Source organism: Triticum aestivum, chromosome 5A, assembly GCF_018294505.1.
Source record: "Triticum aestivum cultivar Chinese Spring chromosome 5A, IWGSC CS RefSeq v2.1, whole genome shotgun sequence".
Lineage (NCBI taxonomy): Eukaryota > Viridiplantae > Streptophyta > Magnoliopsida > Poales > Poaceae > Triticum > Triticum aestivum.
In genome coordinates, this window is record NC_057806.1 from 560,895,788 (window position 1) to 560,967,558 (window position 71,771).

Below are 71,771 nucleotides of genomic sequence, written 5' to 3' on the forward strand. Positions count from 1 at the left end.
TAGCTAATCAAGTCAGAGTAGGGTGGCCGAGAAGCTTCTTGCCGGTGCCCCCAAAAGCAAAGCACAGACTCTACTCACCCACGCGTTTTCCACCTACGGAGGGAGAAATCATCGAAATATCCTCATCCCCTGAAAGGGAACCCGAAAACAGGACGAGAGTGGATAGGGTGACTAAGGAGGCCGTAAAAATTAGTAGTGCATTTTTGAAAGATAAGATTACAAAAAGGCGAGAGCAGCATAATTGTTAGTTAGGGGTAAGAGGGGACGGGCCCGTATAGAAAGTCAATCCTTCTTTTTCCGATATGCCGCTCCGCAAGCAAGGAGTGCCACGCACGAGCGGAGCGAAAACTAAGCAAGGGGAATTCCGTCATTCCATGGAAAGCATGCGAAATCCTTTGATTGTTTATAGAATCAAAATAACTATATAGTCTTTCTTGTTCCACTTGCAAGGCAAGGAAAATAAAATGTCAGTTTCGTTATTACAACCTTATTTTTTTATGTCAAAGACAAAAAGCTACGCGCAAATTCTCATTGGATCTCGGTTGTTCTTAACAGCGATGGCTATTCATTTAAGTCTTCGGGTAGCACCACCAGATCTTCAACAAGGTGGAAATTCTCGTATTTCGTATGTACATGTTCCTGCGGCTCGGATGAGTATAGTTATTTATATCGCGACAGCTATAAACAGTTCCTTGTTCCCATTAACAAAACATCCCCTTTTTCTTCGCTCTTCCGGAACCGGTACAGAAATTGGTGCTTTTTCTACTTTGTTTACGTTAGTGACTGGGGGGTTTCGGGGAAGGCCTATGTGGGGTACCTTTCGGGTGTGGGATGCTCGTTTAACTTCTGTATTCATCTTGTTCCTTATTTACCTGGGTGCACTGCGTTTTCAAAAGCTTCCTGTCGAACCGGCTCCTATTTCAATCCGTGCTGGACCGATCGATATACCAATAATAAAGTCTCCAGTCAACTGGTGGAATACATCGCATCAACCTGGGAGCATTAGCCGATCTGGTACATCAATACATGTTCCTATGCCCATTCCAATCTTGTCTAACTTTGCTAACTTCCCCTTCTCTACCCGTATCTTGTTCGTTCTGGAAACACGTCTTCCTATTCCATCTTTTCCCGAATCTCCCTTAACGGAAGAAATAGAAGCTCGAGAAGGAATACCACTAAAAACCTAGTTCGCTCTCAAATAAAAACCTAGTTCACTCGCTAAAGCATCCATGGCTGAATGGTGAAAGCGCCCACCAACCTAGAAAGGCAAAATGGGTCAAAAAGTAGGTTCGATTCCTGCCGGATGCACTGCCTCTTAAAGACAGAAACAGAGGAGGGAAAGAAGGTAGTATAGGGAACTTGCTTTTGGATTCTTATCGAAAGTGAATCCCTCTAACACTTCTGTTAGTGTTTTATGAGAAAATCTTTTATAGACACAACAAGTGTGAAAATCCTTAGTCACTAGGCAAGAAAGCTCGATGGGAACAAAAAGGATACAATTAGTTCATAATCAAAAAAATGTACAATTTCAAAGGAAAGAAGGAATGGCAAGTTTCCCTCCATTGAACATCAATCAATCTAGAAATAGGTAAAGGAAGGCGTATCACAGGGGTATTTTGCTTTTTTCTATTCACTTCCGTGGGGTTCTAAATTGAAAACATGAACACAAACGAAATCGTATTGAAATTACATAAAAAAAGAAAAGGGAGGAGTAGCTCTTGGTTTAAAGAAAAGGGAGGAGATGGATCGAATTCAGTCTTTTTCCTTTCTTTGATGATCTTCCACACATCTATTTGAATTCCCTGCGAGTGAAGGATTTCTCGTATGGAGAAAAACCTCTTGAGCGCTATCTGATCTTATTTTTGTATTTAAAATATGGGACCTGCCTTTTTAATGGGACATCCCGGCAACAGGCCTACTCATGCATGTGGCCAAGTACTCGACCAATCCTCGGAGCGAAGGGATGAACGAATTCTCGAGGTCTGGTTCATTGAGGTCAGCATCACATGAAACCTTTAGCACTTCCGTTCGATATTGGATGGAGTATGGCTGGAAGGTCAGCCTAGCTAGTCTTGTCAATCGGCCCTGACTCGTCTTCTCCTTGGTACCTACCGCTATTGAACTTCGGTACCTATATTCCTGAAACAAGACAGACCTTCATGAAGACCTTCTATTTTGGAATAAGATCGGACATTTCCACATTGAGGTGAAATTACATATGAGGAAAATAATCCTGGACTACGAAAGCTGCCCTTGTGTGGTAGAACCAGGTCTTCCACCGGGCGGTCAGCCAAGTACTGAAGCCCCTATCTTGATATAGAATAGAAGTGAGTTCACACTAAAAATAGAAGAAGCCCTATGATTTTTGAGCCCTGCTATCAATCACTTCGGTAAAGGGATCGAAAGATTATGGTCTGAAATAGAGATTTGAGAGTCCCTCGTGTGAGTACGTGCTGAAGAGCAAGGAGTGAAAGTGCGTTCATCTTTCTTTCTGCTAGTTGTTTCCTGCTAATAGTGATTAGTGAGTGCCCCATACATAGCCAATGTCCGCCCGTGTTCACATCCAGTCTTCTCTGTACACTAGTGCAGCTTCCAGCTCTATGCTATGTATGGTAGTCGTTTGACTCGGGAATCCCTGATAAAAGCTTTTAGTCCGTGCCTGGCAGTTTCAGCCGTGGTCCAGTCCAGCAGCCTCTTTTCGATCCAAGAGTCGCATGAGAAGAAAGCTTCCGGTTAGCTTCAGTTAGTGTTAGTTAAATAGAACGGGAACCTCGTAACTATGCCAAGCCCGATCTTGGTTCCAATGCTGCAGAGAAAGGTTATGGGTAAAAAGAAGGTCTTTATCCTGGTGTCATTTACTTTCATAAAGCAAATCTTAGTAAATAAATGTGGGTGATCCTACTTAGAATAAGACTTATATTGTGGTGTGAGGTACTAATATAACTCCACTTTATGCGTATAGGAAGGCGGCTGCTTAGAATGCTAAACAGGCCTACTAGATGGCTTATGCTAGAACAAGTCAAGCTCAACAATGCTTAAGCCCAAGGAATGGATGCGTTAAAGACTGGAAATATAGAGTTTATCTCAACCTAACCTATGCAAGCACTTATCCCCTTGCCTTGGATTAGGCACTACAACTATATGTGACTTAGAATCTGACCAGTAACTATACCTTATGAAAAGTAAGCACTAGCTATAGACAGAACTATATAGTCCCGAGTAAGTGGCGCGGAGCGGATTGCAATAAAGCAATAGAGAGTTAGCTACATATATTGAAGTTGAATCTATGCTCTTTGCAAGGCAAAAAGCTATCCAAGATAGTAAGTACTCGGCGGTATACTCCTGTAGCTCCTTGATTCCTTACGCAAGTTAGAGCCTTATGAAAGAGGGAAGACTGCTTATTAATAGGCAACTTTTCTTTAGACATAAAAAAAAGACTGCTATTTGAGGGAATGCAGCATGGGCCCTATAACTTGCTTTTCTATTTCCAACCAAAGCTAGAAGAGCAGCGCGTCTATCCTGAGTTTTCGTGTCTAGCTTGCTTGCTCACTTCCTATAACGGCAATCAAAGAAAATCTCGTTCTGATCCTATAACTTAACTAAACTTAACTAAGTAGTAAAGAGAAGATTAGGATGAGTAAGCCCTGACTTCAAGTCTATGTATAGCAACTAGCTATATTACTACTTATTAGTCATACTTTATCTCGATGGACCTATTGCCGCCTATTTAGAATAATAATAAAGTCTTCTATAGTTACTGGCATATTACTCCCATCAGTGAGAATTGTATACGTAGGAGAGAACCTTGCGCAAAAAGGGCTTTGCTTTATGGTATAGATTAGGAATTGGAATAAGTAAGGCTAACTAAAAGAGAGAAGAGGGTCTACAGTCATTCTATCTCAACACTGAAGAATAAGACGTCTATCCTTACTCTTGCATTAAATAGAATAATATTAAAGGGAGGGGAGTATATCGAATATAAGGCTGCCCTCAGGCAAACCCATAATAAGGCTGATGAAAGCGAAGCAGAATTTAAAACAAATAAGGTACACTCTTGATCCTTACAGCACATCTTTACTATGACTAAAAAGTGCCGGAAGGAGAAAGTCAAAGAAGGACTCGAAACTTGCAGATAATGAATATAAAGATGAAAGATTGAATGCTTTATCAGAGATAGATTTTGACTTGGGCTTGAACAGATAGAATGACTGTAGATTTGTTATTGTATATTTCAAGTATATTTCCCTTCAAATGTTGAGCTGTATTCTATTCATTCTATCTTTCTTTCGGCTTCCTATGGTTCCACATGGATTGGTCGACTCAGCTTAAATAAAAGAGTTATAGAGTTCAGTTTCTACTGACTCCTCCGCATAGCCAAGAAGATCAGAAGAGAAGTCAGAATTTGTTTTTCCAAAAACTACCCATGGGATTTCTTTGTCTTTTCCTTATCTTTTGTCCGGTGAAGAATCTCCTGCTGCAGAGATAAGATGAATGGCTTCGAGATACCATCACTCGTCATTGCCAAGGAAATGAATTGCAAATTGGCTACTTATAGTCTACACTTCCCCTGATTCTCCACGATGACCCGCATTCATTGATTGAGAGAATAAGCTGAAGATAGATCCATTGCGATATTGGTTTGGAAGAGAAGCCGTGGAGACAGCTCATTGTTCCTATGTCCGGAATTGTTAAAGAATGCAGGTACCCCGTTGACTATGTCGGGTAACGCCGACTTAGGTTATCCCTAAAAACACTATCAACCACATCATAACTGTTTGCTTCCGCTTTCCTCGCAGAGTTGGTTCTAGCTTTCACCGAAGGATCTCGATCGATGCTCGCCATCAAAAGATATGGGTCTAGCTGCTGCCCTAGCCGGAAAGAATGGGAGAGTGAGCCATTCATACTGAAAAGAGTGATTCGTTTTTGAAGTATATCAAATTCAGAGGAAAAAGCTGGAAGAAGACGACGGGATTGTTGATAGATCCCCTCTACATCCTAACCAAGAGGACCAAGTGCAAACCTCTGTCTCTTTTTCTCGCCGGGTGGAAAGGTTATTCTTTGCCAGTAGTGCCCTCTGTAGGAAGAATCGTAAATGCCGGAGGACGCGTTCAACATGAATTGTCACTGTGGAATGAAATCACCTCTCGAATCGAGCAAGAAATGACTATTTATTTGATAATAGCGACTTATCACAAAAACAACCAAGGGTCCATCGACCCGATTGAAACTGTCTTCACTGCGTTGAATCGAAGGGAACTACTATAGAGAGTGGAATAAGCTACAAGGCATAACACTATGAGCTTTTCTTTAGATAACCTTAATCACACCAGCTTTTCCTCATGGGAGGGTAAAGGAAATCGGAATGTATGAAATCTATCCCAATAAGAAATGCGGAAGGTTGTCAACTAGAAACCTGTTATCACTCTCTTCTTCCGATCGTCCCATCAGTTTCTTGTAAGCCTGCTTCCTCCGATGATCGGTTGCGGCTAACTTCTCTCTCTTCATCTCTCTGAGTTCGCTTCTTGGTAGTAGTTACCCCTGTCAGAACCTTTGTCTACTCTTTCGTATAAATACGCTGATCTGCCAGCCAGCCGAAAGTAGAGAACCACATTGTATGATCTGGGGCAACTCTCTGTTATAGCAGCGATTTCTTATTCATTCAGGGCGCCCGTTCATGTGTTTTTAAAGAAAGGATACCTTGTGATTCCAGATTTCAATAGAGATTCGATTCCTCACATCTAAGGGAAGACAGACACAAATGCACAGACACATTATCCGGGGGTGTCACCGTTTGCATCGTATCAGTATCATAAGAAAAGATTGATTGTTGTGAGTGATTTTACTACCCTTCCAGACTTAGCAGGTAATGAAGCTGCTGACGAGGGAGGAAATGTCCGTTGAAAATAAAGCGAACCAGTGGGGCTTAAAAGTCACTCTTTGAATAGTTTTTCAGACCGTTAAGTTGTCAATCTTTCCAATGATGAGGCTCCAAAGTTTATTACATTTCCTGGTCTGCCGAGGACAGCACTAGATTGATTGCTTACCGACTTTCATTCAGATACCAACCCATCTTTTTATCAAAAGCATGGAAACTATCTAATCGAAGATAGAATTCACGCCTGTGAAAAGTAAGCAATTTCATCATTTTCCTTCGCAACACAGCTCACTCAATTGTAGAGATACCGAACAGTTTGAGTGATCGATCGACCTTGTCGCACGATGAGCCCATTCTCTCTCTTCCATCCCGCCTTCTGAACCGAACCCTGGAGAAAGACTTCTTGAACAGAACAGAGCTGCAATTCTAGAAACTTCCATTTTCCATTGATCTGGGCGTTGCTATTAAAAGTGGGTCTACCCGCCCCGGCGTGACTCACACTTGACCAACCACTTCTATCTAAGAAAATACTTAGGTAGGGTCAATCTCCCTTCGGGGTTTACGCGTCCTAGTCCGAACCATTGGATCGATCAGAAGAAGAAAGGCAAAGGAATTGAAAGGTAGAGTAAGAAGCATCGCCCAGCAGAGTGATTGAGGGAGTCTTCCCCAGCCCAATGGTCTTCTTTTTGTTTTTCACTCTCCTATTTTGATTTTGGAAGAGTTCTACTACTGTTTCAGTAGTTCTAAGACCCTTCCTTCCCTTTTCAAGTGCTTGCTATCCCTCTCGCTCTACCCGTCCAGAGGGAGCCCTAGTTTCAGCATAATAGCCTCGTTTTGAAGCGCTCGCTTCATATGGACGTACGTCGAACAAAGGAATCTTATCGGCATACCCACCTGCTGGGCGTGGTTCACTTGACCGACCAACCGACCCAATAGTAGGAGTAGGCGGCTGGCTTCTTATGTGAAGAGAACGGATGGAGAAACAGATGCGCGAAAGAACTAGTCCCTTGGAAAGCTTCGTTTTCCTAACCCAACCTAAGCATAATGAGCTAGTTATTTGAGTATCGAAGCTGTCGAGTGTTCCATTCTTTCGTATGTAGACCCCAGCGAAGAAGGAGAATCAGAAATGGAACTAGTCGAACACGCATAAGATACCGGTTTTAGGCATAACCCCGGGTTAAATAAAGTAGTAAAGGAGCCCAATCTAGCTAAAGAGGGGCTTCTCCGCCACCATAACCAACTAGCTACGTAGATGAATTATCCTTGCGTTCAGCTATCAAACCCATCCACTAGAGCTTGAACCCATGCTTGCTCAAACCATCTGTTTTCTCTTCTAACGAGCATGGCTTCCCTGTCACCTACACTAGAGACGTCTCAACAGTTTAGTTTATTCATAAGCCTAGTACACAAGGAGGGTTTTAGCACGCACTAGCTGTACTGTAGTATGATCTGGTATCAGCTGCTGTCTCTCCTTGCTATTATAGTGTAGTATAGGTCGCCTCAAACTCAAACAAAAACGGGTGCACAGTTCTACTGCGTCTTATCGAATAGTGCTTTTGAGTCAAAGTGCAATCACCATTTCATGTACACCATCTTTGTCAATATCTGCAATTACCTGTAGAAAGAATGTGAAAAACAACTCAAGGTCATTTACAGAACGAACAGCAAAATATAAGCAAAAGGATACAAAAGGTTCACTTACTGGGGTGGACAAGATGTGAGCATAGATGCTCACGTAATCTTCCGCTTTCTCATGTTCTTGTTCTGTCCAGTCCTCATCTCCCCACATGGATTCATCAACATAGTCATCATAATCATAATTGTACTCATCAGGCTGTTCTTCTGCATCCCGAAACAAATCAAATGATGTATCAGCGTCATCCTCTAGAGGCTCGCTATTTTCAACAGTGGCTGCTCCTGAACGAGCTGCTCATGCTCAGGCGGCAGCTCGTTAAGATCAAAGTCGTGGTTGTTCATCATGGAGACCTGGACCCCTGCAGGTGCCGTTTTCCCCGCTGCCAGGCTCCCACCAGAGAGAGATCCCATTTCCGTTTTTCTAGAGCAAGCTGGAAGCGTAGACCCATACCTTGTACTCTCATTCTTTCGTTTTAGCTAGCCATAATGGTATGTGCTTTGAAAGGTAGTTCTTTTTACTAGAAAGTACTTACAGAGGGCACTGAGGCGCAGCCTCGAGCTAGGCGAGATTCTCTATTGTTGCTTCTTATTAGCCAGATCCCGCACCAGGTTTTCCAGGCGGAACAGTTCCGGGATCTTATGAATCTGCGACCAGACGTGAATCTGGTTCAGAACCACAGATCGCGGGTTAGCCATCCTGTCGTAAGGCTTCTTTACACGCCATGGTTGCGGAACAGCCACGGCCCTTCTTCCATGAGCTTCTGCCAGTCGCCAAGGCAGAAAACTGGAACAACAAACAGGTTGTCCTCCACCGCTCGGAACGTCACACCTTGTGCCATGTTCCAAGCGAACTGCATCGTTGAGAAAAAGGATTGGCTACTGAAGGGATGCGGCGTGGCCACTTTCGCAAGGGCCATCCACCGACCCTTCTACTATCGGTTTTTAGTATTGGCTACTACTATACTAGCTACTCACCTATCGGTCTAATGAGCATACTTGGAGAAAGGAGAACTTCCCGCCTATAATGTTGGGTTGGCAACCTACCCATTCGTTGAAGTACTTCCTTCATACGGCCCAAAGAAAGGCGGCTAAGCCGTCTTAGTTCGTGAACAATGACCCAGGTGCATAAACAGGTGCATAAAAAGGAAATCAAGTTTGGGAAATGGTACCTGGCTAGTATTTATGCCGAAATCTAGTGACATTATTTACTATTACTATAGTCAAGAAGTAAAGAGTAAAGGCTTTGGCCATTGGCAACGCTTACCTAACTTCTCACTTAAATGTTTACTCGCGTTACTGGTATTCAATAAAAGAAGGAAACCATGGTACCTACCTCCCTCCCTTACTTGGTAATCTAAGAACCCTTCAGGGGGGGAGCAAGAGATCTTCCATACCAACATTTTGTTCGCCACCCCTGCTTCCTCCTCCACTTGAGCTTGTGCAGCAAATCTACTTTATGCTTAGGCCAGGTCCTGCAAGTAAAGAGAAGTAAATATTGGAAACATGGGTATCTAGTTTATTTTATTCAACGGCTGAGTAATTGAAATTCCTTGCTTCTTCAAGCAGGAGATCCCGAGTACCGGGTGTCGTCAGACTCCCATTCTATTACCTTTGTGCCAAGAGCACGTTAAGCTGCCTGGGCTGTTCCGCTACCGGCGTGTAAAGAAGCTCCGCCTAACGGCTAAACCAATGAATTTCTCTCCTTAAAGGAATCTACTTCCCTGACTGTCAACTACTCGCTTCTTCACCGGTATCACACCCGCGCCAGACTGAACAGCAGAGTTAGAACCCAACCAAATACGATTCTTGTATTATCTTACCGAAATTCGGATCCATTTGGCTCCAAAGGAGCAAGCGCGGGAGTTCTAATAGGACTTTGAGACTCGAAAAATCCTGCGGGCTGCTGAGAACAGAGAGAAGTAGTTGCAGAGAGGTTTGATAGGGTTAGGCAGATGCCCCATTATTCGTAAACAAGAAGAAATCCAGATTAGTTTGATGGAGCTGTGGCTTAGCACAAGCATGGTGTCAATGTGGTTCCTCTCGACTAAACACTTAAACAATTGGATCCAGTAGGGTTCAATAGAGGTATGGTATCGGCAACCTTTTAGGGAGCTATATTCTTTGGAATAAGATAGCTGCCCAGAGCTTGCGACGTACCTACCCCCTGGGCGTAGATAGAATTAGGTAAGATAAAAATCGATTGGAAAGTCCTAAATTAGACCAATTCAATTCCGTCTGCTAGAATAAGAAAAAAGTGCTTCCGAATTTCTCTCATCCTTTATAATGAGAATTTCTCTTTGTTCAGTAATAACTTAATCTTGCAATAAAACACTCTTGCTTGGAAGGTATGGTAAAGGTAAACTGTTTCTATTTTTTGATCTAAAAAAGAGAGTGCTAAAGGAGTCATTCAGAAGTGAGTGAAGGGGCAAAGCTCATTTCTTTCATTCAGGAATGGACACTGGACCAGAATGAAATGTGGGAATATCGGGATTGGCAGATTTTTTATATTGAAATAAAAAAAACTCAACACGACTAGTGAATTCAAATTAGAGTCACTTGCGGATTTCTTCAAATTGTTGTAGTGTAGTATTGTGGTTTTTCAGTAAAGACCCCGACCTATAAATATTCACAGCCCGGCTCATACGGGCGGACAATATTCACCCAGAGCCCCGTTGCGACCGCAATGCTGTTCTTGAAGGACCTTACCTTAGAGCAAAAAAAAGGGCATAGAAGTTAGGAAGACTACTGACGTAGGGCGGCGGGTGAGCTCAACCTCGAACCAAACAAGCAACGGATTGAGCAACTAGCGCGAAAGCCGTTGCGCGTTAGCGCATCCGTTTTCTTGCTCCATCGTTATTAGTTTCTATTCTCTCCCTGCACGAACCTCGGTCCAATCAATTTGTTTGGAATTGGGGTTAGGACCGGTTAGAACTCCCATTTCCCGATCGGAGGTTTGAGCTGCTATGGCAAGCTTTTTTTCCGAATAGTGGGTATGGGGAACCCACCGTACCAACACGATTGGCTGGTGTTGCTGATACCGGACCCGTTATAACCCCGATTGGAAGGGCAGGCCAGTCTGAGGCTCTGGGGATGCGAGGCCATTGAAAGTGAGTATCCCATATTCTATGACGGAGATAGAGCATTAATTGCAGTTTTCACCCCACCTTAACGACCGAGCGAGGGATGAAATCTTTCGACGACTAGGGAGGCGTCACCCGAGGCCGATTCCAGTGGATCACTATAGAATCTTCTAGAAGCAGGTTCTCCGGGCACTATGGTAGGACGTGGATCGATCATGACGAGAATGGACTTCTCCGTCATGTAATGGTTTAGAAGAGTCACGGTCCTGTTCCCCGCCGGGCTTTTTCCCTTCTCGACTAGACGAAGGAGATATTCATTCCATTCAGGCAGGTGAGGAAGGGCGGCGTCGGCTTGACCCTGTCTTCTCTCTTGGTCGGGTCGGAGGCTAAGTTTCTCATTCAGTGGTGAGGTGTTCATAGAAAGCAAGGCCTCGCCCAACGAGTGGCGGATTTGGTTTGGATGGGGTCTCGCTTGGACGCTGGGGAGATCCATAGATCTGGATAGAGTCTTTCTCGCTCAGTAAAGAAGAGTACGCGCGCTACGGCTTACGCAGTGGATCTTCGGGCAACCAACCCGGCACATCCAATTCCGATCAACAACTTGGAGGTATGGCTGAGTGGCTTAAGGCATTGGTTTGCTAAATCGACATACAAGAAGATTGTATCATGGGTTCGAATCCCATTTCCTCCGGCACGGAAGTAGAACGGGCGGGCGAAATTACGTGAGAGAAAGAACCTCAGATTGATGGAGTCCGCCGTCGGACAGAATAGCTGCTTAGTGACTAGGAGCGGAGCGCCCCTTTCTTGTTCTTGGTGGCGTCTATAGCGAAGAAGACCTTCCCGAACGAGGGCCGTCCAGTCCCTGGCCGGCTCTCGGTTCTTGAGCAAGCTCCTCCACTGCAGGTAGGATGCTCATAGATGAAGAAAAGAGACTTTAGGCAAGTGGTTCTGGTAGCTCAGCTGGTTAGAGCAAAACAAGCAACGGATTGAGCAACTAGCGCGAAAGCCGTTGCGCGTTAGCGCATCCGTTTTCTTGCTGGACTGCAAATCCTTTTTTTCTTGTTTCAGTGGGAAGAGCAAGGGGCATTGCCCTGGAAATCCTTCAGTGGTTCGAATCCACATCTGAGCATCTTTTTTCGGTATGCCGCTCCGCGAGCAAGGAGCGCCGCGAGGAGAGCGAGAGAACGAAGTGGGCTTTGGTGATGTCGGAATTTGCACCTATTTGTATCTATTTAGTGATCAGTCCGCTAGTTTCTTTGATTCCACTCGGTGTTCCTTTTCCATTTGCTTCCAATAGTTCGACCTATCCAGAAAAATTGTCGGCCTACGAATGTGGTTCCGATCCCTCCGGTGATGCCAGAAGTCGTTTCGATATACGATTTTATCTGGTTCCTATTTTATTTATTATCCCTGATCCGGAAGTCACCTTTTCTTTTCCTTGGGCAGTACCTCCTAACAAGATTGATCTGTTTGGATCTTGGTCCATGATGGCCTTTTTATTGATTTTGACGATTGGATCTCTCTATGAATGGAAAAGGGGTGCTTCGGATCGGGAGTAACCACTTTAGAAAGGGCAAAGGGGGGAAGGACATAGGAAAGAGGGATGCCTACAAAAAATCAATTGATTCGTCATGGTAGAGAAGAAAAACGGCGCACGGACCGTACTCGAGCTTCGGATCAATGTCCCCAGAAGCAAGGAGTATGCCTGCGTGTTTCGACGAGAACACCGAAAAAACCTAATTCAGCTCTACGTAAGATAGCAAAAGTACGGTTGAGCAATCGACATGATATATTTGCTCACATTCCAGGCGAAGGTCATAATTCGCAGGAACATTCTATAGTCTTAGTCAGAGGAGGTAGAGTGAAAGATTCGCCAGGTGTGAAATCCCATCGTATTCGAGGAGTCAAGGATTTGCTGGGAATTCCGGATCGTAGAAAGGGAAGATCTAAATATGGTGCAGAAAGACCTAAATCGAAATGAATGGAAGATGCCTCTGGAACTTTTGGGTTCTTTTTTGGGGGCGATATGGAAGCAGCTAGCTCCCTTTCCCTTATTACGTTACCATTTCTCTCCGCTATTCTTCGCAAATTTCATTGAGAGGAATCAGCAAAGAAAAGAAATCTTCTCCGGGTGACAGGGCCGCCCCGGCAGCGTGGCTTCTCTGCCGAGCAGGAAGCCACAAAAAGCATTGTGCTCTTGTAACTGATCTTTTAGTAGGCTAAGTTGCCGAATTCTGAAATCACTACAGGCACAGTGCAGGAAATTGTGGTCCTCAAAACAATGTGTCCCCATGATCATTTTACATCACGATATCTTTTTCTTCCTCATTCTTATTTTGGTTTTCGTATCACGGATGTTGGTTCGCGCTTTATGGCATTTCAACGAGCAAACTAATCCAATCCCACAAAGGATTGTTCATGGAACTACTATCGAAATTATTCGGACCATATTTCCAAGTGTCATTCTTTTGTTCATTGCTATACCATCGTTTGGTCTTGCGTTGACAGTACTAATAATGGCATTTGTTGTCTTATTCGGAGTTCAAGGAATAGCCTTTCATCTTGGGAATGAGAATGTCGCGGATCTCAATGTTCTCGTCATGACCAATGCTCCTAACGGGGGTGACTTTCCCATAGACCAACCTCCCGTTGGCGGACTACCAGACCTCCAGCAGGAAATGGCGCACGCCGCCCATCCCGAAGACATAATTGCGGAGTTGACTTCCAAGGTTGAAAGAATATTTCACAAAGTAGGCACTCCTCTTCCTTTAGAGGAAGGTGAATCTGCGCGATCGTTCACTGAAAATCATGTATTGTGGAATAGTGAGGGAGGAGATACTCTTCAACAAATCTTCTCCGATTATACGGAAGCCGGGGACGCAAGCGAATTCGTCGCAATAGCCACCAATCTGGCGAAGCGGTTTCGCCGCGCCGAGCTCGGTGAACCGGATTCTCCCGACCCCGATGCGCCTTTGGAAGAGCAGGAGGCTCATTCCACGGGATCCCCTGAAAGCACAAAAGCAAATGATGGGGCGAACGAGGCAGGCCCGTCTTCTTCGCGGAAGCGTAAAAGGTGGGATGATGATTCGGGGTCCGAAGATGATGATTCGGGGGGCCCCGGGGAATCTCCAGATCCAGTGGAAATCGTTTACGAAGGGGATGCACAAGGGTACAACTGGGAGGGGAATTAGGTTGGCCGCCAACTTCGCCTGCCTTTCTTCACGAAGCGACTGTTATGATCTTGACCTGAAGCCTTCGACCAAAGAAAGGGAGACTTGGTGAAGTCAGAGGTGGTTTTCCTTCCCTAGATTCATGGAAGGACTTTTTGAAGTTTGAGTGAGGAAGGAAAGCGGGAAAGGTCCGATACAAAGGAAAGGGTTGCGAGGCTTAACGATTTAGAATATAGCTGTTGAGGTGGCACCTGTTCCCCCGGGGCAGGGGTATATGCCCGTAGCTTTCTTCTGTCACTTCTTTCAGATCAATGAAGTGGAAAAGTAATAGAGTAAGGGACCCTTGTTTACAAAGAAAGCTGTCACTCCAAGAACTCGAAGTCAAGCATCTTCGGGAATATCCAGATTAGTCTTCAACTAGAGAAAGGATAGGAATCTCCTTTGCTGAGTTTTCTTCTCCAGCGGATGTAGCGGTAAAAGATTCTATTCTTTCCGCGGTCTAGTTACGTCTTTCCTCTCCCTATCTAAAGAGCTCTATTAACATAGACCCTCTCCTGACTCTCTATCATTTTAAGAAAGCAGCAAATCCTTCTCTCTATTCTACTATCCGATCTCGTCTGTTGAAAATCGATCTGAAATATGGTCATATCTTCGTTATCCCAATAGTAAACCTTCTTACTTCTCTTCGCATCTCGAAAGACGCAAAAGATCTGTTATTAGCTTATTTATAAGCTGTCGAAGGTCCTTAAAAGCCTTGATTTGTGGCTTACGGCTTACTTGCCTTTTTCCTTAAAGCCTATATAGACAGACATAGACTGAGGGCATTCTGGGCATCCATGCTCCTGGCAATGGCAAGATCCGAGATGTCAGTTGCTTGTCTTCAAGCCTCAACCTTATTCTGACTCCTACTAGGGCAATCAGGTTTAAGTTAAGCCCGAACAGCTTAGTTTTCCACTTCTCTTCCGACACAAGCTTCTTTGCCAAGCCTTCCCCATCAACTGGAAATCCAGTAAGAAAGGCAAGGGGCGCAACGGCAAGGCAATCTCAAATCATAATGGGAGTTTTATTTAGGTTTATTTAGATAGATTCGCCTTTGGGGTTGTTACAGAATCGGTTCTTCAAGAAGGAGCTCTTAGTACGGTGGATGCATCGAATGCAAGCTGTAAGGAAGAATAATTCTCTTAGCAGACAAGAATGAAATTCAATTAGTCCCACACTTCCCGCAGGAATCGAAGAGTACGCAAGCACATTCATTTAATGGGAAAGCTTTCCTTGGCTAGGCCCCTATGAAGAAAGATGCCAATTCCCAAAAGCAGTAACAATAGCAATAGCAGTAGGAGTAGCATTAGGAATTAAGACCGTCAGGCCTCATTCATCAAAGTAGCAGTCCTTAGGGGCTGAAAAAGAGCCCAGATTCCCCGCAACAAGCTTGGAAAGGAAGAAGACACGAAGGGAGGAGTTCCGCTTAGCCTTTGCTCCTCTTTGATAGAAGTAGCTCTTTTGTTTGCCAGAATGGCTTGTTAGCAAGAAAATGCCTTCTTAGGAAGTGAAGAAGAATACGCCTGCTTGAGAATGCCCTCTTGTTGTTCTCGAAAGATGGAGGGGGGCAGATTTCACTAAGGAAAGGAACTGAACTAATGGACGAGGAGGAAGAGAATATAGAAAAATTGCCGACATTCAAGCATACTATAGATGTTCCAGAACTGCTAAAGGGAAGTTCTAGTAGAAAGGACAACTAAGCGAAAGGCCTTCTTAGAAAGGCAGAGTGACAGGTAATGCCCTATTTCCTAACAGTGAAATCTAAGATCAGACAAGAAAGAAGCTAAAGGCTAGGCAAAGAAGACGAGGGAGAAATCGTAGGTGAAAACGTTGGGTTACCAACTCGGGTGGGTTCTCACACCAAAGTTCCTTTGTTTCGGGCAAGCCCAATTACAAACAAAAGAGAAGGTCGGTCCCGTACTCAAACCAAATCAGAAGGGCGGTACTCACTCGGATGGAAGAATCCCAGGTCGGTCCCATACCCGAACAAAGGCTAGACCGAAGGTCCCGTCCCACGGGTTAGGTGCTTAGCTGAAGGTGGAAGGCGAAGCCAAGGCAAGAGCAAGGGTTGAAAGACAATATAGAAGAATTCCATCTCCCCTATTTGTTCCATTCTCAATGGTTGGTCAAGTTGAGATGAACTACGGGAATCTATATATGGACTTCAAGGTCAATCAACCCATGCAAGGAAACTCGACGGAATTTGTTTTTTGATGGATTCAAGCAAAGAATGAGAAGTATGGCTTGGCTAGGGAAGCAGTAGTAGTGGCAGAGGTCGAGCTTTGAGATGAGAAGAGGGCTGAGTCGTCTAGCTTTTATTCCAAAATCACGTATCACCGATCAGCCTATTCGAGAGGAGCTGCTTGCCTTGCCCACTTCAATAAGGAAGACTCCATCCATCTAACCCATATCCATTGGAACCAGAAGCGAGTGGTAAAGTCACCCTTTGGCTAAAAAAACGATTTGTATGCGTGGCGCAACACACACCTCTGCAAAAGAAGAGAAAGAACGGAAAGAAGCAGGCCCACAAGACGACAAGTGGATTGAATATCCTTTGCTTTCGTCACCGGTGCTATTGAATCCGCATTTAGAAGAAAGAGCTCCGGGACTGAATTGCTTTGAGTGGGGCTTGCCCATTAATTAGATCACCTGAGTAAGCCAAGAAAGACGAAAGCGATGGATGTATGTGACAAAGAGAACTTATGAACATGAAAGCCAGCCTGTTCCCTAAATATTTTAGGAAGCGAAGAAGACAGAAAAAAGTTCGGTAATCTTCTCCCTTTGGTAGGCATTTACCCAAGGCACTGATATTATGAGTCTCTCGATTATACGTGAAATAGGGAGTTCGAGGTCTTATTCGTCTTTCTTGGCCTATGTGAATATGAGCCAATTCCGGAAAGTGAATAATTCACTATTGAAAGTGCAAGTCGACGTTCCTGATATGAAAGTGAAAGTGGAGTGAAATCTGGATATGAAGGTTCAAGTCCAGTTCCAATCTGGATATCAAAGTGCTGTTCAATCGTCGAAAGTGATCTCTCTTTTGTTGTTCTCTTTTAGTCCGCTTTTCTTTTTTCTTTCTTTGGAGTCGGGTTCTTAAGACAGGACTGGAAATCGGGTTTTCTTAATATCTCTCTTCCGGAGAAGTAAGTTTGTTCGAGATCGAAAGAGTGCCCTCGAGAGACTAGACTGATAGTAAAAGTAGTGCGCCTTCAGTTGAGGAGAACTGTTCACAAGCAGTGGTTATGAGCTCTTTCTTGTGGAGGTTCAGAATAGGTAATTCCTTCACTTCAGTTGCACTAGTGGATTGAATAACCTTTTCTTTAGTTCTAACAAAGTGCATGTGTTGTTGGTTAATAAAAACACGAGTTTCGATAGGCTGGAGGAAAGATACTATAAGTAGGACAAAGAAAGACCCTATAAGAGACCGGAACTCAATACGATTCAACCAATCCAAATTGCTTTGCTAAAGATACCCGTTCCGCTGTTCCTTTACCGGCAACAACTATTGAATAACAACCTTCGCTTTGCTTTCGCATCGGATCTCGGCATTAGCAAATCTAAAAATAGAGTAGATCCCGGGGCGTACCTAATGGTTTCATTGATTTGAATGGATTGATCCGTTGTACCGTTGTAGGAATCCTCATCCGATGTACGAATCCCGTGGAGGAAGTGGGGAAACAAATCCAATTATTTGATTTTGATAGGAGCAGTGCCGGTATTGAGGGTTTCTCTATCTCTTCACTCATGAAGTTAATACAAGTGAGGATTGATTTCAGTTATTCATATAAGAAATAAGAGGAATAAATAATCTCGGGGAAGACAGGCTTTCTCGCTCTCGGCACATCTTCGCTAGGGATTCTTCTCTACCTTCTTGCGTTGAGATGCCATCAACTCTTTCCTGGGGAATCAGGTCAATACAATACTCTTGGAAAAGCAAGCTATAGCAGATCCTTGAGTATAGAGAAAAAGGAATGGAGTTTCATTAGCTCTCTGCGCACATCCAGTATAATACCTTTGCGAGCCCCTACGGAAAGGGGTGCCGTGTTCTCTTTACAATGGGGGTGATCCTGGTTTCCAAAAGCTGCTGGTTGGTTGTATCTTTTTCTATTGGCAATCCCCAATCCGTTGCTTGTTCGTTACGAACAAAAGAAGCCGATACCAGTTCTGGTGTTTATCCAGCGGAGGCTCGTATCTCTTCCATGTGAGACCAGCGACCTCAGATCATCCCGGACTTATGTGCTGGAATAGCTTCGTTATGAGTTGAAGCAGCCTCAGCTACTATTCCTACTAAGGAGGAGTCGCCTTTTTCAATTCCCTCCCTTTTGCAATCCCATGTTGATGTAAGGAAGCTGCTTTAGAGTATTGGCAAAAAAAAACATTACATGCAGGTCCAGATCTCCTTGCGTTCGTTGGTGGTTGACTACCGGGAAAGGGCAGAATAGCAACAGTGAGGAAGCATACCACCCAAAGCAAGACGTGAAAACCTTCTTCGTATCCAAAAGCCCCTTTTAGTCTGTCTGGCCTTAGTATTTATGATACATAATCGCATCTTCGAGCTGGCGGCGTGCGCCATTTTTTCAATTTCTACTAATCGCATCTTCTGTCATCCTGATGTTGATTTGTTATTGTATATGTTTATATTTTTGTCTATAAACTTTGTCGAAGTTTGTAAAGCTTGACTTTGACAAAAACTAATATGCAGAGTAAATAAAAACAGAGGGAGTAGTTAGCTAAAGAAAAGCATTAGCACTTTAGTAATACATGGCCACCACACACTCTCAAGATGTTTCGTGAAGCCCGTGTTGAAGTTGACTCTTAATTTGCAGCCTGCTTTTCCCTTCTCACTCCTCTTCTCTCCCATCCAACTCAGTAAAAATATAATACTTTAATTCGTATAGCCCGTTTACATCACCTTAGTATACCCGCTCTTAGTATATGAGCACCCAAAAATAGGTTACTAACCGCACAAACAATGCATACATATCAACCTTATTGATTAGAAAGATCCTTTTCATCTCTTTTTGTAGTGACCAGTCAGCTCAACATTTGGGAGTAGTAATTTAATGTCCGAACTTTTCAATATTTTTTATTAGTATTCTGTTCATCCCATCTGCTCTCGCATTGTCGTAGTGTCAATGTTTGTGTTCTTTGACCACAACAAAGATAACATTTTTTCACTATCACAGCAAATGTATATACCTAAGAAAGTCAACCTAAAACAAAGATGAAACCCCCGCTCCTCATTTCTAAACAAGAGAAAATCATTTACTAACCGCATAACAATGCATATCTATATATTATTATGTAATTCACTCTAAATAAATGAAGATCACATTACAAGTCAAATAAACTCAAAGGAACTGTCAATATCTTTGTCAAGCAGATCTCAGTCAAACAACTAATTCCAATATGGACATTCAATGTCTCCGTCCATCTTGGTAGCTACAGCATGGTTCTTTCTCCAAAAATAAAAGAGCATAGCAAAATGTTTTAGTAAATACATGGAGGCGACGCGACATATGAACTCACATCACCGCAATGACCACGAACACTGCAGTCAGCCGATAAATAAATTTCTCCAACCAGGATCTTGAGAGTACATTTTCAACTCCATTAGTACGTCTTGCAGCTTCATTTGTACCCAGTTTCGCCTCACGATGGTTCTTTTCTTCTATTGTTAACACCAATTTGTCAAAAAAATCTTGGAAAAAAACAGATAAGCAGTTCAGAATAGCAATGACACAAAACAATTCAGAAAAGCAAGGAGGGGATGAGGCAGGGGGAGAGAGGAGAAAGGATGGAGGAGCCGGTCGGCCCAAGTCCGGCGGGCGGCGGCGGACCACCGGTTCGCAGCAAGCCTGCAGATCCCACCGGTGGTATTGAATTTGGGGTGTTGATTTTGCAGGTCAATTGTTGATTGGGATATATAGTACATGGATTTGTTCGGTTGCATTTTTTATACATCGAAAGAGTCTGCTTCCCGGTTGCGAAGCTATTCACTGCGGAGGGGTGGAGCCCGCCCGCGATTTGGATACGTTAGTTGTTTTTTTGTCCGTCTTGTTCTTTTTCATGCACAGGAAGCTGTGACTTGTTACTGTATTAGAGCTGCATTTTTCAGTAAGCTTAGTAGTAATATACTCCCTCCGTAAACTAATATAAGAGCGTTTAGAACACTAAAATAGTGATCTAAACGCTGTTATATTAGTTTACAGAGGGAGTACATACAATATTTCGAGGATGGACATTGTTTTGCACTGTTGCGGTACCTTGTCTGCATGCCTGTTTTGGGCTTGTTTATATTGTGATCACATACACCATCTAGAATTCGTCACACTGGAATCTGAAGGAAATCCGCAACTAAGGCTCCGTTCGGAATCCCTCCGCTCCATAACTCCGTCGCGGAGCAGAGCGGCATACGGTACAAATACGGAGAGCGGCAAACAAGCTGCTCCGCGCGCTTCGCTCCCTGGTGACAGAGCGGTGGATTGCTGAACATAGCCTAAATTAGTGTATTTGGGGAACCCGAGATTAGTAGAGGGAGTTGTGGAGAGTGATTTTTTCTTTTTGGCGAATTGTGGTACCATATATGGACTGGCTAACACCTGTGGCGACTATTAATGTTTTGGGATAGTTGGGAATTCACATGGTATCTTTACCGACCGAGGCTTCGCTGGTGGCTCTATATATAGAGGTAACCACACTTCGAATGTGTTTGATTCAAAGAACATAGAAACACAATGATGAGATTTAGAATGACATCCCCACATCTACCTTATGAAGTGAGTGTAACTTTTTTTTACCGAATCATTGGTTGTAGCTAGCTTAGGACTGGGAGGCACCAGGAAAGCTGCTAGCTCATGGATTCAGAAAAAGAGGATTGGTTAGCTCAAGCTCACAAGATCGACGCGGAGAGGTCGCATTGGTTAGCTCAATCTCACAAGATTGTTCTGCGTAGGGATACAACATCTGCAACGTACAATGTACGTAGGCAGCATCACAGAACCGACGGCCATCTGTGCACTAGTTTAGGCTCCACTACCCGCCCACAAAAAGATGGACGTGCGGTTTAACCCTCTTGTGGTCTGTACAGATCGTCTTTTGGCTACTGTCTCTGCCTCTGCTTCACCCATCCAAGCTTGCCACCGCATCAATGGATCAACAACAAATGGGCGTGCGGTTTTGTAATGTCAATGTTTGCATTCTTCGACCACCGCAAAGATAACATTTTTGCGATTACAACAAATATTTCAAAAGATCACTAAGGTATATACTAAGAAATCAAACTAAAACAAAGATCAACCCGCACGCCTTGTTTTTGAACAGGAAAAAATCAGTTACTAACCACATATTAATGCATACCTATATGTTATGTAATTCACTCAATTGAAAATCACATTATAAGTCAATCAAATAAACTCAAAGGAACTGTTAATATCTTTGTCAAGCACATCTCAGTCAAACAAGTAACTCCAAGATGGACATTCCATGCAGATGCCTGAGGTTTTAACCTCCTTTTCGAATGAAAAAAATAGAAAACGGGGCATGCGTTATACAGAACTAAATCAAAACTAGTACAGTAAAGCTGAAGGAAGTGGTTTTTTTTTTCTTTTTTTGCGGGAAAGAAGTGTTTGTAGGCAAGCTTACACTTGCAATGATGTGGGATCTGCGCATCACCAGCACCGGTTGTCTCAAATTCTAAGTTCAAGTCTCAATTACAGCATGAGTCTTCAAGCCCGATGGTTATATACTTGTCTTTCTCAGTGAAGCTTAAATTTGACATATGGAGTACGAGTACAGCCAGCACTAACAATAGCTTGTTTGAAAACTTGTAAAAAGAGCTTGCAAAGTACTTGCATCCATAGTGGAAGACTGCAGCCTGAGAGTGCATTGTAAGTTGTGAGACATTTTCCCCTCAAAAGACTATCATTAGAGTCGGAAGTATAGGAACTTGGCAACGAATTGGCAGATTTACCCAAATGATAAGTGACACAAGTGTGTCACGAAGCAACAAGGTCCAAATGCTTCCATTACCATCCATTTTTTCACGTTAAACAGATGAAAATTTTATTAATTGACCATGGCAATTTTTAGTAATTAACCACGACAAATTTAATTTGTGGATCATGGCAATGTTTAGTAATTCATCATGGCAAGTTTAGTTTATAAATCATGGCAATTTTAGTATTTTGACCATGAAAATTATTTTTTGTATGAACCATGGAAAATTTTAGTGCATGTATCATGTCTAATTTATGTAAATCACCATTGCAATTTTAGTTTCTGGTTCATGGAAAATTTGAATCATTGACCATGCATTTTAAAGGAATTGACGAGGAATTTCTTTTTAATTATGAACCATGTCAAAAAAATTTCATGGAGCATGGCAAATTTTAGCAATTCACCATGGCAAGTTTAGCTTCTTAATTCCCTTTTCGATAACATGTCAAAATTTACTTTAAATGTAGAAGAAAAAGTAGTTGAAGCATATTATGGCAACTTTAGTGTAAATACCATGGCAATTTATGTGCAATGGACATGGCAACTTTTGACCGCCAAAAAATATCGTCGAAACATATCGATATGAGATCTAGTTTTGAAGTCTTTGTCGTGGCGGATTTAATTGTGAAAATGAATTTTCAATCAGATTTTTTATTTAAGAGATAAAACATTTTAAAGTTTGAAAACCCAAAAGATTTCCGCTGACATCATCTGTTTTTCGTCCCTATTTACATGCATGTGTGAAAAAAATTAAAAAGTTTGACGTGTCATAATGGATGGTTAGAAGAGTGTGTGGCCCGAGCTCCTTTTTAAGAGTCATGTCATTAGAGTTGAACACTTGTCTTATAAATTCTGCTGCATGCAGAGCACAAGTCTAATGTCTAACCATGAACAGTTGAAGCATCTAGATCTAGCAGCAGCCGATGAATCTGTTAACTTGGTCATCCGTAGGTTTTGTATATATGGTCCTGGAGACGTAATTCTAGGCAGATGCAAAAGGCTCACCAAAACTCTGATGGCAACAAGTGTCCCCATCAGAGGAGTTTTTACCTTAACCGGTGATTTTCGAATCATCGTGTTTCGTTTAGTCTAGTTTGTAAGGTACTCCTTCCGTCCCAAAATTTTTGTCTTAAATTTGTCTAGATACGGATGTATCTAATACTAAAACGTGACTTGATACATCCGTATTTAGACAAATCTAAGACAAGAATTTTGGGACGAAGGGAGTATGTTGGATAGGGCCGGACCTTTTTTTTCTCTTGGGGGCCAGCCGTACGCGGATCATTTTGAACATCGGGCCAACCAAGGCTTCTAGATGAGCCAGTGTTCTAGATCCCCCCCTGCTTGAAATACTGCACTTACGACATACTTCTTCTATCTCAAAATTGCTCAAGCGGTACATGAATTTTTCTATTAAAAACAGAAAGCCTTGGCTCTAATACGTTGTATGGTTCAATCACCTCTAGCAGACCTTAATCAACGACCTGCTCAGCATGAAAAGTATACCACAAATGACAGCTTGAGATAACAATAGCATCTGCATTTTGCTAAGCTCTGTTCTCCAGCAACTCAAAACATAAAATCACATCACGCCGTCAACATGCCAGCATGGCCAGGAGATAAATGGAACCACCGGAGAACTCAAAGGCGGTGATATTAAAACAAAGCATTCATTGAAAAAAGAAATCCTGAAACAGAGTTTGCTGTAAAACAAAGGTAACAAGAACGATGCTTGCGTTTCTAGAGACCGCAATAGAGTTGAGAACTATGGGACTAGTTCCTCAATTCTCTGAAACTTCTTACTCCCCCCGGCCCTTATTAATTGTCGCTGATTTAGTACTCCCTCCGTTGGGAATTAATTGTCACAGAAATGGATGTATCTAGACGTATTTTAGTTGTATATACATCCATTTTTATCCACTTTTGAGACAAGTAATTTGGAACGGAGGGAGTACAACTTTGTACTAAATCAGCGACAATTAGGATCGGAGGGAGTAGTAGATTCCCATCAACCAAGAAATCTAAAGTTAAATCTGAACCTACATAATGTCCTTCTGGATGTCTTCTTGAGGCGTCGATATGCTTGAATTGGCTTTTTGGAAACAGTCTTTGGTTTTGAACAGTTGCAGTGTCAAAGCTTCAGAGTCGTATCAATGTTGTTCATTTCACTACTATAGACCACTGTGCTCTCCCTTGATGTTGCGAGGCCAGCAAACCAATGCAGAATATTACCTTGAGGTGGTCCTGCTTGGAATTCATCCGTATGCATGACCATGAGATTCTTTGCTGCAGCAGTTATAACAAGGGCTTCATTGGAAGGACCATCTGGTTCTTGAGGAACAGTGTCGCCTTTTGACTGGCGGGCATCCATCTCTGTAACATCCATGAACGGCAGTGCAACGTTCAGGTCAATGAGGTTTCTGACACTGGTGCCATCCTTCTTGTTCTGGAATTGCATTTCCATGTCAGCTACACCCTTGCTCGAGGGTGTGCTGTCTGCGCCCATGTGTGTAGTGGACGAAGTGGATGAGCGTTGAGAATCTTTCTCGGTGGCTGCACTTATAGTGAAACCAAGGATTCTTGTGCTACCTCCTGAACAACCCATGGAACCAGGCGAAATCTGGGAATGCCCATTCTCACGAGTCGGTGACACTTGTGATTTCTTCATGGTGATTTTCTTCGTCAAGTTTTGCAGCTTCTTTCTGTCCCACGAGATTTCCTTTGATGCATTCTCACTTGCTTGTCCCAGAGTGGCAGTTGCATCACGAGGACCATTGTTCAGATTCACATCCCTGGGACAATCATAAAATGGGGAAGGATGTTGATACTGAGCCCCTCCAGGAATCTCTGATGAATGAAGGCGGTGATATCTTTGAAACATTGGAAGTCGGCCATTCTGAGCACTGGGCAATTCAGCGTCAGCATAATGCCTCCTAGTCATGTAATCTGTGGCGCTGCTTTGCCATAGAGATCTGGGTGCAGCATTGGAGCTGGATGCTACAAATATTCCTGGATTGATGATGCTAGAGCTGGACTGGTAATGCACAGTTGAGGAATCAACACCAGTTTTCTTGTGTGTGAGCCATTCCATGCCACTGCTTCGATCTAGAAAAGGAAAATAAGATACACTTAGTGTGCATTGATGCTTAGACATTGGTTTAAAACATAAAGATATACAAGTTTCTAAATAAATTAAGAAAATCTTACCTTTTAATTTATGGTCGTATGAATAACACTGGTTCTTAGAACTGGAGGCACCCACACTTGGGAAGTTTGTTTTCTTCATAGTGCTAGATGACCCTATCACTTTTTTGTTCAAAGCATTCACTGTTGAGACACCTGATGGCTGTAAACCAGTGGCCCAATTCTTGTCCATGGGTGAGGTGCGTTCAATGCTAAGCTTCAGGTTTGTACCAACAACTGAACCACTATTTCTTGGCAAACTCTTTGCAGGATTCTCCCATACTGTCACCACATCATCATCACTATCATCTGCATCAGCTGGAACCTGAAGGAGCATTTCTTTTGTGGACCCGCTATTGCTATGCCTCATAGACACTCTGTTCAAGCTACGCTCTATATTTTTTCCCTTCATGAATTTTCCAGAAGGTTTCCTCACATCATGTCCTGTAGGAGGCCCCATTTGCTGGACTCTTCTTATACCCCCAGATGGTAATGAATATGATATGGCTTGAGAATATCCCTTTGATTCACCTCCTCGGCATTGTAATGCCATTAGGTCCTTCTGAACCTTGTACAGACGATGAAGTTCATAGACCTATAAATAAAGGTGTCAAAACCGTATAGGAATGAGAAACAATTACGCCTATGGACAAATATAAGAAAAAACACATCACTTGCGTATGTAAGCAATCTCTAGATTACTGAAAGCACATAGTATGGGCGATGTCATAATCTACCTGTTTCTGGAATGTAGCTTCCTGTGCAAGTATATTCTGCTTTAGCATTTCCTTGTCAGCATATGCAGATCCATTTGTGGGTGTTATTGTGAAGCTGTTACTAAGATGCTCAATTGGTTTATTCTCCATGTGTTATGATAACCACCAATTGCGTTTCAAGTTTACTCTACAATCTGAAAGTGTCCGAGTACCGAGTATTGTGGAAGATTCTTGTCTTCAACTTTTGTTCCTGGTCCTAATAAATATCCACAGATAAATGATGGGTTATCGTAGTATCTTCAAATGTATAAGAAGGATATTTAGAACAAAATAAATGCATGAACTTGGTATCCTTTTTCTTTTGTGACTGATTTGGTATATTCAGTCAGAGCCTTAAAATGGTTCAACATGTATGATTTGCACACTCATACTACACAGTGGCAATTAAGGCATTAGGAACCCAACCAAGTATGACTTCACACCACAGCAAAGATGCATCACTTGACAGATACTCGGAAAATTCTGATCAACAAGCGATAGAAAACAAGAAAGGATGCCTCGTACTTACAAAGTTCTCGAATGTGAAGCAATGGTGTACAAGGAGTTTTATCCAGCCAAGAGTCCTTAGATCACAAGAAACTGGATTATGTCTGCTGGCTTAATCAATTCCTCCTTATCTGAAGCAGACAAAAGCGGCTAGCTTGCGTCAGCAAGAAGAGACCTCAAATTTGGCATTTATGGAAAGTAAGGACACATACATAATGAAGATGAAAATAAATGCAAAGCGAGGAAAATCGTAGACAAGATCCAGATCTGTAACAAAATGTGACAGGAAAAGGATTCCAAAGATGAAATGTGTAGAAAACAGAACTTTACAAAGCAATTCCACGAACCTTCACCGCCACAAACTGTTGAAGAGAAACTAAAAGAAGTAGGAAACACACAACAAGAGGGGGCAAGGCAGGATCAACAAGCAAGGAGGAATAGAGGTGATCTCCCCGTGCCCCCACACCTTTCTGCCCAGGGCGTACCAAAAGATCATAGCAAAAACAAATAGATGGGAAAGAGCAGATTTCACACAAACAAAATCAAGCATAACAGCGCAGAGGCTAGAGAGCTAAACTCCCAAGAACACGAGAGAATTTTCAGCTCACCTTATCACACGATACTGGTGAAAGATGTCCGTCTACCCTTTTTGTAGATAACCTTGAGGTGTTTCGTTCTTTATTAGGAGTGATTATAAAGATTTCATTACGATTCAATGACAACTCGACATGGACACTGATGAGCTCATTTGGCCTTTCAATGCTTTTTGTTTCTAGTGCTATATTAATGCATTAATTTATGAGAGATTTCGTCATTTTGGGCTGGATTTTGAGCACATTCAATTACATGTAACTGACCCATTGCTTCTTTTTTTAGAAGATATTTTCTCCCCCGGGTGGTTGGACTGACACACGTCCCCCCTATGTGACACGGTACACTCACTTCCTTTGTGCCAGGTTCATCTACAAGCTATATCTGAACCATTTAGTGTGCATTCTGACTTGTGTTGTGTGCCGTGATTCCAGCTGTATTCAATTTTTATATGGTGTACTTTGGTGAATTTGCTAGAAATTCTGACATGGTTCAAGGTGATTTGACTTGCTACATGTATGTGGATGAGCGGGATGCATTTGTGGGGCATGTCATAAAGCATGATCTCTCTAAAAGAAGATACTTGTGATTTTCGGATGCCTTTATGAGAAGAAAAGTAAAAGACAAGTCAACTTTTTGTCTTGATTATCATGGGGAGATTGTATTAACATGTTGCATCCATATAAAATTGGGTGACATTTCTTTAAAAAGAATCTTCAGTATTGGTTTATGTGAAAAACTTATTTCGCACACAATTATATGATTCTCATCATTTGCAGGCATGTTGCAGAACAAAATAATTTACAATTGTATCTTTAAACTTCTAAAACATCTTGCAAGCCATTTCTTTCTTGTTCCTGATAGACATTCTGCTTGGTAACTTAAATATTCTGGTTTGGTGCATCCCAAAACTCATAGCCCTGTCAATCTCCTTTTTTGAAGGAAATGCTAATGTATGACCCAGATGCATGCCAAACAAAAAACATCATGTGTGAATAGTTATCATAAATATCACAGCAACCTAAATCAGGCTTCTTCATATCTTAGCAGTGAGTTAAAACTTGAAACAGGAGAGAAAAAAAGACCTTATAACATAGCATGCCATTAACATGTATACAAAGCATGAAAGACAACGAAAAAAAATTACAAATGGATGATTTATATTGTTGTATGAGATACAAGCTTGATACCTGACTCAGAATTTTACCGAAGACTGTATGCTGCTTCATCTCTAAGACATTCTTATGAAGTGGTACATGCAAAAATAAAACACTCAACTATTCCACTTTTCCAACATAATCACTTTGCTGCTACAATATAACTATCAAAATCACTTCTTCTATTTTATTCTGAGGTCTTCTCACTTTCTTATTTTTTGTTTTGATTTTGATTGACCAGAAAAAGTGAAGCATTAAAAGTACCAACCTATGAACTATTCGATAAACCTAGCACTATATTGGTAGTGTTTGGTCAGTCCATTCCATCACCAGCTTTCATCTTAACATAGTAGCAGTTTGTGACAGAGCAAACCTGATGGCAGAAGAGCAGATGCTGAGAAATCCTTGAACGGATCTCTGGGTTCTCAATCCATCGTGGGCAATTCTGTAACACGACACAACGTTGTCTTCTTGTTACATGTCACAACATCTTTTTGGTTGCAGGATTCACTGGAGCCAGTGCTTCCGTACATAGATTGAACATTTCACATGTTTGTCACTGCGACATGAGAAACTGAGCATGCCGTTGGCAAAGGACTCACTGCACAAGGATCTCATGACCTGCTGGAATGCAGCCAACATCCTTAACACGAACTCAGACTGTCAACCATCTCGGATATCTGGTATGAGTCTGAGTATTTTCTGCCCCCCGCTGTGAACTCATGGAATGCTTCATCAAGTTCAATCCAATTTAACGCTGCTGACTTTTGAAACCCAGTTCCTTTCATTTGTATCCTTGCTTTCGCCATATCCCTTCACTGCCCAGCCTCAGCATAGATGTCCCAGCTTACCGCCTCCTTCTCTGGCATCTCTTCAGACATCCACCTCGCATTGGCCACCTCCCCCTGTCGCACCATCGCAGCCATGGCCGTGCTCCAGGACACGATGTCCCGTCTCGGCATTTCCTCGAACACCTTGCTGGCGTCCAAGAACCCGACCCGTTCCTGTAGCATGGGTCGATCAGCGCGTCCCTGAGCGCGTGTGAGGAGATAAGGTTGGAGTGGCGAGCAGGCCGGGGTGGAGACCGTGGTCAAGCAGCTGTGCATGGTGGAGGTGCGGCAGGCCGTGGGGGCAGTAACGGTAGGTGCTGCTCCACGGGCAGGCGCCGCGAAGGCGCACCTCACGGCGGCGGTGGTGGACATTCGCGGTGGCGCCGCCGTGGTTGCCGGCAAAGAAGGGTCAGTTGTTGGCAGTTATTGCAGGAGAGGGGAGGGGAAGGGAGCTGCTCAGGCGAGGAGAAGGAGACAGAGGAAGGGCGGCCGTCAGCGCGTGGGTTCCGGCGGAGATTATTTTCTTTTAAGAAACTCGTCCCACTTTATTAAGATTCAGAAATGTTTATGGGTACAAGAATTTTGTCTGGGATCCCAAACCACAAATGGCGACCTACTCCTAAATAACAAGAGTACTAGCTTGATTATGAGTTTCAAAATTAAACTATCTACGTTCGTAAATCGTAAATAAAAGTGCATGAAAGAAAATCCCTTGAGCGGCTAATAATCTCTTTGACAATCGCTCCATGACGCCCATTCACAAGATTTTGGTCGTAGGAGGATGGAGCTGAAGCAATCCATTCACAAGCCTAGATTGGCCTAATTAACTGTAGAACGAGGAATTTGTCACGGACTCACGGGAGAAGCTTCCCTCTAGACATCAATTGCAAAAAGTTTAGAGTTGCAAAAAAGAAAAGAGCAAAAAAAATTAACACTCAAAAATCCAGCGGCCAGAAAATGTATATATGCATGGTTTGAAAATACAACAGAGTGAGGGCGTGAGAGCACATTCACAATTTCTCTAAATGTAGCATAATACAATTGCTCATTCTATTCTACTTTTCCATGGATGGGTCCCGACATTCATGAAGAAGGCATATAAACGGGTTTATTCAAAAAAAAAAACCCCAGAACAAATGTTGGAAACTTTGTTGGGCTTGAATGGTAGCAAACTATATATGCACATTAGAGTAAAACGCATGAATGGTTCTTAAACTTGGTGGCTATGTCTTTTTCTTTTTTCTTTTTTTTGCGGGCTCAAACTTTGTATTACTCATTCAAAGTCACATTACAATCTTCTGAACTATCCCCAACACCTCAGGAGGACCTGACCCTAACCCAAGTCATAGTCCTTTTATTAATACGACCAAAGGAAGTTAACTTGTCGCTCGCTTTATTCTACGAATGAGCGACGTGAGTAATACAAGTTTGATGAGAAATAAGTAAACCTCTAATCCCGTTAACTAACAACGAGTAGATCAATCGATCAATGTCTCCACATGTGATCATGGAAACTGCCACTGAGGAATCCATCTCAACTTCGATCGGCAGTTATGTACGTTGAATTGATGAGGACAAACCCTCCAAGCAGGCGGAAAGCTCCGCCTCTAGCACATCTTTGCATGAATACAAGGCTCTGCAAGCTGCAAAAATAATCCTCCCTGCCTCATCCCGCAGGATCATGTCCGCACCAGCTTCGTCACTTGACACAAAAGCGCCATGAGTGTTTAGTTTTGTCCAACCGTTCTTCGGTTTTGCCCAGGGCGACTTGGATATATAAGTAACAGGCTGCACCACAGACTCCATGGTGACATATGCTTTGCCCTTCACCGGATCCGCACCATTGTCATGTTTGATTGCCAACAGTGACTCAAAGTAGCTTCGTAGGTGTCGGTGTCAAAACCGGCGGATCTCGGGTAGGGGGTCCTGAACTGTGCGTCTAGGCCGGATGGTAACAAGAGGCAAGGAACATGAAGTTTTATCCAGGTTCGGACCCTCTCGATGGAGGTAAAACCCTACGCCCTGCTTGATTAATATTGATGATATGGGTAGTACAAGAGTAGATCTACCTGGCTAAACCCTAGAAGCTAGCCTATGGTATGATTGTTGTTGTGTATGTTGTCCTACGGACTAAAATCCTCCGGTTTATATAGACACCGGAGAGGGTTAGGGTTACACAAAGTCGGTTACAATGGCATGAGATCTACATATCCGTATCACCAAGCTTGCCTTCCACGCCAAGGAAAGTTCCTTTCGGACACGGGACGAAGTCTTCAATCTTGTATCTTCATAGTCCAGGAGTCCGACTGAAGGTATAGTCCGGCTATCCGAACACCCCCTAATCCAGGACTCCCTCAGTAGCCCCTGAACCAGGCTTCAATGACGACGAGTCCGGCGCGCAGATTGTCTTCGGCATTGCAAGGCGGGTTCCTCCTTCAAGTACTTCATAGAAGATTTTGAACACAAAGATAGTGTCCGGCTCTGCAAAACAAGTTTCCACATGTTTCCATAGAGAGAATAATATTTACACAAATCTAATCAGCTGACGTATTCCATAGCACGACACACCACGGCCAAGCCTTTATCCGAGTCATTTTATTATCCCACCTCAGCGCGTCATGCGAGGCAGTTTCCTTGGCACGTCTTGTTAAAGCAGAGATCGTGTCCCCTTATTCCGGGATTCTCATCAATACGGGCGTGGGTAACCCAACCGCGCCATTGATTACGACGCTTGGAGATAAGCGAGTTTTACCAGGCTGGTGGGGACACGTAGTTGCGTCCACCCATATAAGGGGATAAGGATCCACCTTTTCACCTACGCCTTCTTCCTCCCTTGCTTATCCATTCTCGCATACTCGAGCTCCAGCGCCCAAGTCCGCACTCCACACCTCAACCTTCTCCAGCCATGTCCGGAGCGAGAGGCAAGTGGATGGTCTCCTCCGTCACGGAGGGACACATCAAAAAACTGAGGAAGGCCGGATACTTGTCTAACGACATCGCGTACCGGCTTCCCGAAAAGGGGCAGCTCATCCCCACCCCTAGGCCCCATGAGAGGGTGGTGTTCCTCCCCCATTTCCTCCGCGGACTGGGCTTCCCTCTTCACCCATTTGTCCGGGGGCTCATGTTCTACTATGGCCTAGATTTCCACGATCTGGCCCCGAACTTTGTCCTCAACATCTCGGCGTTTATCATCGTGTGCGAGGCTTTCCTCCGCATCCGCCCCCATTTCGGCCTATGGCTCAAGACTTTCAATGTTAAGCCGAAGGTGGTGCGCGGCAACCAGGCGGAGTGCGGAGGCGCCATGGTGGGCAAGATGCCCAACGTCTTATGGCTCGAGGGCTCCTTTGTGGAGACCCTGAAGGGGTGGCAATCGGGGTGGTTTTACATCACCGAGCCGCGCGACCCCGAATGGGTCGCAGCCCCCGAGTTTCGATCCGGACCCCCTACGCGGTTCACCTCCTGGAAGGAGACATGCCTGTCGTGGGGTAAAAAAGAGAGCTGACCGGACTCCAAACATGCGTCCAAACCCCGGTGGACAAGAAGCTCAAACTTGTCAACGTAGTCCAGGTTATGCTCATCCGCCTGATCCTCCCGTGTCAACAACGGGCTTTCAACCTATGGGAGTTCGACCCGTCGCGGCACCGAACTCTGAGCAGGCTCTTCGACACGACGTACGAAGATGCCTGGAAGGTGCTTTTCAAGGGCGCCGAGGCCCCCGCATCCGCTATCGAGGATCGGGGATTTAGTACGCAGCGTCACGCTCATGCGGTAAGCTGTTTTTTCCTTTTATAGGGTATTAGTTTTTCATAGTTTGACTCCATGCGGGATCTAAGCTCCCTTACCTTTGACAGGATTGGCAGGAGACGTCCGGACAGATCAACTGTTTGGCTCCTTTGCCCGAAGGCCCAGCGAACGCTCGTTTGGCGAAGCTGCTGGTTCCGGCACCCCATGTGGTGCCGGAGAAGAAGGCCAAGAAGAAGGCCACGGGGACTCGAAAGAGTGCCTGGCGCCTGGAGGTGTCGGATCCCTCATCCGACGACTCCAAGACGCACTCCTCCCATGAAGACGAGGAGGAGGAAGAAGAGACCCCTCCCCCTCCAGCGGGGGAAGGGAAGAAAAGGAAGGCTGCCTCAACTAGGGAGGCCGAAGGGTCCAAGAAGGGGAAAACCCTTCCTCCGGACTACTCCACCGACGCCGACGACGGCGGAGAGGAGTGGCCGCTCAGGGCCAAGCCCCTGGCAAAATCGTAAGTATCCGGATACCAGAGTAATTCATAGTATTCGTTTATTGCACAGCTTTCCCTTATGTCGAATATGTTTATGCAGCCCACCCAAAGACCGGCTCGACGCGTCGTCGAGCGGCTCACTGGACTCGTCAGATGTGAACTCACTTCCGACGGCTTCCTCCCCCCGCCCTACGGACGACACCGAAGTGTTGTCCCAACAGGTTCCAAGCCGGGAGGAGGTGGTCCTGGAGGCGCCGCAAGGCGACCTCCCGGACTCCAGGAGTAAAGGGGATGAAACCCCCCAGGGCTCCAAGTCCGGCTCTAGGCCGGACACCGCTCCGGAACCTTCAAAGGTTCCAGAGTCCGGCGGGGGACCTCCTTCCAAGAGGAGCAAGCCCACCGTGCCGGTGACCCCCATCCAACCGGAGGCGCCGGACAATAGGTGCTCCAAGGCGCCTCCATCGACGAGGAGCACCACACCATTATGAGTGCGGTGGTCCAGAAGGTTCAGTCCGCCAAGAGCGGACTAACTGAAGCTTGTACTAGCCTTTTAACAGGCTTTGAGGTAAGTAAAGAATGTGTAAATAATATTACCGCATAGACAGTAGCCCCTGATGCTCTGTTTGGCGTTCGGGAAGAAAAGCCGAATAGAGGATCAAATAAAATTCGCAGGGGTCTAACAAAAAGGAGTCAATATGCGTATGCAGGCTTCTCTGCTTGCGTCCGCCGCACTGACTGCGGAAGTGGACACGCTAAAGCAGAACCTCGAGCGGTTCGAGCAAGAGCTCGGGCATGCCAAGAAGCAGCTCGAGGACAATGAAGGTAAGAAATACCTTGTTTAAATATATATATATAAAGGTGCAATTGCAAAAAATGACAGGATTATCGTGGCTATTGTAGGGACCACGTCTGAGGTGGCGACCCTTAAGCAAGCGCTGCTCGAGGCCGAGAAGAGGGCGGCCACGGAGCGCACCGAGCGGGAGAAGTATGAGGCCCAGGTTGGCAAGGTGAGCTCCAGGTTCTCATGAAAAAACATGAGAGTTTGGAGCTTGACTCAAAGACGCGAGCGTCCGAGCTCGCGGCGGCTATTGAAAATGCCAAGTCTGCCAAGGCCGAATCCCAGAAGACCCTCCAGGAGTTGGATGAGGTGAAGAAGATAGCGGCGGGTAAGGCATTCTTTATGCAAAGCAAACACATAAACGTGAGTTATTTGTTACTTACCCGAATTCGGAGCTCTCCAGGAGCGTTCGCAGATCTTCCCCGGAGTGTGTCCGATGCCGCCGCATTCTATCGAGCCGAGGAGGGCAGCTCGACAGAGAAGGTGTTCTGGTCTCAGTACGTTGAGGCCGGACACCCCATGCCCCTGAGCGACCAGCTGAAGCAACTGGTCGAGCTCCACAAGGCGGCCGAACAGGCCATGAAGGGCCTCATAGTTCGGCTGTGGCCTAAAGAGGCTCTGCCTGGGAGCTATTTCAGGCTGGTGCGGCGGCTGGTGGGGGCCTGTCCGAGGCTCGAAGTCATCAAGTGCTCCGTCTGCATTGAAGGTGCCCGTAGGGCCCTTGCCCGTGCTAAGGTGCACTAGGGCAAGCTGGATGCTGAGAAGCTTGTGAAGGACGGGCCACCGCCGGGGAAAGAGCATCGCAAGCCCGAGAATTACTATAAGGATGTTCTGAAGGGTGCCTGCCTTGTGGCGGATGAATGTTCCAAGGATGTATTTTTTGAGTAAAACTCGCTCGTTTTGTCCTGTGCGCTGAAAACTTGTTCATATGCGCTAAGCAATGCTGTTGGAATTTAAAATATTACCTTCTGTGCGGCTGTTTATCAATTCTGAGAGATGGCGAGTCGTCGGCTTCTGCCCCCGTGCCGCTAGTGCTGGGGTGTTCGGGGATAAACCTGAGTGCTCTTTTTCCCATGTTTGGGTCCTTCGAGGGAGGCGCTCAGCCCAACGAACAAGGCAATCGGACTATAATGCGTGAACACTCTCACTTAGCCATAGAATTCTAGAATTTTAAATTTCGGCGAAGCCCCTGGTATTTGGAAGACCGAGTTCGGGGCGCTATCCACGCCTTGGCCGGACAGAGGCGACTCCTCGCTCTAAGCGGCATAAGTCTTTAGGGACTCGAAAAACCTCTCGAACAGCGACCAGCTCTCGCTTCATCATGACAGCCAGTTTTAGCTTTCTCCACTGAGGTGCTCGACCCAGCTCAACTGGGGCACAATCGCAGTGGTTCTCCTAGTGCTACCTTAGCCGATATAGTGGAACGTAAGGCATCAAAACATAGGAGCCGGGCAAACCCAACTATTGACCCAAGACATGATTCGGAGCCGATGCATATAATGCTATAAGTTCAGGGTGCCGCACTTGTTAAAGTGTTCGGACTTCTCACACCATGTTGAGGGGTACTGAAGCCCCTTGCGTATTTTGGCCGTACCAAAGTGTACGGGTGCAACATGTCGTTAAGGAACATATATTAAAAAAGAGTAATGCAAAAATAGACAAAAGCTATGCATTGTTTATTAAAGAGGGCTGCGATCAAAGCAGAATGATACAAATAATGCGATAAGCAAAAGGTTGGACTATTTAACATGTCCGTTCCAGGGGCAAGCTGCGGAATGGTATGTGAAACAGATATACTGCTCGTGATAGAGACCACCTGGGAGTTCCGTAATGCGGCATAGCTTGTCTGCTTCCCTGGTTCTTGCATCATTTGTGCGGCAATTGAACTGCACAACAGGCCTTCCGAAGAGTGGAGTCCTGAAAGTAAGAGAAAATTAAAAAAATCAGCAGCCCCTGGTGCGGTTTAAGCCGTGTTTCGGGCGTGCCGTGATGGTGCCCCTCCCCCTGTACCCATGGTATTTCTAGAGCGTAGTTATGTATGCGAAGTACTGGTGTCGCATTTTTGCGAGGGATGGGGTTGGGGCCGCATTGCTACGCCTGCTCAGATCATGCCAGGCGATCTTGTTATGGGTTACTCCGGGCGCGCTTGACGGTGTCCGGTCATTGAATGGCCGGACTGGAGAACTGCCTGGAGAGGCTGCTTTGTACTTCCGCTGCAAGGGCCGCCGTGTGCTCCTCCGTTCGGAGGGAGCGTTCGATGTTTCTGTCGGTGTCAAAACCGGCGGATCTCGGGTAGGGGGTCCCGAACTGTGCGTCTAGGCCGGATGGTAACAAGAGGCAAGGGACACGAAGTTTTTACCCAGGTTCGGGCCCTCTCGATGGAGGTAAAACCCTACGTCCTGCTTGATTAATATTGATGATATGGCTAGTACAAGAGTAGATCTACCACAAGATCGGAGAGGCTAAACCCTAGAAGTTAGCCTATGGCATGATTGTTGTTCTGTATGTTGTCCTACGGACTAAAACCCTCCGGTTTATATAGACACCGGAGAGGGTTAGGGTTACACAAAGTCGGTTACAATGGCAGGAGATCTACATATCCGTATCACCAAGCTTGCCTTCCACGCCAAGGAAAGTCCCTTCCGGACACGGGACGAAGTCTTCAATCTTGTATCTTCATAGTCCAGGAGTCCGGCTGAAGGTATAGTCCGGCTATCCAAACACCCCCTAATCCAGGACTCCCTCAGTAGGTATCTCACAGACACCTCCAATGGCGGGGCTGGTTTATGATGTACCACATCATTGCAAACAAGCCAAGCTCTCCAGAAAACGAGAAGTAACATACATCTCTCCAGTTCACTTTGTGGCGCAAGGATCTACAATAGCCATTCCTTCCCACAATTCACTATAGATTGTAGCCGAGGGAGGTTCCAGATCTTAGCCATTTCCAGGTATAAATCCCTCCCGAATTGACATCTCAGAAATGGATGGAAATTGTCTTCCGTATCTAAACCGCATACAGGGCATCTGCTTGTGGTTTGCAAACCAATCTTATGTTTATTTTTCTACGTTGGTAACCCATCAGTCGCGACCCTCCAAGCAAAGGTTGAAACTACGGGTGGTACTCCACACTTCCAAATGAATTTCCAACAACTCCTTGCTCCTGACGGCGAAGAACTAGATGATGCTGCAACAGCATGATGTGCCTCATCGAACGCCATGTGGTAGGCGCTTCTAACAGAGAAAACTCCCCGCTTGTCCGCCCCCCAAGCAATGATATCCTCACCCCGTCGCGGGGACACTTTGATCTTCAAAACCTCCTCCACACACGCCTGAACAAAATATTGATTAAGTATATGAATCTTCCAAGACCCATTCTCATTCAATAAGTCGGAGAGATAACGGATGTGGCAAACTCCCTATCTAGAAATCGGTTTATAAGAAAATGGACGCGGAATCCAGCTATCCCACTGTAACGCCCTTGATGCGGCTATATCTCCCATGTGTCGAAGCACAACTTAGAGGCATAACCGCATTGAAAGCAATGTCGCAAGTGAGGTAATCTTCACACAACCCATGTAATACATAAGGGAAAGAGATACATAGTTGGCTTACAATCGCCACTTCACACAATACATGAATATAACATTACATCATCCAGATACACACAAGGTCCGACTACGGAACCCAAAATGAAGAAGACCACCCCAAATGCTACACAGATCCCCGATCGTCCCAACTGGGCTCCACTACTGATCAAAAGGATGCGAAACAACAAAACGAATAAGGTCTTCATCAAGCTCCTCCATGAGCTCGGTTGCGTCACCTGCACGGTTTCATCGGCACCTGCAAACTGGTTTTTGGAAGTATCTGTGAGTCACGGGGACTCAGCAATCTCACACCCTCGCGATCAAGACTATTTAAGCTTATAGGAAGGGTAAAAAGGTATGAGGTGGAGCTGCAGCAAGCACTAGCATATATGGTGGCTAACCTACGCAAATGAGAGCGAGAAAAGAATGCAAAGGCACGATCGATAAACCATGATCAAGAAGTGATCCAAGACTACTTACGTTCAAGCATAACTCCAACACCGTGTTCACTTCCCGAACTCCGCCGGAAAGAGACCATCACGGCTACACACGCGGTTGATGCATTTTAATTAAGAGAAGTTTCAGGTTTTCTACAACCTGACATTAACAAATTCCCATCTGCCCATAACCGTGAGCACGGCTTTCGAAAGTTCAAAACCCTGCAGGGGTGTCCCAACTTAGCCCATCACAAGCTCTCACGGTTGACGAAGGATATTCCTTCTCCCAGGAAGACCCGATCAGGCTCGGAATCCTGGTTACAAAACATTTCGACAATGGTAAAACAAGACCAGCAAAGCCACCCGAATGTGCCGACAAATCCCGATAGGAGCTGCACATATCTTGTTCTCAGGGCACACCGGATTGTCCAAGGTTCCGGTAGGCCAGCCCAGAGTTGCCCCTGGTGGCCACCGGCAGCTGATAGGTTGGACCAACACTCAGAGGAGCACTGGCCCGGGGGTTTAAAATAAAGATGACCTTGAGTCTGCAGAACCCAAGGGAAAAAAGGCTAGGTGGCAAATGGTAAAACCAAGGTTGGGCCTTGCTGGAGGAGTTTTATTCAAGGCGAACTGTCAAGGGGTTCCCATTATAACCCAACCGTGTAAGGAACACAAAATCAAGGAACATAACACCAGTATGACAGAAACTAGGGTTGCAAGAGTGGAACAAAACACCAGGCATAAGGCCGAGCCTTCCACCCTTTACCAAGTATATAGATGCATTAATTAAATAAGAGATATTGTGATATCCCAACCAATATCCATGTTCCAAACATGGAACAAGCTCCAATCTTCACCTGCAACTAACAACGCTATAAGAGGGGTTGAGCAAAGCGGTAACATAGCCAAACAACGGTTTGCTAGGACAAGGTGGGTTAGAGGCTTGGCTTAACAATATGGGAAGCATGATATAGCAAGTGGTAGGTATCATAGCATAGGCATAGCAAAAGAGCGAGCAACTAGCAAGCAAAGATAGAAGTGATTTCGAGGGTATGGTCAGCTTGCCTGAGACCCCGCAAGGAAGAAGAACGAGTCCATGAAGAAGACAAACGGACGTAGTCGAATGAATCCTCACAACACGATGTTATCGGAACCAACCCGAAGAAGCAACACCGGAAAGAAGCAAACAATCATGGTAAACAACCATCACATAATCATGGCATGATGCACAATGAAGTATGATGCATGTCCGGTTTAATGAAGCATGGCATGGCAAAGTGCACAAGCAACCCTACAAATTAAATGAAGCTCAATATGCAACTCCGTTGCATATGGACGAAACACCACGTGACTTATTTAGTTTGATCTTGTTGATGTACCCAACAATATTGAATATTGTTAAACATGGCAAAAGGATGAAGCATAAGAAAACTACCTATCTAGGCAAGTTTAAATGAGGCCGGAACAACAAACAACAAGTCCGGAAAAATCCTCGTGTGTATATTTTGGTTATGGTACTGTTCTGCCATAAACACAATTTTAGAGTTATTAAACATGAAAAATGAGGCCACCATGTTAAACTAGGCATTTTTCCACCCCATTTACATATAAAGTTTATTAAAAACCGAGCTACGGTTATTTAGTTATGAATTAAACCATTTTAACATGGCGATAGGCAAATTATATGCAAACAACATTTTAAACATTTTAAACATGGATGAAAATTGGATATTATGACACTACATGAAATTCTAGTTAAGTTACGTATATAAATTATTTAGATCCGATGCACGGTTATTAAGTTATTATATGCATGAAGTCTAGGGGCCTCGCTGTAAAACAGCGGTTTTCTGGATAAATGATTAAATTCGTCCAGGAAAAAAAACGTTAAGCGGGCCAAATATGAAACGGGGCAGGCGCTGGGGGCGGCTCACCCATGGGCTTCGGCCCGTTTGCGGAGAGGCTTTTGGATCTGGCGGCCCATGGCGATGGCAACGCAGAGGCGGGCGCTATGCATTGCAGGTCTGGGCCGCGGGCAGGCTGCAGTGGGCCGACCTACGAAGGCAAGGCGAAGGCGTGGGCCACGAGCGCGAAGAGGAAGCAGGGAAGCGATGCGGTCAACGGGTGCGGCGAGGCCCTCGTCTCGTTCGAATCCGAGGAAGCAGGGCGACGGCGCGAGAGGAACCGGGCAGAGGTGAGGAATCCTTGGCGCGAATCCATGGCGGCATCGGACGCCGGTGACGGGGCACAGGGGTCCAGGACCCGTGAGGAGAAGAGGGGTGGCCGTGGCGATCCTGGGGCTTGGCCGGCTCGATGAAGACAGCAGCAGCGGGTCAACGCAGGCGGCGGCTCGCTGCAACGCAGGGACGAGGCGTCGCTGTACTTGGCGCAATCTCCGGTGACGCGGGAAAAGCGAGGGAGGCCGGAGAACGTGCTTGGACAGCGCCGGTGCAGGGACGACGCGGGGACGGACTTGGTGCGGCGGAGCTCGGGGCCATGGCGAGCGGAGCACCTGCGAAGGGGAAGAGAGAGGTTAGGGGCGGGCAAGAGGAGAGGAAGCACGGGAAGGAGAGGGGCGGCACTGTTCCTGGTGGACGAGAGAGAGGAGGCAGGGGCTTCGGGAGAGCGAGGAGGATCTCCACTCCTCTGGATCGAAGAGGGAGGAGGAGGCTCTCGATCCAATCGGGATCGAGCGCGGGGTCGATCTGAGAGGGAGAGGTGGGGGGTTGCTGGTTGGATCGATGCCGAATACAAGGAAAGTGGCGGCGGCGTGGGGAATGGGATGGATGGGACAAGGTGGAGAATTTTTAGGGTTGTCCAAAATGACTAAGGGTGGACTATAAATAGTAAGTCAGATCAGCTTAGGGCGGTTAGGTCTCTCCGATCATAATCGGACGAACGCGAATAAAATAGCTAGAAAGTCCAAAAGAGAAACCGATGATGATTTAGGGATGTTTGGGGATGATCCGGACCCAACGGTAGCGATAGTCCGGGTCGGGTCCGGGACAGCTATCGGACGCGCGCGCGAGGAGGGCCGCGGGCTGATGAGAGAGCTTAGGTTGGATCTGGCGGTAGGTAGTGGGCTGTGTAGACGGTCTCGAGCTGAGAGAAGAGAAGAGAGGGAGGCCCGTCGACTGTTTCCGGAGACCAAAAACGTGCGACGTGTGACCGGCTATACTGCCACTATAGTTATCCGTTGGGGCGTCAAACGGACTCCGAATGGGATGAAACTTGGTAGGCGGTCTACTGACAACATAACAACACCACGTGCCAACTTTTAACCCATTCTGAGAACATTTTCCGGCCACTTATAAAATAATATTTCGGACATGCCGCGGGCGCGTGCAAGTGTGCTTGGACTCAGAACGGACAACGGAATGAACGAGGAGGCCGGGACGGATGCAAGTTTCGAAAACATGACGATGCAATGCACATGATGACATGGCAAGATGCAACACGCAAGCGAATGACAAGGCAACAACAGCGAATAACTGGAAGACACCTGGCGCATCGGTCTCGGGGCGTTACAACACTCCACCACTACGAGAGGATCTCGTCCCGAGATTTAGAATGGCACCGGAGGGAAAAACGGAAGAGAAAGAGAAGAGGTAAAAACTAAGTTGCTTCTTGACAAATGAGTGAAACCAAAGAACCTTGGAAGGTTGAACAAATTGAAAAAAAAGAATGCGACAAAGAGAACAAAGTTGAAAACACTCCGGTAGGGAAGAGTAACAAGGAAGAACAAATTCGGGCAGCACTCCGAATGAAAAGAAAGAGGATTGAATAAGAACTTGATAAGATGAGAAGATACTTGATGAAATCACAACACACTGCCTTCGAAACTATTAAAAGAATGGGACAAGGGGTAAGAAAGATCTCGGACATCACTCCGGTTGAGAAGGGAGTTAAAACTTGATAAGATGACAGAACTTGAAAAGAGGGCACGACACTCCGGTTAAATGGATAAGCACGACAAGAGCATGGTCCTGACAATCCGGGATGATGAGTGGAGAGAGCAACATCAAAAAGCCTCCGGGAGAAAGAATAGAAGATGGATCATTGAAATAAAAGAATGGAGAAGAAAATGCCAACTTCTGCCACAATTGAGTTTGAAAAGGCATCTTTAGAAGAAGGGTCGAGCTGAATTGTTGGAAAAACCATCAACGAAAAGAGTAAGCTTGAAGTGGGCTTATGGAAAACTTCTCAAAACTATGAGGTGAAATTCTGCCACTAACGGAAAACGATAGATTGGAATGATATAAACAAAGAGACGAGACTATTTCGCCGGGAGGATAAATGAAGAACTTGGGTCACTTATAAGCACCATAAATAGCCACAATCCTTAGAGAAGGCTTTAGGAGAAACATGATACAAAGAGATTGCTGGATTTAAAATATCTCATTCTTGACAACATGTGAATCATGAAACACACAGAAATTGTCAAAAACGACATAATACCACCTCAAAAGATAAGATAGAGCGAATTGGACTTTGAGATGCAAGATGAAGAACACTTGAAGTATAGCTTGACGGATCATAGCTTCGAGAGAAATCTTGACGAACAATTGAAGAATGAAAGGAATCCTTGATGAACCACCATGTAGAGCCTCCATGAAGAACTCCGTTAACAAAATGATGATAAAAAGAAAGGAAAGTTGAAAACACAAGGTGAAGCCTTGCGATGATTTAGATGGAACTTCGTGACGAGATAATGCGGAAAAACTTGGAACTCCGGAAAAAGAAAAGATGAAACAATTGAAACCGAGAACTTGAAGAGCCTCCGGAATAAGGAATTAATCGCTTGGATGAAACAAAAATAAGAATTACATTATGTGTATCCTTCACCAATTTAAATTGATGACAAGCAACGGATTTGGCATACTACTTATTCTCGTAGCGCAAACTTGAGAAGGTCTTCAACGAACCACCGGTAGGATTGGAAAGAACGAATGAATTGATATGATAACGAATGACGAGAACTCTTGCATGAACCACCGTAAGAATTAAAAAAACTATCAAGGAAAAGATAGCGAACACCAGGAAGAATTAGCACATGAACGAAGATACTTGATTAGAGAATATTTGGTTGATGCACCGGTACGATTTGGAGAACAATAGCTGAAAGCTAAGGATGAATAAACCCGAAATGGTGGCCTTCGGAGAATCAAATTGAAATGAATCTTGAATTGCTCCAGATAGGTGAAAAGAATTCTCACAATCAAAACAATTATGAGAGGAAGGCATCAAGATAGAACCATGAATCTTTGGAAGAACGGATAAGAATTTAAGAGGAGCTCTTCTTCGGTCTTCAAAATCTGAGAATGATGACGAGAAACACCACCATGAATTATTGAGATACTCCGGGAGAATGAATAAAGAAGGAGTTGAGCCAATGATGAAAATAATTTGAAAGATCTTGGAGGAAGACACATGACTGATGATAATTCATTCTTACGTCAAACTTGGAAAATAATTTGAGAGTAACTCCGGGAAGATTAGAAGAGTCAGGTAAGATCCTGGGAAAAGGCCTGTGGGTTAGGTCCCACTCAAAAGAAACACCGTAGAACGATTTAAAAGAGAGAATGCATCGGTTGAATTTAACGGCTTGAATGAGATAACAACCTCGAAATAAGTTGAACGGATCTTGAATGACAAAACGAGCCTTCTGAGATTTCTTCAGCACTCCGGAACAATTGAATAGCAAGCCGGGAATGATTATGAGGTGCACCGGCATAAGAACACATTTGAAACGAGGAAAAGGATGTGATCACCATCGAAAGATTGCATTGAACACACCATTGAAGATAAAAGAACAAAGAATGATAAACTTGAGGCTCCGTTAGAATCTTCATGAGCATCACCGGGTAAGAACATTGACGGAGAGGAATGGAGAGACTTCACATCAATAAGCTGGATACTTGATAAAGAACTCTTAGTCCTTGAAGAAAAAGGGTAGTAGGGCGGGAAAACAAAGGCAATCTGGGACGGATGAAACAAACACCGTTGAGAAGAAATGATAAATGATCTTGCTGATGTTGAAATGATCGGATCCACTTGAAGAGAAACAAGCCAGTTGAAAAGGATTGACATGACAATCTCAATTTTCATGAAGGATTATTATTCACATCGGAGTATGAGAACACCGCTTAGGAAAGGAATGGAATCAACTCTTGACTTCAAAGTAACTCGAATACCACAGCTCAAAAACAAAACAAAGGATTGGCTTGCGAAATAAGCCGGAACAAACATATGATAGAGATTTCGTCTGAAGTTTTCGTGGAGGGGCCCACACGGGCTCGATCGTACAGCACCATCATGTACAAGGCAGTGCACATGACATATGAAGCGTCCCCGAGTCGGCATAGCCAAGGACTCTTTAAGACACAACGAGACCACTGTAAAACCAACTGTGGATAGGCGGACCACTAGACGTCGAACCCCATTTTCATATCATACATCTATCGGAAAGATATCCTAAGAGCTACTTAAATTCTCACTTATAAACTCCCGAAACTTTCTGGTTATGCAATCAGGTGTTGGGGATACAGGGGAAGCATAATATCTCACCCAAAACTAGCAAATCCTACATCCAGCTGTATCCATCCTTCAACACATAACCAAGAAACCTTCAGAAATCGTTTACCTCAACCTTCGAAAAGCATCCGTTATACGAGTTATGGCAATACTCCCGAACTCCTGCCCCAGTACTGGGTGGCGTCGAGGTTATCTAACCAATAACTGCATAAAAGAGATTTTTGATGTCGGCGAAACTCAGGTATTCCAGAACTGCAACGATAAAATTGTGACGACAACACCTCAGAGCTCAACTCCCCGGGACACTGCCACAACCCCTAAATGTCAGGAGGCACCAAGAACAATGTTCTCGTCACAAAACCATCGTAACGATTCCAAGATACCCGTGTGATCCTAAAAAAAATTTAGTGAAATTTGAGAAGAGAAGAGTCAAAACTCTATGTCAGGATACCTCACCAGAGCGACGAAGGGACTAAGGAGTAAAAATAATCCTACTCTCTGATATATATAATCCTAAATGACTCAAAACATTTTTCTAGACTCAACAACGCCAACGATTCGATCAAGCAGGGGGCTCCTAAAGTCGGGGAAGGCTCTGATACCAACTTGTAACGCCCTCGATGCGGCTATATCTCGCACGTGTTGAAGCACGACTTAGAGGCATAACTGCATTGAAAGCAATGTCACAAGTGAGGTAATCTTCACACAACCCATGTAATACATAAGGGAAAGAGATACATAGTTGGCTTACAATCGCCACTTCACACAATACATGAATATTACATCATCCAGATACACACAAGGTCCGACTACGGAACCCAAAATGAAGAAGACTACCCCAAATGCTACACAGATCCCCAATCGTCCCAACTGGGCTCCACTATTGGTCAAAAGGAAGCGAAACAACAAAACGAATAAGGTCTCCATCAAGCTCCTCCATGAGCTCGGTTGCGTCACCTGCACGGTTTCATCGGCACCTACAAACTAGTTTTTGGAAGTATCTGTGAGTCACGGGGACTCAGCAATCTCACACCCTCGCGATCAAGACTATTTAAGCTTATAGGAAGAGTAAAAAGGTATGAGGTGGAGCTGCAGCAAGCACTAGCATATATGGTGGCTAACCTACGCAAATGAGAGCGAGAAGAGAAGGCAAAGGCACGATCGATAAACTATGATCAAGAAGTGATCCAAGACTACTTACGTTCAAGCATAACTCCAACACTGTGTTCACTTCCCGAACTCCGCCGGAAAGAGACCATCACGGCTACACACGCGGTTGATGCATTTTAATTAAGAGAAGTTTCGGGTTTTCTACAACCGGACATTAACAAATTCCCATCTGCCCATAACCGCGAGCACGACTTTCGAAAGTTCAAAACCCTGCAGGGGTGTCCCAACTTAGCCCATCGCAAGCTCTCACGGTCAATGAAGGATATTACTTCTCCCAGGAAGACCCGATCAGGCTCGGAATCCCAGTTACAAGACATTTCGACAATGGTAAAACAAGACTAGCAAAGCCACCCGAATGTGCCGACAAATCCCGATAGGAGCTGCACATATCTCGTTCTCAGGGCACACCGGATTGTCCAAGGTTCCGGTAGGCCAGCCCAGAGTTGCCCCTGGTGGCCACCGGCAGCTGACAGGTTGGACCAACACTCAGAGGAGCACTGGCCCGGGGGTTTAAAATAAAGATGACCTTGAGTCTGCAGAACCCAAGGGAAAAAAGGCTAGGTAGCAAATGGTAAAACCAAGGTTGGGCCTTGCTGGAGGAGTTTTATTCAAGGCGAACTGTCAAGGGGTTCCCATTATAACCCAACCATGTAAGGAACGCAAAATCAAGGAACATAACACCGGTATGACAGAAACTAGGGCGGCAAGAGTGGAACAAAACACCAGGCATAAGGCCGAGCCTTCCACCCTTCACCAAGTATATAGATGCATTAATTAAATAAGAGAGATTGTGATATCCCAACCAATATCCATGTTCCAAACATGGAACAAGCTCCAATCTTCACCTACAACTAACAACGCTATAAGAGGGGCTGAGCAAAGCGGTAACATAGCCAAACAACGGTTTGCTAGGACAAGGTGGGTTAGAGGCTTGGCTTAACAATATGGGAGGCATGATATAGCAAGTGGTAGGTATCGCATCATAGGCATAGCAAAAGAGCGAGCAACTAGCAAGCAAAGATAGTAGTGATTTCGAGGGTATGGTCATCTTGCCTGAGATCCCGCAAGGAAGAAGAACGAGTCCATGAAGAAGACAAACGGACGTAGTCGAACGAATCCTCACAACACGACGTTATCGAAACCAACCCGAAGAAGCAACACCGGAAAGAAGCAAACAATCATGGTAAACAACCATCACATAATCATGGCATGATGCACAATCAAGTATGATGCATGTCCGGTTTAATGAAGCATGGCATGGCAAAGTGCACAAGCAACCCTACAAATTAAGTGGAGCTCAATATGCAACTCCGTTGCATATGGACGAAACACCACGTGACTTATTTAGTTCGATCATGTTTATGTACCCAACAATATTAAATGTTGTTAAACATGGCAATAGGGTGAAGCATAAGAAAACTACCTATCTAGGAAAGTTTAAATGAGGCCAGAACAACAAACAACAAGTCCGGAAAAATCCTCATGTGCATATTTTGGTTATGGTACTGTTCTGCCCTAAACACAATTTTAGAGTTATTAAACATGCAAAGTGAGGCCACAATGTTAAACTAGGCATTTTTCCACCCCATTTACATATAAAGTTTATTAAAAACCAAGCTATAGTTATTTAGTTATGAATTAAATCATTTTAACATGGCAATAGGCAAATTATATGCAAACAACATTTTTAACATTTTAAACATGGATGAAAATAGGATATTATGACACTACATGAAATTCTAGTCAAGTTACGTATATAAATTATTTAGATCCGATGCACGGTTATTAAGTTATTATATGCATGAAGTCTAGGGGCCTTGCTGTAAAACAACAGTTTTCTGGATAAATGATTAAATTCGTCCAGGAAAAAAAACGTTAAGCGGGCCAAATATGAAACGGGGCAGGCGCTGGGGGCGGCTCACCCATGGGCTTCGGCCCGTTTGCGGAGAGGCTTGTGGATCTGGCGGCCCATGGCGATGGCAACGCAGAGGCGGGCGCTGGGCCTTGCAGGTCTGGGCCGCGGGCAGGCTGCAGTGGGCCGACCTACAAAGGCAAGGCGAAGGCGTGGGCCACGAGCGCGAAGAGGAAGCAGGGAAGTGATGCGGTCAGCGGGTGCGGCGAGGCCCTCGTCTCCTCGTTCGAATCCGAGGAAGCAGGGCGACGATGCGAGAGGAACCGGGCGGAGGTGAGGAATCCTTGGCGCGAATCCATGGCGGCGCCGGACGCCGGTGAAAGGGCGCAGGGGTCCAGGACCCGTGAGGAGAAGAGGGGCGGCCATGGCGATCCTTGGGCTTGTCCGGCTCAATGAAGACGAGTAGCAGCGGGTCAACGCAGGCGGCGGCTCGCTGCAACGCAGGGACGAGGCGGCACTGTACTTGGCGCGATCTCCGGTGACGCGGGAAAAGCGAGGGAGGCCGGAGAACGTGCTTGGACGGCGCCGGTGCAGGGACGACACGGGGACGGACTTGGTGCGGTGGAGCTCGGGGCCATGGCGAGCGGAGCACCTGCGAAGGGGAAGAGAGAGGTCAGGGGCGGGCGAGAGGAGAGGAAGCATGGGAAGGAGAGGGGCGGCATTGTTCCTGGTGGACGAGAGAGGAGGCAGGGGCTTCGGGAGAGCGAGGAGGATCTCCACTCCTCTGGATCGAAGAGGGAGGAGGAGGCTCTCCATCCAATCGGGATCGAGCGCGGGGTCGATCTGAGAGGGAGAGGTGGGGGTTGCTGGTTGGATCAACGCTGAATACAAGGAAAGTGGCAGCGGCGTGGGGAATGGGATGGATGGGACAAGGTGGAGAATTTTTAGGGTTGTCCAAAATGACTAAGGGTGGACTATAAATAGTAAGTCAGATCAGCTTAGGGCGGTTAGGTCTCTCTGATCATAATCGGACAGACGCGAATAAAATAGCTAGGGAGTCCAAAAGAGAAACTGATGATGATTTAGGGATGTTTGGGGATGATCCGGACCCAACGGTAGCGATAGTCCGGGTCGGGTCCGGACAGCTATCGGACGCGCGTGCGAGGAGGGCCGCGGGCTGACGAGAGAGCTTAGGTTGGATCTGGCGGTAGGTAGTGGGCTGTGTAGACGGTCTCGAGTTGAGAGAAGAGAAGAGAGGGAGGCCCGGCGACTATTTCCGGAGACCGAAAACGTCCGATGTGTGACCGGCTATACTGCCGCTATAGTTATCCGTTGGGGCGTCAAACGGACTCCGAATGCGATGAAACTTGGCAGGCGGTCTACTGACAACATAACGACACCGCATGCCAACTTTCAACCCATTCTGAGGACATTTTCTAGCCACTTATAAAATAATATTTCGGACATGCCGCGGGCGCGTGCAAGTGTGGTTGGACTCAGAACGAACAACGGAAGGAATGAGGAGGCCGGGACGGATGCATGTTTCGAAAACATGATGATGCAATGCACATGATGACATGGCAAGATGCAACACGCAAGCGAATGACAAGGCAACAACAGCGAATAACTGGAAGACACCTGGCGCATCGGTCTCGGGGCGTTACACCCGCCACACCCGAATACTTTCCCCATTGCCCACTCTCCAGATCAAGCCTTTCTTCAACAACTCCAAAGCATGGCTAATAGCCGACCATGAGGAAGAAGCATTTCCAGTGAACACCGTATCCTCGAGCTTACCATGTGGGTAATATTTGGCCTTAAGCAATCATGCACACAGGCTCTCCGATCTTGTTAACAGCCTCCAAGCCTGACGAGCGAGAAGGGCTTGGTTAAATAACCGAAAACCTCTGAAACCAACGCCACCCCTCTCTCTAGGTTGCATAAGATGATCCCATCCCTTACAATGCACCTTCCTCTTCCCCGGCCCTTCTCCGACCCCTAATAGAAGTTCCTCACCATTCCGATGAGATCGTCAAAAACCGAGTAAGGTAGCTTAAACACTCCCATAATATATGTGGGAAAAGCTTGTGCGACAGATTTTATAAGCACCTCTCTTCCCGGTTGCGCCAAATATCCATCCCCCCACTAAACTAGCCTTTTGGTAAGGCTTGTTTGGAGGTTTTGAAACTTTCCTTTTGACATATGCCCCTCGGGTGTGGGAAGACCCAAGTACTTCTCCTCAAAACACAAACTAGTAACTTGGAGAGCTTCTCTAACCTGCTCCTGAACCGAGGAAGGGCATGCTTCACCAAAGAAAATCGAACATTTACCATAGTTTAGGCTCAGCCCAGTGGCCGAACCATATAGATCCAAAGCAGCTTTCACTTGTTCCGCTTGATCCCTCGAGGCCTCAAAAAACAGCATCGTATCATCAGCAAAAAGCAAATGTGAGATACCCGGTGCTCTCCGACATATCTTAACAGGTGCAATAACACCGTTTTGCACCCTATTTCTCAAAATAGCTGAAAGACCATCTGCCACAAATAGAAATAAGAATGGAGAGAGTTGGTCTCCTTGCCGCAGCGCATGCGACGGTGCAAATGAATCTAGGAGAGTTCCTTTTAATTTTACTGAATACCTCACCGATGTAACACACACCATTATCCAATCAATCCATCGATGGGAGAACCCTAGCCTTTGCATCACCTGCTTCAAGGAAACCCAATCAACCCTATCATAAGCTTTTGACAAATCCAGCTTATAGGCACAAAAACTTTTTGTAGGATCTTTCTCTTGTTTGATATAGTGAAGGCACTCAAAAGCAACCAAGGCATTATCCGTAATCATTCTGCCCGGGATAAAAGCGCTTTGCTCCACCGAAATTATATCATCCAACAACGGACGCAACCGATTAACTGAGCACTTGGATATTACCTTATAAATCGCGTTGCAAAGGCTGATGGGCCTATAGTCTGACATTTTTGATGGGTTAGAAATTTTTGGAATGAGCACAATAGATGTTGCATTAACTTCTTCCGGCATAATCCCCATGCTGAAGAAATCCCTAACCGCTGCCATCACTCCCTCCTTCACCGTAGTCCAATTGCGCTGAAAGAACCATGCAAGGAAACCATCTGGCCCAGGTGCCTTCAAGGGTCCAATCTGAAACATTGCATCGGATATCTCCTTGTCCGTGAAAGGAGCACATAGCCTATCGTTGTCCTCCGGCGACACAACACGTTCAAAAAGATCCACAACCTCGGTGGCAACAAGAGTAGAGTCGGCTGCAAAGATATTATGAAAATATTCATTTGCAATCCTACTCATATCAGCAAACTCTGTATGAACAACACCAATAGAATCAGTCAGTTCCCGAATCTTATTTTTCCTCGCCCTCCATACTGCTTTGCTCTGAAAATATTTGGTATTACGATCCCCCTCCTTTAGCCATGAGATCCTCGATCTCTGCATCCACATCATCTCTTCCCGATACAAAAGCTCATTCATTTTATCCATTACTACTCTTATTTCTTCCCTGTCCGCGTTCATATGCATAAGCTCTTCCAGTTGAGTTCTTGACTTCGCAAGTTCTCTCGTAACATTGCCAAATCTCTTACTCCATGAACCAAGAGCCGTCATTGTTTTAGATAAAGCATCTCTCAAGTGTGACAAATTAAGAATCTCACTGACTGCACTCCATGCGTCTTGCACTGTCTGTGGCAATGTCGAATCCCTCTCCCAAAATACCTCGTATCTTTTGCTCCTTCCCTTCTGAGGCCTCGAGTCTGGCTCCCCCTTCAAGAAAAGCACTAGGTGGTCTGAACATGGGGAAGGTATGTGTTCAACCACAACAAACGCAAACATATTACGCCAACCGTTCGTAGCAACCGCTCGGTCCAACCTCACCTTTACATTGGCCGATCTCCCCCGTCTATTATCATATGTAAACGGCAGGCTAGTGAATCCAAGATCCACTAGTTCACACACCTCTAAAGTATCACGAAAATCCACCATCCGTGCTTCCGCTCTAGGCGTGACCGAGAAATGTTCAAGATCCCACATAGCTTCGTTAAAATCTCCAATTACAAGCCAAGGAAAATCATTGACAATTTTCAAGTTCTGTATCTTGGACCACATTAGATGCCTGTGCTCCACCTGCAGCTCCCCATAAACAAAGGTAGCTCGCCACTCCGCTGCTCCTTGACGAACTTGGATAACAGTATCAATGTATCTGTCGTCCTTGTCCAGAACTTTAACCACACAATCTTCCCTCTAAAAGAGCTCCAATCCACCACTAAGACCATTGCTATCCATACTACAAAACCCCTTGAGCCCCAATTTGGCTCAGATCCTCTTCATCTTGTCCTCCTTTTGTCTGGTCTCGCACAGAAAAACAACCATGGGGGAACATGACTTACACAACACCGCTAGCTCGCGAACTGTCCGAGTGTTCCCCCTCCCCGGCAGTTCCAACTTAGGCAATTCATTGGGCCCAGCGGTCCTCCTCCTCGGAGGCCACCTGCGTAGTTGTGTCCATGTCCACTCCTTCATTCTCCTCCACCTCTCCATTTCCCTGTCTCCTCCTTTTTACAATTGGATTCTTTCCTGGTGTAGTATTCGGATATGTCGGTCTCTCTACACCCACACTCTCGCCATTCTCCAAGCGAAGAACCGCATCAGCCACCTTCTCGACCAAGTTGGGCATAGCCTAGCCCCTCACATTGACCATACCATCATCCCCCACCAACCTCTTCCTAGCTGTTCGCTCCTCAGCAGCCTTCATCATCTTAAATTGCATTATGTCCATCCCCACCGCCAACTCTAAACCTCCCTCCTTCTGTATTTCAGCATCACCCCTCTCCTCCGCGGCTTGTGTCTTCCCTCTACTAACTCCATTTCCTCTTCCACCCCTTCTTCCTCCACGACCTCTACCTGTGTAGTCAGCACCCCCTCTCCCTCCATTCGCCCCTCCTCCTATGCCTCCTATCATACCCGATCCCACCGGCTCGCTGACCCAATGCAACCAGCCCCCCAATCACACAACAAACTATCATGCACACCATCTGTCGTGGTTTTGTCACGACAGATGTCCTAGAGAAAGGACTTAGTCGTGGAGCCATCGCGACGGGTTAGCTTGAAGGGGTTAACGCGGACACAGGGACGCAGGAGAGTTTATACTAGTTCGGCCCCTTCAATGAAGGTAAAAGCCTACGTCTAGTGGTGATGGAATTGATGGGGTTTCGATGACTAGGGAGCAAACAAGCTTCGCCTATGTCTCGAGTTGTTGTCTGTTGTCCTTGAACCGCCGCCGGGTCGTCCCCTTATATACACGGGTGACTCCCGTCGGCTTACGGAGTCCCAATACCGGCTCATAGATGTGTCCGGTTTGGTCTCTATTTATTCCTAACTTACAATACAAGTTAACTACTAACGCCGGTTTACGGCTACAGGCCTTGAACCGACCATGGGCCTTGAGCCTTCCTCTGTCTTCTTGGGCTTTAACATACTTAACTACTGACGAAGTTAACCCGGCCCAGATAGGCCGGTTTACGCCCAGTAGTAATATCCCCAACATTAGGCCCCAGATTGATTTGAACGGGTTCATGTCAATTCTTTAATAAAAGCTTCATCTTCAACATCTTCTTATAAATTGGTAAACCACCATGATGTCATCTTCTCTGATTGCTGTAAACCAGAGTGACATCACCTGTCATAACGAAGCTATCCATTATGCTTCTTTGTTTAATAGATCGGCGGAAATCGAGGCGACAACTCCGTTTTGTGGCCCCTTGATTGTCGCGCCTGACTCATGTTCTTTCGCCTTATAAATAGGACCGAAGGGTCATTTCTTTTCTCCTTCCGTGCCTTCTTCGTCTTCCTCGCGTCGCCAGCCTCGGAGCTCCACCGCCGCCGTCGACCTCTGCCTCATCCTTGGCCGCTGCATCAACCTGAGCGCACCAGAACATCGCGGCAACCTTCCGCATCTTCCTCAGCTCCGGTAAATCTTCTATCCTTTCCCCCGCAGATCTGACCTAGGGTTTCGCAGTTCTTCAGTGTTCATCGTCTGCCTCTTGCTCATACGATAGATCTTTAGATGAATCCGCAAATCTTTACTCTGTGCAATGATAGTTGTTTGACCTTCGCCTTCACTTATGCATCTCAAACCATAGATCTATATGAACATTTTGCTCATTGGTTCGGTACTGCTCCTTTGAACCTCTAAGTATTTATCTCTTTTTCTGAACTTGCTTCAGATCCAATGCTATAAGGAAATCTTGTGAAACCTGTTTCTGCGTACTTGTCCATCCGCAATGCTTAGATCAGGCGGTTTAACCTTATAGAAATTTTTTCCAAACCGGTATATGCCATTAGTCCCCTTATTGAACCGCCAGATGCTTGTTGCTTCATAAAACTCCGGTTCAGATAGTTCTGTCTCCGGTTTAACAGTGCCCATACCAATGTATCTTGATCAAATGCATTTTTGAACCGGGATCTTCTACCTTGTAGATTCCATCATGGCCAAGCAAGTGTATGAGTGCAATTGGGTTCCTTCTCGCGTCACAGAGGCTGAACTGGACGATTTAGTCCTGATTGGCGCTTTAGGCAGCAAAGATACCATCCATTGGAGGGCTCCTGGCAAAGAATGCCCTCCCACACCTCGAGAAGGAGAGGTTGTTGTTTTCGTAGATCACTTAGCCCGGGGCTTTAAGCCGCCCGGTTCTAAATTTTACCGGGATGTTTTAGCCGATTTCCAGCTCCATCCACAAGATACTGGCCCCAACTCTGTTACAAATATGTGTCACTTCCAAGTGCTCTGTGAAGCGTTCTTTCAAGAGGAGCCCACAGTGGAATTGTTCAGAGACCTTTTCCATCTAAACCGCCGTACTGAGTTTACTGACGGCTCCAATACGGAGTTGGGTGGCGTGGCGATTCAGAAAAGGAAAGAGGTCACATACCCTCACGCCAAACTGCATAGCCACCCCAAAGAATGGAATCAGACATGGTTCTACTGCAAAGACACCTCCCCTGCTGGTGAGAATCCCTTGCCTGGCTTTCGTCCGGAGCGGCTCAGCAATACACACCCTTTTCCACAAAGATTGACTGCTCAGGAGAGAAGTAAATATGCTCCTCAACTGTCAAAGCTCAGAGCCTTTATGGCCAACGGTTTAACAGGGGTTGATCTCGCTCGCTGTTGGATATCATGGAGCATACTGCCCCTTAGTCAGCGCTCCGGTTTGATGTGCGAGTATACTGGCAGTGTTGATGACCCACTGCGACATTCCAAAATCCAGCTCACCGATGAAGAAATCACAGAGGCTGTGAATAAGATGCTGAATGAACCGGAACACGCCTGTGCTAGAAACGGCCTGCTTCCCTTCTGTGCCACCAACAAACCGCCAGCTGTAAGACTTTGATTTTTCTTTTTGCTGAATCTGTTAATGATATATCTGGTCTTTGTTTAATATCAGTGTCTGTGTAATCAGGGCAATGATCCGTTTTGGAGCAAGAAACTGCCGCAGGAGAAACCAGAAAAACCAGACAAACCGGAAAGAGCAACTCGGCAAAAGACTAAAGCTGTGAAGAAGACTGCCCATAGGAAAAGAACCACTGCATCTTCTAATCCGGCCCCTGATGATGATGTGGATAATCCGGACTTTGAGGTAGAGCTTGACTCACTTGGTTTATTTTTCATGCGTCTTATTGATGATGATATTTGTCAGGATGATGCCGAAGCCAGCCACGCGGATGTTGCAGAGGTAATTATTCTCTCTTCCGATTCAGAAACTTTGCCTTCACAAAAAATCCGTCAGGCAAACCGGAAAGTTAAATTTTCTCATCCTCTTGCTTATTTGGATCCTAAATTTCTTATGAAGACCCAACAACACGAAGCTCGTCGCACAACCCGGCACAGCGGCCAGGTAGTTACCTCCGCCGGTTTACCGAACAGTCCGGTTCAGAAACGCCATTCAGAGGTCTCTAATTTGCTTGTCAGTGCTTGTCCTAAAGCGGGCTGCTTTCGTCAACCTCTTAATCCGTCTGACTCTGATTACCAGGTTACTTCCCACTCATCTTCTGGCGAGTCATCGGCTACTCAGCTCCCACCGCTCAAAACGGTGCTTGGGTAAGCTATACTTATTGTGATGTTTGCAGTACATCGGCTTAGAACATATGCTGTATTTGATTTGTTATTCTTCTCAGGGCCAAACCTAGGCCAAGCAAGAAGGCCCGCCTGGACAAAGCGGCCGAAGAAGATGTCGTTCTCGAACCAGGTAAGACACCCAATCTTGAAACGGCTATTCCTGAGGATATACCCAACGATCCACCGCAGCAAGACGATGATCTTATTGCTGAAGAGAGACCTACTGACGCCTCAGGTCCTGTCAATCAGCCCACAGGTTCCATCCGGATTGAAAGCTCCACCGGTCCAGCAAAACCTACTAACAAGCCAACAGCCCCAGTGCAAACCGGCGGTACCTGGGATGATGAGGTTGTCATTACTGGCACTGGCCATACTGAGCCAAACAATCCTGTCACTTTATCCAAACATTCTGCCAAGGAAGAATTTGCTGCCTTTGGCAAAGGCAAGTGGAACGCTGATCTGACGACTTATGCTGCTCTGAACGCCCAAGATATCCATTCCGGCTATCTGAACCGGTTGTATACCAGTCGCGACTATGAAGCCGGTCTGGTTAATATGATGAAAGAGAAATATGAGGTAACTTCCATATGCTCCTTCCTGCTTGTATGCTTCCATTCTTGCTGACTCTCCTAGCCCCCAAGGGCCGGTTTGTAATATTCTTTCAAACCGGGACTTACCAATATAAATCTTGATGCTTTGAAATTCGCTGATGTAGCCCCCAAGGGCCGGTTCAACTTAACGTAGTTAAACCGGTACTTTAAGTAATTGAAATTGCCGCATCAGAATATATACGAGCAAATAGCCATTAGCCCCCAAGTGCCAAGTTGAATACTTGTATTGATCTTGGGACTTTGTAAGCAATTGAAAGATGAAGATCGAATATGCATTAGCCCCCAAGTGCTAAGTGCATAACTTGTTATGTGATTGGTACTTGAATCCTTATACCGATTTGTTGAAGCATATATCTGTATGCATGCAGGCGGAGCTGAAGACGAAAGAAAACCAAGTCACCGATCTCCAAGAAAACCTGAAAACCCAACAGGCTGAAACCTCCAAAGCAAAAGAGGAATTGGCCAGCGCTTTAAGCGCCATGGAACAGCTTAAGGAGAGCTTCAAGAAGAAGCGGGCGGATTGGGCCACTGAAAAGTCCGCTTTGATCAAACGAGCAGAGGATGCCGAGGCTGCACTAAAACCAGTGGCGGATGAACTGACCAGCATAAAGCGGCACGTGCATGCCATGACTACTGCTATCTTTGGTAAGCCACTTTGCCTTCTGAATTGGCTCTGCCTCCTTACAGAGTCGCCGGTTTATTAACCCTTTATGGTATTTCAGGGACACGCATTGGTCACTTGGGGTCAGATGTGCGGAAGAAACTGAAAGCCGCCTATACATTGGTTGAACAATTGTATACTGGTGCCCAGCGGATCATCTGTACCGCATCTCATAACAAACCGGCGCCCACTTTGATTCAAGATACTCTGATGAAACTGTCGGTGCTTCCTGCCCGGGTTGAAGAGCTGAAGAAATCTGCTGCTCGAACCGGTGCAATCAATGCCTTAATCCGGGCAAAAGCCTGGGTGCCGGATTTTGATCCTATTGAAGCGGCTCAGGGCTATCCCAGCTTGAAGGAAGACGGGTCAGAATTTGGTGAAGCGGATCTGCGAGCAATAAACCGGGAGGTACGTCCGCTAGCTTGTCAATTGGCTGAGGAAGCAGACTTGTCTCATTATCAAGCCCAATATGACAGTCAGAACAAGCGAATAGCCGCACCAATCCATGAATCGGAAAATCTGATCCCTCCAATCCGTAAGCATACTTACGCTCCCGATATTGACCCGTCATTGCTGATCCATGATGAAGCTGTTTTTCAAGCATTAATGGGAATCGACTGGACAACTATGGATTTCCAGCCACTGGGTAGAGAAACGGAGGCTGAAGCGGCGCAGGATGACCCACAACCATCAGGCCAGGCTGGTGACCAAGCTTGAACCGGAAGCCGGTTTTAAAACTGCCTCTCCTTTGCGAAAAACAATTATATTATTATGGGCACCATGTTGCCTTGTAATAGGCTAGCTGATACCTTTGATGTTGATATGCCTTCGTGCATAATTTGTTCTTCCTGTGGTAATGAACTTTCCAAAACACTTTCTGAAATGAAAAATTCGTCAAGTGCCACCGCGGTTGTACCGTCAGGCGGAATATGATGTCTGCATATATGAAATCAAAACATCCAAAACAAAATTTTAAGTATATGATCAAATTTTTGAGATACATAATACCTGCCATCGTTGAGCGTGAAGTTGGCTTGGCCAATCTTGAAGCGGAGTTTTGCAAACCCACACTGTTGGAGGAGATAACAGCTCCTGTATATATATGACGCTGGTTTACCATGTAAACCGTGCCGGGTTATAATAAACACCGTGTTACTCCATAAGAGGATGTTAACAACAAGGATCAAACCGGGCAAATAGTCTCCGGATTGACGTGAACTGTGTTCCGTCAATTGATTTGTTAAAAAACTTTGTCGGTTTAAGAAACGCAATAAAAAGCAAAAAACCCCCTTCAAAGAAAAGTGTAAATCAAGTGCAATGACAAAACGTTGCAAAAAAAGGTTTATTTGAGCTGATCAGATGGTGTTACCATGGCCGAACACGACCAAGCTCCCGTTAGGTGTAACTATGGTTCTAGTCAGCCAGGTCCCCAAATGAAACCGTGGCATTTATGCCGATCAAGTGGCATGGTCATGGTTCGGGTTCGACCAAGCCCCCAAGTGATTCTGTGGCCTTAAGCCTACCAAGAGGCATGACTGGTTCAGACATGACCAAGTCCCCAAGTGATCTGGTGGCTCTCGCCTATCAAGAGGCATGGTATTGGTTCGGACACGACCAATCCTCCAAGTGATATAACACGATGCTTTTAGCAAAGCGAACTCAAGGGGTAAACCGGAAGCCGCTTTAGAACAACTCCGTGTAACCACACATGATGTAAAAGAACAGATACCCCGCTTTAGCTGAGGTTCCGGTTTATTATAGTTAATATATACATCGTTGTAATATGTACATAAGTAGAACCAATGGCTCAGGTATAATAAGGCCGAAGATGAGCTATGTTCCACGGCCTGTTGGTCTCCTCCTCTGATGTACGTGAGTCCTTATGTTCTCGAATATCGATCAGATAGTATGACCCGTTGTGCAGATTCTTGCTGACCACGAAAGGCCCCTCCCAAGGTGGGGATAACTTATGCATATCAGTCTGATCTTGGATGAGCCGAAGCACCAAATCTCCTTCCTGAAAGGTTCTGGTTCTGACTCGGCGACTGTGATAACGACGAAGATCCTGCTGGTAAATCGCCGATCGGGCGGCTGCGATATCACGCTCTTCATCCAACCGGTCCAAAGCATCTTGCCGTGCTGTCTCGTTGTCCGCTTCAATATAAGCCGTTACACGAGGTGAATCATGACGGATATCACTGGGGAGAACCGCCTCCGCTCCATAAACCATGAAGAACGGTGTGTATCCTGTTGATCTGTTGGGCGTTGTATTGATGCTCCATAACACAGATGGTAATTCTTCTACCCAACAACCCGGCGTTCTCTGCAAAGGAACCATGAGCCGGGGCTTGATGCCTCTCAAGATCTCTTGATTAGCTCTTTCTGCTTGACCATTGGACTGTGGATGTGCCACTGATGAAACGTCGAGCCGGATGTGCTCCCGTTCGCAGAACTCCTTCATAGCACCTTTGGACAAATTGGTACCATTATCTGTGATGATACTGTGTGGAAAGCCAAACCGGAAAATCACTTTTTAATGAATTGAACCGCCGTGGCCGCATCACACTTGCTAACAGGTTCTGCCTCCACCCACTTTGTAAACTTGTCAACCGCCACCAGGAGGTGGGTCTTCTTATCTTTGGACCTTTTGAAAGGCCCAACCATATCCAGCCCCCAAGTCGCAAACGGCCAAGTAATTGGAATCATTCTCAATTCTTGAGCCGGTACATGAGCACGTCTTGAAAACCTTTGGCAACCATCACATCGTCTGACCAGATCCTCCGCATCAGCATGAGCGGTTAACCAATAGAAGCCATGGCGAAACGCTTTAGCCACCAGAGACTTTGAACCGGCGTGGTGACCACAATCTCCTTCGTGTATCTCACGCAAAATTTCACGGCCTTCTTCAGGAGACACGCAGCGTTGAAAAGCTCCTGATACACTGCAATGATGCAACTCGCCGTTGATGATAGCCATGGACTTGGATCGCCGGATTATCTGCCGGGCCAGAATCTCATCCTCTGGCAACTCGCCCCGGTTCTTGTACGCCAGGTAAGGAAGCGTCCAATCCGGAATAACATGAAGAGCCGCCACCAATTGAGCCTCCGGATCAGGAATAGCCAAGTCCTCTTCACCAGGGATCTTGACCGACGGGTTGTGCAGCACATCCAGAAAAACATTGGGCGGGACCGGTTTGCGCTGAGAGCCCAGCCGGCTTAAAGCGTCCGCCGCTTCATTTTTCCGCCGGTCCACGTGGTCCACCTGATAGCCTTTGAAATAACCTGCAACAATATCCACCTCCCGACGATACGCTGCCATGAGTGGGTCCTTGGAGTCCCAAGTGCCAGACACTTGCTGAGCCACAAGGTCCGAGTCACCGAAGCACTTAACTCGACTTAGATTCATCTCCTTAGCCATCCGGAGACCATGGAGCAAGGCTTCATACTCAGCTGCATTGTTAGTACAAGGGAACATTAAGCGGAGAACATAACAAAACTTATCACCTCGTGGGGAAGTTAATACGACTCCAGCCCCCGAGCCTTCCAACTGCCTGGATCCGTCAAAATGGATGGTCCAATACGTGTGATCCGGCTTTTCTTCAGGTGCTTGCATTTCCGTCCAATCATTGATGAAATCAACAAGTGCTTGAGACTTAACCGCTGTCCGAGGCACATACTTCAAACCGTACGGCCCCAGCTCTATGGCCCACTTTGCAATCCGGCCAGTTGCTTCCCGGTTCTGGATGATATCTCCCAAAGGAGCAGAACTGACCACCGTAATTGGGTGCCCTTGGAAATATTGTTTAAGCTTCCGGCTTGCCATAAAAACTCCATACACCAGCTTCTGCCAATGCGGATACCTTTGCTTGGACTCAATGAGCACCTCGCTGATATAATAGACCGGACGTTGAACCGGATGCTCCTTACCTGCCTCCTTTCGCTCCACCACAATAGCCACGCTGACCGCCCGAGCATTAGCAGCAACATATAGCAGTAACGGCTCCTTGTCAATGGGAGCGGCGAGCACAGGCGGATTGGCCAATTGCCGCTTTAAGTCCTCAAATGCTTCATCAGCAGCAGAACTCCAGACAAACTGATCCGTCTTTTTCAACATCTGATACAAAGGGATTGCCTTCTCACCAAGGCGACTGATAAACCGGCTTAGTGCGGCAATCCGGCCTACCAGGCGTTGAACATCGTTGATACACTTCGGTTTAGCCAGGGAGGTGATAGCCGTGATCTTCTCCGGATTAGCCTCAATTCCCCTGTTGGACACCAGAAAACCCAATAGCTTGCCCGCCGGTACACCAAAGACACACTTGTCCGGATTAAGCATCATCTTGTATGTTCTCAGGTTATCAAAGGTTTCCTTCAAATCATCAATCAGAGTCTCCTTCTCCCTGGACTTAACCACGATATCATCCACGTAAGCATGTACATTACGGCCAATCTGCTTGTGAAGACAATTTTGTACACACCGTTGGTAAGTTGCCTGGGCACTCTTGAGCCCGAAGGGCATAGACACATAGCAGAAGGCTCCAAAGGGGGTTATAAATGTTGTCTTCTCCTGGTCCTTAACTGCCATTTTGATCTGATGATAGCCAGAATACGCATCCAAAAAACTTAAACGCTCACAACCCGCCGTAGCATCAATAATTTGATCAATACGGGGGAGGGCAAAAGGATCTGCTGGACAAGCCTTATTAAGATCTGTGTAATCCACACACATGCGCCAGGTGCCGTTTTTCTTGAGGACCAGCACCGGATTGGCAAGCCACTCAGGGTGAAAAACTTCAACAATAAAGCCAGCTGCTAAGAGCCTGGCTACCTCTTCTCCAATCGCCTTGCGTCTTTCTTCGTTAAACCGGCGGAGGAACTGTTTCACCGGTTTATATTTAGGATCCACATTAAGTGTGTGCTCAGCGAGTTGCCTCGGTACACCTGGCATGTCAGAGGGCTTCCATGCAAAAATGTCCCGATTCTCACGGATGAACTCGATGAGCGCGCTTTCCTATTTCGGATCCAAGTTGGCACTGATGCTGAACTGCTTGGACGAATCGCCAGGTACGAAGTCAACAAGCTTAGTTTCTGCTGCCGATTTGAACTTCAGGGCCGGATCATGTTCCGTAGTTGGCTTCTTCAACGGAGTCATGTCCGCCGGATCAACATTGTCTTTATAGTACTTCAACTCCTCGGTGGCACAAACCGACTCTGCATAAGCCGCATCTCCTTCCTCGCATTCCAAAGCGATTTTGCGGCTTCCGTGAACCGTTATTGTCCCCCTGTGACCCGGCATCTTGAGCTGCAAATACACATAACAGGGCCGTGCCATAAACTTGGCGTAAGCCGGTCGCCCAAACAGGGCGTGATATGGACTCTGGATTTTCACCACTTCAAACGTCAATGTCTCCGACCTGGAATCATGGTCATCCCCAAAGGCCACTTCCAGAGCTATCTTGCCAACAGGATATGCTGATCTGCCAGGTACTACACCGTGGAACACCGTATTAGACGGTTTAAGATTTTTATCTGTCAGTCCCATACGACGGAAGGTCTCATAGTACAAGATATTAATGCTGCTACCTCCATCCATGAGCACTTGGTGAACTTATAACCTCCCACCTGAGGCGCCACCACCAGAGCCAACTGACCCGGATTATCGACCTGGGGTGGGTGATCCTCTCTGCTCCATATGATTGGCTGTTCAGACCAACGTAGATAACGGGGTATGGCCGGTTCAACAGAGTTGACCGCCCGCCTCTGAACCTTCCGGTCTCGCTTGTCCAAGCTAGTGGTGAAGACATGGTACTGCCCACTACTCAACTGCTTTGGGTTGCTCTGGTAGCCTGACTGTTGCTGCTGTTGGTTGTAACCACCCTGGTTGTTCTGACTATTTTGACCATTATGTCCGCCCGGATTACCATTGAATCCTGAACCGGAACTTCCTCCACCGTAACCCGGCCCGGATCCTGAGCCACCGCCAGATTCGTGATCATACCGGAAATTATTAGAATTCTTGAACTCCTGCATAATAAAGCAATCCTTCCAAAGGTGGTTCGCTGGCGCCTCCTTCGTCCCATGTCTTGGACAGGGCTGGCTTAGCAGATAGTTTAGGCGGTTTGGGTTAGGGTTGGGTGCTCCATTACGATTTTTCGGTCTACCGTTGCGTGGCTGGCCATTGTCGTGTGCGTTGGTATTATCCACAAAGTCCATGTTACCATCCGCTTTACGCTTGCCTCCACCACCATTGCCTGCCCAGTGATGCTGCTGACCTTTGGAGCTGCTGTTCTTCTTTCCCTTCCCTATCTTGTCATCATCAGATTCGGGATCCTTGGTACTATCAGAATCAGCATATTTCACCAAAGCGGCCATGAGGGTCCCCATGTCAGTGCAATGACGCTTCATCCGTCCCAACTTCAGCTTCAGGGGCCCAAACCGGCAGTTGCCTTCTAGGGTTAATACTGCGGTGTCAGCGTTGATGCGGTCTGATGAGTGCAACACTTGTGAAACCCGGCGCACCCAATGAGTCGTTGATTCTCCTTCCTCCTGGACGCATGCAGCTAAGTCCACTATCGACATAGGCTGTTTACAGGTATCCTTGAAATTGCTGATAAACCGGGCTCGTAATTGGGCCCATGAACTGATAGAATTAGCCGGCAAGCTTTTTAACCAAGTACGGGCCGTTCCTTCAAGCATCATGGTGAAGTATTTCGCACACGCCGCGTCATCCACATCAAGCATCTCCATGGCCATCTCATAGCTCTCCACCCATGTCTCTGGAGGTTGATCCGCCGTGTAATTTGGTACCTTGCGCGGGCCTTTGAAATCCTTGGGCAGGCGCACGTTGCGTAAAGCGGGGATAAGGCAAGGCACCCCCAAAGAACTAGAAGTAACACCAGGTTCAGTCAAGGTGGTTGGACGAACCGGTGTGAGCTGCCGAGCCTGATGCTGTGCGGCTAACTCGGCCTCCCTGCGCGCTCGGGCCCGGTTCACCACTTCCTGAGCGTCATCAGCACCACCCGTCGGGTTGTTGCCACGGGGTGCTCCACGTCGTTCATTACTCGACACTGCTGGTTCATCCATATGTCTGCTATAGCTCCGGCTTGGACGGGGGGTCGAGTGGATCCGGTCGCGGCTGTACGAGTACGCTTCCTGTTGGGCCAAAGCTGTCCTCAGAAGTTCCTTGACCCGTCGCGTCTCTACTGCCTGCGGCGAGTCACCTTCAATTGGAATGGCCTCCAGCCGTGCAGCAGCGGCAACAAGATTGTCCATTGGGTTGGAGTAGTGACCCGGAGGTATTAAAGCATCCTGAGGTATAATGGTGTTTTGACAAGGCGGGTCCATCTGACGAGGCTGAACCGGTGCACCGGTCCCAGGGGCTTCTGCCTGGTTTCCCTCCAGGGGATTGCCGGCTCTTGGTCCTGGAGTGTTGAAAAGGTCTCTGGCCTCGAAAACCGGAGGTAAGCGGGATCGGTGCTTCCTCCTCATGACTTCATGCGACGCGCTCTGGTCCAACATAAGCCTGTAGGCCTGTGCGTCTAAAGCGGCCCGCTCTGCGGCCATCCTGGTGTCCTCAGCCGCCAGATCCGCCTTGGCCTGGGTGATCTGTTCCTTTACCTTTGCAATCTCTGCGTTGTGAACGTCCTGATCCGGCGGATTAACCTCCGCCATAAGCACAGCCAACGCATCAAATAGTTCTGATAGAACCTGAGCCGGCGGGCGCACAGGGCCTCCTGCCCCGGCAGCCGTTGCCGCTGCTGAACCGGAGGTCGTTGCCGCAGCGGTCGAAGAATGAAGCGCTGCTTGTGTGCCAGTCATGAATATTCCAACCCGGTTGGGCAGATCAGAGGGGTCCGGAATACTGTCGCCATCGGAACAGCCCCCAATCCGGCCGTCTTGTAGCTGATAAAGAGATTCGGTTTCTCCGGTCGATGACTCGTCATCGGAACAAACGACGGCATCGCCGCGAGATTCCGATCCATCCTCATAACTTCCTCTATGGATGACTCCCACGAAGGCACGCTTCATGGCCGGTTTAACCCGGGCGGATCGCGCACGCTGAGCCGTCTCGACGAGGTCGGTGCAGATGTCCGGCTCAGGGCCCGGTTCACCGATCTTGCCAATGAAAACGTGAATGCTACCAAAGGGGACCCGGTACCCGTACTCAATTGAGCCGGCCTCGGGGCCCCAGCCTGCGTCGTCGATGTAGAGCTTGCCGCGACGACTCTTAGTCATCCGGCCTACAGCGTAGCCCTCGAGTCCTTCAAAGCGACCCTCCAAGAACCGGAAACCATCATGCGATAGCCCCACGGTGGGCGCCAACTGTCGTGGTTTTGTCACGGCATATGTCCTAGAGAAAGGACTTAGTCGTGGAGCCATCGCAACGAGTTAGCTTGAAGGGGTTAAAGCGGACACAGGGACGCAAGAGAGTTTATACTAGTTCGGCCCCTTCAATGAAGGTAAAAGCCTACGTCTAGTTGTGATGGAATTGATGGGGTTTCGATGACTAGGGAGCAAACAAGCTTCGCCTATGTCTTGAGTTGTTGTCTGTTGTCCTTGAACCGCCGCCGGGTCATCCCCTTATATACACAGGTGACTCCCGTCGGCTTACGGAGTCCCAATACCGGCTCATAGATGTGTCCGGTTTGGTCTCTATTTATTCCTAACTTACAATACAAGTTAACTACTAACGCCAGTTTATGCCTATAGGCCTTGAACCGACCATTGGCCTTGAGCCTTCCTCTGTCTTCTTGGGCTTTAACATACTTAACTACTGACGAAGTTAACCCGGCCCAGATAGGCCGGTTTACGCCCAGTAGTAATATCCCCAACACCATCCCCACACTCCTCCACAACATGTCCCATACGACCACAGAAGTAGCAGAAATCTGGAAGTTTTTCATAAAACACCCAGTATCTCTTCCTCTCCTTCAAAGTAATATGGATAAACATTACTAATGGCAGAGATACATTCACAAACACCCGAACCCTCAAGAAGTTTGATGGATTAATCCTCCCTTCATTCACCGTAACTGTAAACAGGGGTTCTCCTACCTTCTTTGCTACCTTCTCAGCCAATTCCTTCTTCCTCGTTAAACCGTCTGGCAGGCCTTTTATCCTAACCCACAGTGGATACATGTTCAAATCTTACTCCTCCATGTTCGAGAAGCCATCGTATTCTACCAACACCACAGGATCCCTCCTGAACTGCCAAGGTCCCCCTTCCATTACCTGCTTCCAATCTCCCAAACAATGGCACTGAGCCAATAACAAGTTGGGTCCCTTGATGCTAAACATTACCCCTTATGCACAAGCCCACACGTTCCTCATGGAGTTTAGCAAGGAGGCATGACTAAACGGATGCAGGGTACGAACCCTAAATAGCGCCATCCAGCGCACGTCCTTAACCAACTCTGCAAACTCCCCGGACAAATCCAGGTCTACCTCCACTTCTCCTTGCAGTTTAAGATTGTCAAACACATCCTCCAAATCATGATCTGGACCGTACTGGCCCCAATTTGCCTCCTCCGCTCCCGTATGATCTTCCACAGCCTCCCCTCCCCCGATCTTTCTCCTTGCATCATCACCCTCTGCCGTATCACTCCCCGGATTCAGCCCGCCACCCGCAGATGGCGCCCTATGTTGGGGAACGTAGTAATTTCAAAAAATTTCCTACGCACACGCAAGATCATGGTGATGCATAGCAACAAGAGGGGAGAGTGTCGTCCACGTACCCTCGTAGACCGTTAAGCGGAAGCATTATGACAACGCGGTTGATGTAGTCGTACGTCTTCACGATCGACCGATCCTTAGTACCGAACATACAACACCTCCGTGTTCAGCACATGTTTAGCTCAGTGACATCCCATGAACTCACGATCCAGTAGAGCTTGAGGGAGAGTTTCGTCAGCACAATGGCATGGTGACGATGTTGATGAAGCTATCGACGCAGGGCTTCGCCTAAGCACCGCTACGATATGACCGAGGTGGATTATGGTGGAGGGGGCACCACACACGGCTGGAAGAGATCAATGATCAACTTGTGTGTCCTAGGGTGCCCCTGCCCCCGTATATAAAGGAGCAAGGGGGGAGGCCGGCCGACCCTGTAGGGCGCGCTAGGAGGAGTCCTCCTCCTAGTAGGAGTAGGACTCCCATCTTTCCTACTCCTACTAGGAGGGGGAAAGGGAGGGGGAAAAGGAGAAGGAAAGGCCCCCCTTCCTAGTCCAATTCGGACCCGAGGGGGAGGGGGCGTGCGGCCTGACCTGCCGGCCCCTCTCTCTCTCAACTAGGGCCCAACAAGGCCCATTAACCTGCGGGGGTTCCGGTAAGCCCTCCAGCACTCCGGTAAAATCCCGATTTCACCCGGAACTCTTCTGATGTCCAAATGTAGGCTTCCAATATATCAATCTTTATGTCTTGACCATTTTGAGATTCCTCGTCATGTCTGTGATCATATCCGGGACTTCGAACTACCTTCGGTACATCAAAACATATAAACTCATAATACCGATCATCACAGAACTTTAAGCGTGCGGACCCTACGGGTTCGAGAACTACGTAGACATGACCGAGACATGTCTCCGGTCAATAACCAATAGCAGAACCTGGATGCTCATATTGGTTCCTACATATTCTACGAAGATCTTTATCGGTCAAACCGCATAACAACATATGTTGTTCCCTTTGTCATCGGTATGTGATACGTCCATTTTGCATCATGCTTTTATATCGATATTTATTGCATTATGGGCTGTTATTACACATTATGCCGCAATACTTATTCCTATTCTCTCTTATTTTACAAGGTTTACATAAAGAGGGAGAATGCCGCCAGCTGGGATTCTGGGCTGGAAAAGGAGCACATATTGGAGACCTATTCTGCATAGCTCCAAAAGTCCTGAAACTTCACGGAAGTCAATTTCAGAATATATAAAAAATACTGAGCGCAAGAAGTTCACCAGGGGGGCCACACCCTGCCCACGAGGGTGGGGGGCGCGCCCTACCCCCTGGGCGTGCCCCCCTACCTCGTGGGCCCCCTGGTGGCCCTCCGATGGCCATCTTCTGCTATATGGAGTCCTTCGATGAGGAAAAAAATCATAAGCCATCTTCCCGGACGAGACTCCGCCGCCACGAGGCAGAACCTTGGCGGAACCAATCTAGGGCTCTGGTAGAGCTGTTCTGCCGGGGAAACTTCCCTCCGGGAGGGGGAAATCATCGCCATCGTCATCACCAACGCTCCTCTCATCGGGAGAGGGGAATCTGCATCAACATCTTCACCAGCACCATCTCCTCTCAAAACCATAGTTCATCTCTTGTATCCAATTCTTATCTCCAAGTCCGGGATTGGTACCTGTGGGTTGCTAGAAGTGTTAATTACTCCTTGTAGTTGATGCTAGTTGGTTTATTTGGTGGAAGATCATATGTTCAGATCCTATATGCATATTTATACCCCTCTGATTATGAATATGAATATGCTTTGTGAGTAGTTACGTTTGTTCCTGAGGACATGGGAGAAGTCTTGCTATTAGTAGTCATGTGAATTTGGTATTCGTTCGATATTTTGATGAGATGTATGTTGTGTTTCCTCTAGTGGTGTTATGTGAACGTCGACTACATAACACTTCACCATTATTTGGGCCTAGAGGAAGGCATTGGGAAGTAATAAGTAGATGATGGGTTGCTAGAGTGACAGAAGCTTAAACCATAGTTTATGCGTTGCTTCGTAAGGGGCTAATTTGGATCCATATGTTTCATGCTATGGTTAGGTTTACCTTAATACTTTTGCTGTAGTTGCGGATGCTTGTAATAGAGGTTAATCATAAGTGGGATGCTTGTCCATGTAAGGGCAGCACCCAAGCACCGGTCCACCCACATACCAAATTATCAAAGTACCGAATGCGAATCATATGAACGTGATGAAACCTAGCTTGACGATATTCCCATGTGTCCTCGGGAGCGCTTTACATCATATAAGAGTTTGTCCAGGCTTGTCCTTTGCTACAAAAAGGATTGGGCCACCTTGCTGTACTTTATTTACTTTTGTTACTTGTTGCTCGTTACAAATTATCCTATCACAAAACTATCTGTTACCTATTATTTCAGTGCTTGCAGAGAATACCTTGCTGAAAACCGCTTGTCATTTCCTTCTGCTCCTTGTTGGGTTCGACACTATTACTTATCGAAAGGACCGTGATAGATCCACTATACTTGTGGGTCATCAGTATGTTACTTGCTCGAGATTTGATCGTCGGTATCTTAATACCTAGCTCAATCTCGTTACCGACAAGTCTCTTTAATCGTTCCATAATGCATCATCCCGCAACTAACTCATTAGTCACATTGCTTGCAAGGCTTATAGTGATGTGCATAATCAAGAGGGCCCAGAGATACCTCTCCGACAATCAGAGTGACAAATCCTATTCTTGATCTATGCCAACTCCACGAACACCATCAAAGACACCTGTAGAGCACCTTTATAATCACCCAGTTATGTTGTTACGTTTGGTAGCACACAAAGTGTTCCTTCGGTATTCGGGAGTTGCATAATCTCATAGTCATAGGAACATGTATAAGTCATGAAGAAAGAAATAGCAGTAAAATAAACGATCATGTGCTAAGCTAACGGAATGGGTCATGTCAATCACATCATTCTGTCGGGGAATGTAGTAATTTCAAAAAAATTCCTACACACACGCAGGATCATGGTGATGCATAATAACGAGAGGGGAGAGTGTTTTCTACGTACCCTCGTAGACCGTAAGCGAAAGTGTTTATCAACGCGGTTGATGTAGTCGTACACCTTCACGATCCGTCCCGATCAAGTACCGAATGTACGACACCTCCACGTTCTCGATGACGTCCCCGCCTTCTCGATCCAGCAAGAGGGGCAAAGTAGTAGATGAGTTCCGGCAGCACGACGGTGTGGTGATGGTGTTGGTGAAGAACAATCTCTGCAAGGCTTCGCCTAAGCACTACGAAAACTATGACGGAGGATAAACTAGAGGGGACGGGGTAGCCGGCACACGGCTTGGTGTTTCTTGATGTGTCTTCGGTGCTAGCCCTACCCCTCTATTTATATGTTGAGCCTTGGGGTCGAAACTTGGAGTAAAAGCCTCCACAGAGTCGGTTTCACCCGAAAGGCAAGAGTCCTTCTAGGACTCCAGGGCCAGACCCCAGGGTTCCCGGCGTCTGGTCCCAGATGCCACAAAACTTCCTTTTGCGCTTTCCAAAAACCTTGTGGGATTTCCCCTTTGGTCCAAATAAAGTGTTCTCGTACCGAAACATTTCGGGAAACATCCGGAACCTCTTCCGGTGAATTCCGGAACTCTTCCGGAGACGAGACACTATTATCCCATATATCAAACTTTATCTCTGGACCATTCCGGAGTTCCTCATCATGTCCGTGATCTTATTCGGAACTCCGAACAACATCCGGTTACCAACATACATAACTCATAAATACTATATCATCAATGAACGTTAAGCGTGCGGACCCTACGGGTTCGAGAACTATGTAGACATGACCGCGACACTTCTCTGGTCAATAATCAATAGCGGAACCTGGATGCCTATATTGGCTCCTACATATTCTACGAAGATCTTTATCGGTCGAACCGCATAACAATATACGTTGTTCCCTTTGTCATCGGTATGTTCTCGTTACCGGCAAGTCTCTTTACTCGTTCCGTAATACATCATCCCGTAACTAACTCATTAATTACAATGCTTGCAAGGCTTATAGTGATGTGCATTACCGAGTGGGCCCAGAGATACCTCTCCGACAATCGGAGTGACAAATCCTAATCTCGAAATACGCCAACTCAACAAGTACCTTTGGAGACACCTGTAGAGCACCTTTATAATCACCCAATTATGTTGTGACATTTGGTAGCACACAAAGTGTTCCTCTAGTAAACGGGAGTTGCATAATCTCATAGTCATAGGAACATGTATAATTCATGAAGAAAGCAATAGCAACATACTAAACGATCAAGTGCTAAGCTAGCGGAATGGGCCAAGTCAATCACATCATTCTCCTAATGATGTGATCCCGTTAATCAAATGAAAACTCATGTCTATGGTTAGGAAACTTAACCATCTTTGATTAACGAGCTAGTCAAGTAGAGGCATACTAGTGACACTATGTTTGTCTATGTATTCACACATGTATTATGTTTCCGGTTAATACAATTCTAGCATGAATAATAAACATTTATCATGAAATAAGGAAATAAATAATAACTTTATTATTGCCTCTAGGGCATATTTCCTTCAGTCTCCCACTTGCACTAGAGTCAATAATCTAGTTCACATCGCCATGTGATTTAACACAAATAGTTCACATCACCATGTGATTAACACCCATAGTTCACATCGTCATGTGACCAACACCCAAAGGGTTTACTAGAGTGAATAATCTAGTTCACATCGCTATGTGATTAACACCCAAAGAGTACTAAGGTGTGATCATGTTTTTCTTGTGAGAGAAGTTTAGTCTACGGGTCTGCCACATTCAGATCCGTATGTATTTTGCAAATTTCTATGTCAACAATGCTCTGCACGGAGCTACTCTAGCTAATTGCTCCCACTTTCAAAATGTATCCAGATTGAGACTTAGAGTCATTTGGATCAGTGTCAAAATTTGCATCGACGTAACCCTTTACTGTGAACCTTTTGTCACCTCCATAATCGAGAAACATATCCTTATTCCACTAAGGATAATTTTGACCGCTGTCCAGTGATCTACTCCTAGATCACTATTGTACTCCCTTGCTAAACTCAGTGTAGGGTATACAATAGATCTGGTACACAACATGACATACTTTATAGAAACTATGGCTGAGGCATAGGGAATGACATTCATTCTCTTTCTATCTTCGGCCGTGGTCGGGCTT

The 71,771-nt window shown here is 46.1% G+C and overlaps 4 protein-coding genes across 6 annotated transcripts in view; 3 read left to right on the plus strand and 1 right to left on the minus strand.

The window, feature by feature from the left end:
• LOC123104775 (putative cytochrome c biosynthesis ccmC-like mitochondrial protein) overlaps window positions 1–1,705 on the plus strand; it is an 8,170-nt gene extending 6,465 nt beyond the window's left edge. Inside the window, exon 1 of the mRNA XM_044526658.1 lies at window positions 1–1,705. This exon is cut by the window's left edge and continues 6,465 nt beyond it. Within this exon, the coding sequence (XP_044382593.1) occupies window positions 465–1,187 (723 nt within the window). The 5' untranslated portion in view covers window positions 1–464 and the 3' untranslated portion in view covers window positions 1,188–1,705.
• Window positions 1,706–11,792: 10,087 nt separating this feature from the next.
• On the plus strand, window positions 11,793–12,586 carry LOC123104777 (NADH-ubiquinone oxidoreductase chain 3). Its single transcript, XM_044526660.1, has one exon. The coding sequence runs from the start codon at window positions 11,793–11,795 to the stop codon at window positions 12,147–12,149; it is 357 nt and encodes a 118-aa protein (XP_044382595.1). The 3' UTR covers window positions 12,150–12,586.
• LOC123104776 (ribosomal protein S12, mitochondrial) lies at window positions 12,194–12,586 on the plus strand. Its single transcript, XM_044526659.1, has one exon. It carries the CDS (start codon window positions 12,194–12,196, stop codon window positions 12,569–12,571), a length of 378 nt encoding a protein of 125 aa, XP_044382594.1. The 3' UTR covers window positions 12,572–12,586.
• A 10,828-nt stretch (window positions 12,587–23,414) lies between these two features.
• On the minus strand, window positions 23,415–29,324 carry LOC123104778 (uncharacterized). Of its 3 annotated transcripts, XM_044526662.1 has the most exons (6): window positions 28,364–29,324; window positions 28,024–28,074; window positions 26,265–26,373; window positions 25,718–25,952; window positions 25,005–25,575; window positions 23,415–24,902 (listed from the first exon to the last, which is right to left on the minus strand). In XM_044526662.1, the coding sequence occupies exons 4-6, from the start codon at window positions 25,844–25,846 to the stop codon at window positions 23,929–23,931; spliced, it is 1,674 nt and encodes a 557-aa protein (XP_044382597.1). In that variant the 5' UTR covers window positions 25,847–25,952; window positions 26,265–26,373; window positions 28,024–28,074; window positions 28,364–29,324; the 3' UTR covers window positions 23,415–23,928. The 3 variants fall into 3 exon arrangements, with proteins under 3 accessions (XP_044382597.1, XP_044382599.1, XP_044382598.1); XM_044526664.1 differs by lacking the exon at window positions 28,024–28,074; XM_044526663.1 differs by having other exon boundaries at window positions 28,024–29,324.
• Window positions 29,325–71,771: the final 42,447 nt, after the last annotated feature.

Bases quoted from the DNA above. Each gene is read 5' to 3' on its own strand.
- LOC123104777 (XM_044526660.1), top strand. From the start codon at position 11,793: ATGTCGGAATTTGCACCTATTTGTATCTATTTAGTGATCAGTCCGCTA.
- LOC123104776 (XM_044526659.1), top strand. From the start codon at position 12,194: ATGCCTACAAAAAATCAATTGATTCGTCATGGTAGAGAAGAAAAACGG.
- LOC123104778 (XM_044526664.1), bottom strand. From the start codon at position 25,846: ATGGAGAATAAACCAATTGAGCATCTTAGTAACAGCTTCACAATAACA. The intron at 25,576-25,717 runs GTAGATTATGAC...CTTTATTTATAG, and splicing joins AAGCTACATTCCAGAAACAG to GTCTATGAACTTCATCGTCT. The intron at 24,903-25,004 runs GTAAGATTTTCT...TTCCTTTTCTAG, and splicing joins ATACGACCATAAATTAAAAG to ATCGAAGCAGTGGCATGGAA.